This window comes from Lolium rigidum, chromosome 6 (assembly GCF_022539505.1).
Source record: "Lolium rigidum isolate FL_2022 chromosome 6, APGP_CSIRO_Lrig_0.1, whole genome shotgun sequence".
Lineage (NCBI taxonomy): Eukaryota > Viridiplantae > Streptophyta > Magnoliopsida > Poales > Poaceae > Lolium > Lolium rigidum.
In genome coordinates, this window is record NC_061513.1 from 93575194 (window position 1) to 93640775 (window position 65582).

Here is a 65582-nt window from a genome sequence, read left to right on the forward strand (position 1 = left end):
ACAAAAGAAAGTATAGACTAACTAAGTGAAACATCATATGCCGTTCCAATGATCAAGGGGGTCTTGGAGTTGAGGTTTTAGATATAAAAAACAAGTGTTTACTTAGTAAGTGGCTATTTAAACTCTTGAACGAGAAGGGGGTGTGGAAAGAACTTATCTTCAATAAGTATTTACATTCTAACACCCTCTCTCAAGTCCAAGCTAAACCTTGTGATTCGCCATTTTGGAAAGGATTGATGAAAGTGAAGGAGGATTTTTTCTAGGGGTTCTTTCAAGATTGGAAATGGTCTGGATACGAGGTTTTGGGAAGATTCTTGGTTGAGAGATAAACCTCTAGCTCAACAATACCCCGCTCTTCACAATATTGTTCAGCACAAAAATGTGTTGGTAGCAGATGTGCTAAACGAATTTCCACTAAATATAACTTTTAGACGAAATTTTAATGAATACAGGTGGTTACATTTATTTGGTAGACTAGTTCATGTCAACCTTTCTAATGATGATGATTCTTTTGTTTGGAACTTGACCACCTCTGGAGGATTCACGGTCAAGTCTATGTATCTCGATCTTCTTAATGGGCATACTGTGATTCTTCGTAAGTATATTTGGAAAATTAAAGTACCACTAAAAGTTAGAGTGTTACGTGGTTCTTACACAGAAAGGTGATTTTAACAAAGGACAATTTAATTAAGTAAAATTGGTAAGGTAATTCGACATGCTATTTTTGTGACAAAGAGTAGACAATTCAACATTTATTCTTTCAATGTCCTATGACTAAAGTCATCTGGCGGATTATTCACATGTCCTTTGGAAATTCACCTCCCAAAAATATTGCAAATCTCTTCGGAAATTAGCTTAATGGCCTTCAAAATAGTATCAAACACCAAACTAGAGTTGGTATTTGTGCTCTCTTATGGGTAATATGGCATGTCCGCAATGATTTTATTTTTAACAAATCAAAACACGCTTCTTTTTTGCAGGTTATTCCTCTTGCTATTCATTGGACCCGTTCGGGGCTATGTCTCCAGCCGGAGGAGCACCGCTAGGCCATGGATTTTGGGTGCACCCGTTTTGAGACGGTCGCTTAGGACTTATTCAGCCGGTGCGGCTGGTAGCTTGATCGAAGGATAACATGTTGATCCATTGGCGTTTTTTTTGTCGATCCTTCTTTAAGTGGTTGATTCATGTTGCGACTCTTAGTGATCCGTGATTTTCAATAAGTTTTTAATAAGGCGACTGGATTGATGCTTCAATAAATTTAAATAAAGGTTGTATGCATCTCTTCGATGCAGAGGCCGGGGTATTTTCCCTATTTCAAAAAAAAGAGATTGTATTCACAAATGTGGACCATGCATGATATATACCATATGTAAGCTAGTACCCTTTTGTGTAGTCATGGGCGTTGACTGTAAAGTTGCACTCTTGTGTCTAACCTTCAACAAACCTAGAGAAAATTAGAGAGCGTTGCAGCACTTTGATATCATTGTGAGAACCAGCCATACCGAAAAAGAGTGCCAGATACGAAAATCTTAAGATGCCACTTCTTAAAAAATGATTGTGCAACCGTCAACATGCACTTTGTACTTCTCTACCAAGCAAACAAATAATTCTTATATTTCTAGTGCATGCAATTGATGCTTCCAAGCATCCCAGTAAAGCCCCTTCAAGAGCTAGTAGGCATAAGACGAGTTGTGTCCTCAACATTTGACCCTCTCAAGTAGTGCTCGTACACTTCCACCACTGCTTTGCAGAACCTGCACATTGCTTCAAGACAGGTAGATTCACCCATGTATCAACATGATCATCAACAACTCCATATGCCAAAACCCGAACTAGGGAAAAGCATTTCTGAATGGAACAAAACCCAAGCCTAATGGTGGCATATCTCTTTGCATTATCATAAGCTTTCACACCCTACAATATACGGTTGAACACAACCCTTCGCAGGCAGAAGCATCGATGAAATTAATCTGGGGTATAGAGAGTGCATGCCGGATTGCACGGCATTTCTATCGCGGTTCAAGGTTTGATGGCCTTGGACAGATCCTCTGAGTATGGCACACTGCTGGTTTCCGTATAGAACGAGAGAAACCGCGAGCAAGATGTATTCATCATCGATCAACCGACGAGTCATTTGAAGAAGTGTCAAATCACATTGAAAGTACAATCCGTTATTATCTATAACAAAACATTGAAAGTACAATCACCAACTATGCGCAAAGAAAGATATCGTAGAAGTTTGAGATTTTTTTACATATAATAATGGTTCAAGCAAATGATCGAATACCTTGTGGGCGGAGAGAAGAGCTGCGGAGCTTTAGGCGTCATAGGAATTCGAGGCTCTGGGCGGCGAGGTAGAGCTCTAGGTGGCAGCGCTCACGACGGTTGGAGGAAGGGTGCAATAACGGTTCTTGGGAGTAGGGTAGGCGAGATCGAAGGTGCAGTGGCTAGGGCGGAAACAGATAGGTCGCGACCGAGGGGAACCACCGACAGGATCGGAAAAGCTAGCATCAGCGGTGAGTTGCAGTATCTTTTTTCGGCAGTGGCGCGATGCAGAGACGGGGAGGGAGCATGGTGACAGCCGGTCGTGAGTGTGCTCATCGGGGTGGTTGATGGAGAGGGGGGGCTGAGCGCGGGAGGTTAACGAGCAGGGCATCCATGGACCAAGCTAGAGAGCGTGCACCGCTCTGGGGTCAAAATGGGGCCTCTAGGCAGATAACGGACCACGGACACATGATAGGGCCGACAATGGGCGCAATTCTAACACAGGCGGATGCATGGACGCTTTCAAAAAGATGGTGCATGTTGGGTTGGGGGGCGTATTGGGTTGGGGAACGTATCAGGTGAAAACGACACAATTCCTGGAAATCTGAAAATATCTATAAAAAGCGTTGGATTTTGTACCAGCAATCCGATCGCCAAGCTCATTCCCACCTCCCCCATTTTGTAAAACAATCCTTGCAGTCAGAAGAAAAACCAACCCCGTCCTCAATCTCTCTCTCTCTCTCTCTAGCCTCCACTGTCAATCTTCGATTCTCCATTTCCATCCGCACATGGAGGTGTTTCCCGGCGTGCACTGCCTATTGCAGCAAACCCCTGATTTCTACAGGATTAGTGGAGCAAATCAGTCCGCAATGTTTTGTTTCTTGAGTTGGAGTGGGAGCAAAGATTCATCTGTTCGGGCTGCCTTCATGAGGACAAGTTTTTTCTTTTTTGAAGTTTCGCTCTCAGGCTTTTATTCAAAGGACGACAAAATGTCTGATTGAACAGGCTCAATCAGAAAATCAGGGATAAGTTCATAAGTAATATCTAACGGAACAATTGAGAGAGCCTCATGAGCACAAGCATGTGCCGCTTTATTAGCCTCCCTCCTAGCAAAACAGAACTTAAAACCCTGAAAATCGAAGACAGTAGCTTTCATCTCCCGAAGAATCTGCCCCGAAGCAGATCGATGCAGCTTTCCTTCGTTCCATGTTTTCACCATCAGTTGGCAATCAGTCTCCACATGTTAATTTCTTGACCCGTTCTCAATTTGCTAAAGATCTCCTAATTTTCATTCTTCATGACCATGTGCTCCTGAATGATGGGATTTCTTTCCCTATATAAATGGTGGTATGTTTAATTTTTTTTTGTATTGTTTAGATCTCATTCTGTGGGTGCTCGTGTTCCTTGAATTGTGCTGGCATACTGACCATGGAATTGATTGCTGAATATGCATGTTTTTTCTCTTTCCTCATGGCCTAGCCTGAATCAAAACCGCATGATCCATGTTTGTGCTGGTTCATAAAATCGGACACCCCGTTAGGCCGCGTCGGATTGAAATAGCTTTGGGATGCGCGCTGGGTGCGGTTTGTAGGGATTCGTAGCATAGAAAACAAAAAAAAATCCTACCGCAAGAACGAATAACAAGCCAAGATCTAATCTAGTAGATGGCAGCAACGAGATGAGATCATCATACCTTCGAAGATCGCTAGGCGTTAACATGATAAATCTCATGGAGTCGATCACTTGCCGGTTTCAAAAATGCGTAGAATATCTTGACGGTGCCACAATCGGGAAGCACCTCCGCACTCGGTCACACGTACGGTGTCGATGAAGACGTCCTTCTCCCCGTTCCAGCGGGCAACAGAAGTAGTAGATCCTCCTCGGAATCCCGGCAGCACGACGGCGTGGTGATAGTGGTGGTGAAGAACTCCGGCAAGGCTTCGCCGTAAGCCGTGCGGGAGATAAGTGAAGGAGGGAGTCGCTAGGGTTTAGAGAGAGGGGGCTAGAGCGCCGGCTCTTGGTTCCCTTGGTGGTGCGGCCAAGTAGTCGCCAGCCCCTCCCCTCCTCTCCCCTTTAAATAGCTAGGGTTCACCCAAAAACCACATTGAAGTCCAACTAAAAAAACTTACCAAATTGGGAAACCTAGATCAAGAGGGGTTCCTCCCTTTCCTTCTCATGTGGCCGGCCATGATGGTGGAGTCCACCATGGACTCCACCTTCTCACTTGGTGGGTCGGCTAGGGCTGGAGGGACTCCACCTGCCGTAGTGATTTATTCCGGATGATTCTAGAACTTTCTAGAACCTTCCATAAATTCACCGGACCACTCCCAAACTTGGAATGTGACTTCCCATATATGAATCTTATTCTCCGGACCATTCCGGAACTCCTCGTGATGTCCTGGATCCCATCCAAGACTCCGAACAATATTTAAACTCCATTATATATTCTATATCTACTTAAAACGACATCGAACCTTAAGTGTGTCACCCTACGGTTCGTGAACTATGCAGACATGATCGAGACACTTCTTCGATAAATAACCAATAGCGGGACCTGGAGATACATAATGGCTTCCACATATTCAACGATGACTTTGTGATCGAAAGAACCATTAACATACGATACTGATTTCCTTTGCCACGCGATATTTTACTTATCCGAAGTTTGATCGTCGGTATCTCTATACCTAGTTCAACCTCGTTACCGACAAGTACTCTTTACTCGTACCGTGATATGATATCCCTTGTGAGCCATTCACATGCTTGCAAGCTAATTGGATGCCATTCCACCGAGAGGGCCCAGAGTATATCTATCCGTCATTTGGATGGACAAATTCTACTATTGATCCATGTGCTTCAACCTATATTTTCCAAACACTTAATGCCACCTTTATAAGTACCCATTTACGAAGTAGTGTTTGATGTCATCAAAGCATCCATCCGGTGTAGGTGATTAACATGGTCTCATAGTTGAAGGATTAGGTTACTATGTATCTTAAAGCTTGAAGCAAAACGAACTTAATGATTTGATAATATGCTACACTTACTATGGGTGTATGTCCATCACATCATTCACCTAATGATATGATGTTGTTATTAATAACATCGAATGTTCATGATCATGAAACTATGATCATTATTAATCAACAAACTAGTTTAACAAGAGGCTTAAGACTCTTTTATGTTTACAAAACACAAGTATTAATGTTTCCGGTTAATACAATTATAGCATGGGTTTATCATAAACACAAAGATATAATCATAACCATTTTATTGTTGCCTCTTGGGCATATCTCCAACACAGTTATATGTCCGGCGCGCCCCAAATAGCTCTGGGGAACTCTTTGGGGCCTCCGACTAGAGATGCTCTTATAACAACTCGAAGGGAACCCTCCAAATAGTGTTAGGAAACCAGGGCGGACCAAGAGAAGGCCGTGGCATACTCAAGGGACCAACCGTGCATATGACTTGCCTTAGTGCCTCCCGTCGGCGTAAATTCTCGGCAGTGATCGTGATGTCGAACTAAAGACGAGGAAAACTTGCGCTGAAATCATAACCTCATATCTATTTTTTTCGTGAAAACGTAAAAAACTTTGAGTTTTGATGCACTGATACGAAAATAGTTCATATATGTACATGCCCAAAGAAGAACAGACACCACACCATACAACTCAACCCAAAGAAACTATCCTAGGGGAACAACCCAGGCCCCCGTGATCTTGCCTCGAGTTTGATTGTGTGAAGCAGGGTTGCCACAAAGGGTTGCGTTGTCGAAGAAGACCATGTCGCGATGCTTCCAGATCCACCACGTTGGGAGCTTGACGAAGTTCCCTTGTGCATCGCGGGTGTGGATCAAAGCGTCCTTGCCCACCATCCCGTGAAGTCATTCTCGGCACCAGGTGGAGTGGCAGTGGATCGGATCCAGCACATCACCTCGTACCATATTTTCCTAGCAAAGGGACAAGACATGAGGATGTGTCCCATCATCTCCATCGACTGATCACACATTGGGCAGCTCGTAGGGTGGGGTAGCCCGTGGCTTGCAAGCTGCTCCGCCGTCCAACACATGTACTAACACGCTAGCTAGATGAAGAATTTCACCCCGGGAGCCTACGACTTCCTTCAAGATTTTGACACAAGCGATTCTTTAAAGAGGATGTTGTAGCAAGATTTAGAATAGTATTGGGCATAAGTCCCCAACCTCCAAACCAACAAATCCACTTCCGCAAAGCTGAATCTTACGCAGCTGGATCCACACCCTAAACTCGGGTATGGATCCGGCTGCGTGAGGCTTAGCTTGCCCTCTGGCTGTTAAGGTCTAGATCCGGCACTGCTGGATACATAAACAATCTGTCCATTGGAGGGTGACCGGACACAGCTTGTCTGGTGCAACTAATGTAATTTCTCAAACAGATACGGGCATGTATATATTGTTCTCTTTTTATTTTCAAATGGACACGGAAAAGTTATAGGAGCAAGTCGATGTCTAGAAACCTATTTGCGGTGTATGTCTTTCGCTCAACCAAAAAAAAATGAAATTCCTAGTTAGCCCTAGCTGAGTAGAGTGGTGGTACAAAACGAGCTCTCACACATCATAAAAGTTGTTGAGATGCTCTTGGTGGAGTGGAGGACCCTGTCACAGATGCTGCCACAATGTTTCAAAGAAGACAAGAAGCAAACTTGGTCGTTATCTCCATGAGTTAAATCTGAATTGTACTCTCATTGAGAATAGTAAAGGAAATAAACCTCTTATTAGCCAAGGCGTTAACAGTAAGAATCAAGTGACCAAGTGGAAGGAAAAAGGTAAAGCAATTTGGTCCGCTCTACGGGAAGGATGGCTTAAAATCAATACTGACGCCGCAGTTGATGTGATGCAAGGTACTTGCTCGATTGCCTGCATTTGCAAAGATAGTTCTGGTCGTGTGTTATGGGCTCGCAGTGAATCTATGCTTAAGTGCATGGTCGTGTCTGAGGCGGAAGCAAAGCAGGCCTTCAGAGAATAGACGATGTGAGTTTGGCTTCCACTATCTTAGAGTCGGACTGTGCTGTTGCAGTGGAAGGAATCAATAGAAAAAACCAGGGGCAGTCTCACGCCTGGAATTTTTTTGAAGACATTAAGAAGATCCAAGATAGGTGCTTCAGGTTTGAGGCGCGGAGAATAGGAAGAGAGGGTAATGAAATGGCCCATAGGCTAGCTTCTTTAGCTAGGTTAGCTGGTTATGGCCAATCCTGGATGGGGCATGTCCCTCTAGGGATGGCAATGGGTACCCATCACCCGCGTACCCGCCGGGTAAAAACCCAATAGGAGTACGGGTTTGGGACAAAATATTACCCATGGGTTTGTAAATGGAAAAATATCATACCCATCGGGTAGAGTGGGTATGGGTATGGGATCATAGAACCCATACCCGTGTACCCATGTACCCATCTAAAATTAACAAGTAGGCCACTGAAATATTCTAAACTACTTAATTTTCCCTAAGCATGCCTTCATGTTGCTAGGCTGAACCTCACGCTTTCCGGTCTCACAACCGTTGGTATGTTAGTGAGGATTAGACCCCTATTTAGGATCACTTCACCTCTTGTGATATATTTTTAATCAATTTGATGTGTTGTAAGCGCGGGTATTTTTACCCGTGGGTACCCATTTACCCTGTCGGGTGACGGGTATGGGAAAAACTTGTACCCGTTGACGGGTATGGGTACGGGTGATGGGTAAGAATAAAGGTGACGGGTACGGGTATGGGATGGCTCTACCCGTACCCATACCCTGCGGGTGCCATCCCTATGTCCCTCTGGAGTTGGTCCAGTTGGTTGAGTCAGAGTATGTAAAACTGTTATTTCTGATCAATGAAACCCGCTTTCCCCGTAAAAAAAAAAAGTAGCAAACTTGGTTATTAAGAAAACCCTACGACACGCTCAAAAATGAGTGACTCGTTTTTACAACAGAAACACGAATGAGAGGGAGCTCTAACTCGGAGACATGGTAGATGGTACCTTAAGGTACACCACTACAGGCATGCTTCTCTTAGCATTCACAGATGCTTCAGAATTCACTCTTTTAAGCTTCAAGAAAAGAATTCACTTATAAGTACTATGGCCCATTTCAAGTGCATGAGAAAGTTGGTCAAACAACATACAAACTGCTCCTATCTGATGGATACAATCTGGACCCCACGCTTCATGTGAGCAAATTCAGAGAACATGTTGGACCTGTGGCAGCACCAGCGGTCCAGCACCTCCATTCCTTTGATATTATGATTTTTTTTTTTCGCGAGTACGCCAAAGACGTACCATATCTTTATAGAAGGTAGAAGTTTGAGTACAAGAACGGCACCACTCGCTACAAGCAACGAGCGTAACCCCACACAACACCGGCTACAGACCAAACAACCACAACACAAAGAACCTGCCCTAAGCAACAAACCAAGCCGCGTCTCGACCGACGCCAAGCACCTCCTAAAAGGAACGGCTCCCAGAGAAACGTCCTTGTCAACGCACCATCCGAAGGAGATCAATGGCGGGACTTGGACGGATCCCAGAAGCTGTCCTCCAGAACATGCCAGCAGCGACGAGCATAGCGCCTAGGAGAACTGCCAAGAACCGCTGCGTCGCCGGATTAAAGCCGCCAAGGACCTCTGCGCCTTGTCTTCCTACCCGATGCTCCCAACAGAGTTACGACGACAAAGACGCCGCCATCGAGCCGATCCACAAATCGAGGCTTTCGCCCGAAGACAACATCCAGCTCCAAGCAGGTTAGGGAGATTCCGACACTCCTGGGCGGCGCCTCCAAGGAGGGGAACGACACCCGCGGGCGCCGTCGCCGCCGGCCCGACTGAGCCAAGCTAGACTTTCGTCCGAAGCGTCGCAAGCCTCCCCCACCTCCGGAACTGGGGCCATACCGTCCGTGAGGTCTCGCACCGCCGCCGTCGCAGCCCCTCGTCGATGAAGTCGCAAAAACCGCAGAAACTCCGAAACACCCACCGCATGGCTCAAGGCAAGGCGAAGACTCCAACTCCAACTCCATCCCGACGAGGCACCGCAGCCTTCACACCCGCCGGCATGAAGCACTGCGGCCATCACTCCCGCTCCTCCGGCTTGAGCTGGGGTGGCCCTCCACGGACGCTGCCCGCTCCAGGCAAGACGTCCCTCCCGGCCTTCCCGCCCCCGGACCCAGATCGGGCCCGCAAGCCCAGATCGGGCCCGGGCCGCCAGCTCCTGCCTGCCTGCGACGCCGGCGAGGAGCACCGCAGTAGCGCCGGCCATGGTGGCAGCGGTCCTCTGCTCGCCAGGGCGCTCCCTGGACGAGGCCTCCGCGCCGCCGCCACCCCGCCTGCCGCTCCCGGACGCCACTCACGAAGCCGCCGCACCTCCACGACCTCCCTCCGCCCGCCTCGCCGGGATCTCCTCTCCTCTCCTCTTCACCCGACCCCTCCGCCACGCGCCGCCGGGAACCACTCTGTAGAAGCCGACAGACGCAGTCGTCGCCCGCGAGGAGGCGACCACGCCGCCGAGCTCCGCCGCCGAGCTCTCGAGGAAACGCCTCGCCGCGGCGCGCCGGCCCGCCGCGCAAGGTGCCGTCGCATCCTCGTAGAGGATCTCCAACGCCCGAGGGAGAGGCCCCGCGCCACCTCCGCACGGACAAGATCCAAGAGCCCCCGCCGCCGGCACCGCCAGGGCTTTGCCCGGCGGCGGCGGCGGGGGGAGCAGGGGGAAGGGGCTGGGGCTAGGGTTTGGTGGAATCGCCCGCCCGTCGCCCGCGGGGAGCGACAGGACGGGCCCCTATATTATGATATATATGATCATGGCAAACATAGAAATTGACCCTGAAACTGTTTTGAACAGAAAACTGATACCGAGGAAACAAGGAGATGTCGGTGTGCCTACTGTCCGGTGGCTAATCAACTTACTAAATGACTCAACTACTTGGGTCTTGGGAGGACTACAGCTTCATCCAAAAAGTATCCTCAGACTTCCAGCCTTGAGGAAAAGCATATTGTTGACGGCGGGGAATTGTAAGGAACTGTCTACCCGATGAACTGTCTTATGAAGATTCGATTAAGTAACTTACTGCTTTGCTTGTCATGTCCATCCGTAGCTGTTCATTTGTGATCGAACGCATCACAAAAAAACTTAACGCTTCTAACCACCTCACTTTATCTTCAGTTTACTTTTTCTTCGTCTGCTCACTTGCTTGTCATCACTCGCCATGGATATCTAGCTTGTAGCCGAGCATGTAATCTAGCCACCGTTGTTCTGGCTATTGACAAACTCGTCTTTGTAAACCTTGAAACGCCAGCTAATCTATCATCTGAAAGTAGCTAAATTTCTTGTTTACTCTGAATATTTCTGAATCTGTTCCATTTCCTTATGAATCTGTGTTCGGGCTTACCAAAAGCAGAGAATAATCGATGGAGTTTTCTAGCCAATCTGCCCAGAAAGATTTAGTTAGCGTTCATCAAATTGCACTCGTCAGCAGTGTCTAACTGTCTATCAATACTGCATTCCATCCTAATGTAGTACTTCACACCCTGATCTTCAAACAAAACAACACCCATTCCATGTACAGAATTGCTGACATGCCTACCATCTACGCCCATTTACAACACACAAAAAAACACTAGCCAGTGATGCTAACGAGGAGCCACTGTCCCGGAAGGGATGCCGCTGTTGGCGTGGCCGCTGTTGGAGGCATGGGATGAGTCAAATATCTCCCCTGTCAGGGACATGGATCCAGAATCTGTCAGTGCGGCCGAAGAGCCTGCCACCATGGAGGTTGAGGAGAAGAGATCCTCCCCTTCAGGCAACACGCTCCGGATGCCATCCAGCTCCCTGACGATCTCGGCCATGTAAGGCCTCGCATCAGTCTCGTCCCGGCAGCATTTCAAGGCCAGTGAGAGGAACCTTGTGGCGCATTCCGGAGGGCATGAGGACATCCGGCTGTCGATGACTCCAGAAATGTCTCCAGATCGGTAAGCCGAGTTTACCTACAGTAAGAAACACATTATATATTAGTAGTTCGGTCATAAAATTCTACTGATTCTTACAGAAGGTAAAAATAAATCAATATCTCAAGCAGTACATTAGGTACGGATCAGGGTGGGAACCTCTGTACCTCTCTGACGATGTTTTTGCCAAACTGGATTGGCTTCATCCCGGTCAATAGTTCAAGAAGCACAACACCGAGGCTATAAACGTCACTTTTTTCTGTCAATTTATGAGTCAGGAAGTATTCTGGATCAAGATAGCCCTGCCAAAAATGAAGAGGACAGATATGATCAACCGAGCTTTCATACTACAAATTACATATAAGTAGGCTCAGCTGTTTCCTGCTGTCTAGTATGGAACATCAGTAATTAGATCATAGTGAGTACAGCTCTTCCTACATTACTAGGTGTACTAAGACTTACTGGAGTGCCCTTGACAACAGTGGAGATATGAGCTGGCAATGTTCCTGAAATATCCGGGACCGGAGCAAGTCTTGAAAGACCAAAGTCAGCCACCTTCGCTACAAACTTAGAGTCCAATAGAATATTGGTGGCCTTAACATCGCGGTGGAATATAGGAGGATCTGCCTCGGTGTGTAGATAGAGGATTCCCTTTGCAGCGCCCATTGCAATATGCAACCTCTGACTGAAGTTCAGAGGTCTTTTAGAAGTTACTGCACAAAGTGTCAAATTAGATTAGGTGCTTGACACCCAATTTGTTTTCGGTTATAAAAAAAAAGCATATACTACCCTGTGTTCTGGGTTTGGTCAAAGTCAAACTTTGTCATGTTTGATCAAATATGTAGAGAAAAGTATCAACATCTAAAATACAATATTAGTATTACTAGAACCACCACAAAATGTATTTTCATATTATATAAACTTGGTATTATGAATGTTGCTACTTTTTACTACTTGTTTGGTCACATTTTGTTAAGTTTGACTTTGACTATATCCAAAACACAGGGTAAATAAAAGCAAAGGGAGTAATATAATAGCATGCATCACTGATGAACACACTAAATAGTTTGAGGATAAAAAAGTACTAATGTAAAAAGACATGGTTATATCAGGTGAGATGAAACTAGAAAATCATAAACGCGTGAATACATGCCGCTTACGCACCAGAAAGATGATCACGTAGGGTGCCATTTGGCATGAATTCATACACCAACATCTGCAAAACACAATTCTCTATCAGCAGCAGATCCCGTGGTCTGCAGATACTTTACAATATAAGACTAACTAAGCAGATCTGAGGTCACTGGAGAACCCTAAGCATAAGCATGCTTAGCACGACATTACCAATATACGAATTTCAATAATATATGTGTATTTGATTTGAAAACTGAGACACACACCTGTTCCTCTTCTTCATCACAATAGCCAATCAGGGATACCAAATTACGATGATGCAATCTTGACAGCAGCTCTATTTCTGTGCAAAATTCCTTTGAACCTTGCAGAGAATCTTCATGTGCTCGTTTGATTGCAACGGCTGTTCCATCATCTAGATTTCCTCTATAGACTTTTCCATAACCTCCTTGACCAACTTCAGCTGAATCATCGAAATCATTGGTTGCTTTAGCCATTTCTTCAAATGTGAAGCATCTCACACCATCGACCTTGACAGAGAACCTCGACAGTACTGCAAAATAATCTGCTTCTTCAGATGTTGTGGACTGAATATAATGGCTACTGCGATACTATAAATTTACTTGCTATATATAGTTGAAACATGCTAGACGTTGACATGTCGTAGCTCCTTATCCTACTAAAAGAAAGATGCTCCTATATAACATTAGTTGCCAGGTGAAGCAGCAAGGCGTTTCTAATTCGTCAGACAACAAGGTTTTTATATGTAGCACATGGAAAGATATGTTCATTAAACAAATGTGATGACTTACATGACCGCCTCGAAACTGTTCGACGTTTTGACCGTTTTCTCATTACAAAAATTGTAAAAACCACAGATACTGCAATAGCAGCAGTAATCGTTCCTACCAAAATCCCTGCTAGTACACCCTTGTTTAAACCTGATGACATCACGGCTGGAAATTCTGCAAAGCAAAAAGAGGCAAACCAATAAACTAGTGAATCATAAAATTATATGGAGTATTTTGTACAGCAGAATCAGTATGGACCATGAAGTGGTAAATTTTAAAACAAGATTTTTTCTTCTAAATTCCTCGTTAAACTGGCGCGCCTTTTGAAAAGATCTCGGTGTTTTCATTCTGTGGAGAGGTCCTCCCATCTCTTAGGAGAGTTTCATTCGCATGAACCCTAAGAATTGGATAATCTCCCTACTTACTTTTCTGCACCCATCATGAGCGAGCCTTCTTTGAGGTATTATTGGGCTTGAATAAGGGATGACAATTATCTCATAAAAATAACCACAAAAAAATCATGGGACATACGCTGGAAGAACGCAAAAAATAACAAAGTTTATCATGTAACGTGCAATTATTTTAAAAAATTGAACTCTATAGTGTATACTATCTCGTATGGTAGGAAAATCAAATTTAAAAATTCATGGATTTCGATTCCATTAGCATAAGAAACAGTTGTAAAAACTCTGTTAATATCACATTGCCTGTTTGCCAAAGTAATTGTTTAATTGGTAGAATTGTGAGTGGCATCTTTTGGTGCAAAGTAAATTCAACATACCGTCTGCATAGGAACCAAGCGTGAAATTGAGAAGCTCGTACGGACCAAAAGTATCTGATAGAGTAATCTCCCATCCAGCAAGTAATTCCCTGAGCCGCATAACCTCCGACATAGTGAATAAACTTGTATTATTTGGGAATAACTTCAGATGCATATTCAGCCTTGGACCAGCCTCCCATATGTACTGCTCAATGTATAGCTGGTAAATACTCAGGCTCAATAAAGACGTTGAGTCGATCTCAAAGGCTTCTTTGTATGAGCGAAAGTCTGAGATCCCTGGACTCTTCAGCCGAAATCCAACTCCGAGAGGCACAGCACAGAAGCAAGGTATAGGGGAAGATGGATTGTATTCATAAGTTTTATCTTTCGGACAAGGAAAACAGTCTATACTAACTTGTGGTCCAGATGGTGCTTCGTTTACAGATGTGGGTTGACAAAGTCCGGCTGCCCGAGCTGCATTAGAAGCGTCACAAACAGGGTTTCCAGAAAGCCTGTAGAATAACGATGGTAATGATTATTGTCACACCAGAAAGAGAAATGATTTGGTTTACAAATTCTTGTGATCAGTATTATATTTGTCTGTATTATTGGATCTGCATTAAACTTATCAATGAAATTTCCATACTCCAAGCAAACCATACAGCTGAAACTGGGATATCTATATATGTATGCAGGAAGTATGAACTGATAAGGAAGTACATACAGAAGAATGACAGCTTTTGGAGGCTCAAATGCAGCCGGAATAGTGTCAAGGGAGTTGTTTTGAAAGTCCCTGCAGTGTCACAAAAATACATTACACATTCATATCTCAAATAGATTAGCAGAAAGTACATTTGCGAAGAGTATCATACAGAACAAGGCTTCTGTTTCCCGTAAAAGTGATGTTACTCCAGATTGCCGATGGAACAGCGCCATCGAGATTGTTCGCTTCAACTGACCTGTAAAACGACATCTTCATATACAACAACAGAAACAGCAAAGCCTTTTGTCCCAAGCAATTCGGGGTAGGCTAGAGATGAAACCCAACAAAAACCTATGGCAACCAAAGAGTGAAAAGAGGAAAAAAAAAGTACAAAGTGCAAGAAATGTAAATTAAGGTTCCGGCACATGAATTGTGATTTTCATGCAGTTCTATCAAGTGCAAAATCTATACTGTAAAGTGACACCTTCATATGTAGTTCTATCAATTACTGCTGGCCGACATACTTGTTCTTGTAAAGTAGGTTCAGTTTTTGTAGAGAACGCTCAAAACCTTTGCTCATCTTTTCAGTTTTCATTAAATGGGACAGCAAGTTAATTTGCAAGAAAATCACAAACGGTTTTGTCACAAGAAAAAAAAAACACAAACCTAGGCAACAAGCACACGCTAGGATCAGTTTTGACAACTTTTCTTTTCAATCACTAGTTGTTATGCAAAAGAAACGTATTAAGTTGTAGTTCAACAGGGAACACATCCATCTTGAATGGCATGATAGGTTAGCTAGCACTCGAGAAAAGCACAGGTGGTTGGATAAGTGTCTTGTAAGTTAAACATTACTTACAAGAACTGAAGATTAGGCAGCCCAGAGAAGTTTGCCGGAATAGTTCCATTAAGAAAGTTATGCGATAAATCTCTGCAAGAAACTAGAAGTTAGTTTTCTTATTTAAAGAAGCACATAATAAGGTTACCAAGAGCAACATACATTGTAGTGATATTTGAAGCGAGCCTATTAGTTGGTATAGATCCTGTCAGTTGGTTCCAGCTAAGATCCCTGAAATTGCATGCCAGAATTAGCAAAGAGATGCAGAATAATCTCCTGCATGTCGTAAACTGAATGGGCAATTTTATCGAGAGAAAATATTCAGAAAACATACTGTGGACAAAAAAATTGTTCCAAAAGTGCTAGTACGAACTAACAAAAAAGATACTACCTGATAGTAGGATATCAAAAATAGCAAAGAATGAAATGAAATTGCAGCATTTATTTTTATTTGGACTTACAGATAGCCAAATTCAGGTACGCCACTTAGATCAGGAATAACTCCTTGCAAACTGCAATTCCTTAGACTCCTGGTAACATGAAAATGATTATGAACTTGAACACATATCTTGATTTGAGTTTGTGTATGATATAGAATGGACGTTACAAATGAATTGTCTACATAGACTGAGGGCCTGATTAATTGGACAAGGGGACATTTTCCCAAATACGTAAGATTTACTCTATGTCTGAACCAAATATCAACGAACCCAAAAGAAATACCCATCTAACCCTATGGTTCATGTCGCATGAGAGAAATTGGAGGATCTTCTAGGGGAGAACTACGATATGCAGGCAATGGCTTCACATCATGGCGGAGTGCATTCCACCACCTGTTGCACTAACCACTGTCAGAGTACGCTTTACTGTTTTTGTCGCATGTGTTGTATTCCCTTATATCAGGCCTTGGCATATGTTCGCCAAAGCCTTGCACAACTCTTGTAACTAAAACAGCTTCTCTTTTAAATCAAATGACGTGGAAATAAATTAGAATCTCTAAATGTCAGGATAAATATGAAAAAAATCGACATCATTGACACAGAAGAAATCTGCATGCATCAAGTTTTCAAATCTTAATTCTGTCCAACTACAAATCCTTCTGCAAATACTTAGACACTTTGAAGAACTCTTAGTTTGGTATTATCCACAACATGATTTGGGTTTTTCCTTGTCCATGTGTAGATGGGATTTGGAGTTGAAGTTTTGTGAGATGGTAGCTGCAAGTTGTGTCAATGTTTCTGGTTTTTCTTTTGGGAGTTCTTTTCAAGACTTCCAGAAGTGCTAATTCGGAATGAAGTACACTAGTATACCTAAAGTGTCTACTGCACACAATTCTTCTGGGGTTTACTCATATTTCATGTCTCTACACACACATTTCAAACAAATTTTGTCTACTGAACACCGATTTTATCCACTCAAACATCTTATGTTAACTATCTAAGTCTGTCTTTCTTAGTAATATGATTGCAGTTGAAATCAAACTAAATTGAAGGAAATGACAGTATGGAGGAAAGGGGCTGTACTCACAGCTTTAAAAGTGTCTGTATGTTGTTGTATGCAGCAGGGACGGAACTTCCACTGAAGTTATTATTATCAGCCTGACTAGAAGTAAAAAAAAAAAACATACAGATATAAGAAATGAAAGTTGTTAGCTAAGTGAGTATCAAATTTATCTAAAAGAAGAGAGAACCATTCTGAGAGAAAAATATTTGTATTGTTCAGTAACACAAGCAGGGTAAAACCTATTACATGTCAGCAACGTTTAATACAGCAGTAAAGTTATATCATAGAGTATAGTCCTGAAATATGCAGGCTGCAGCATTACTTAATCTTCTTAGATTAGAAAAACTAAAGTAATCATCATGATACCAGCATCAGATATACATATACTCTCTGAAAAATCCACAACGCATTCTGATATAAATTTAACTTTTCTATGTCAAAGAAGTCTCATATATTTACACAAAATGTACTTACAATATTTTCAAACTAGGCGTCTTCGCTAAGTCCGGAGGAAGAGGTCCAGATAAATTATTGGTATCCACAAGACTGCAAGTTTACAGTAGTATATGAGTGTAAATACAACCCATGCAGCAGAATAAATAATAGGGAGAAAAAAGAAAAGCTCAGAACTCAGAATAAATGAACAAAAGCAGTGGTCCACTTACAGATGAAGGAGCACAGGCATTCTGGATAACTCTGATGGGATTTGCCCACTTAATGAATTGTTGTTCATGTGACTATAGATAAACGGAGAGTCAAGATTATGAGGAAGCTTAAATAAGAAGCAACATAGGAATGAAAGCGAGAAGATTATGATCTTGAAACTTACAGATGCCTCATGCTTGTTAAATTGGCAAACGATTTAGGTATGGGCCCAGATATTTGGTTTTGGTCAATCTGTAATCTGTTTAACTTCTGGAGATAGCCAATCTCATCTGGTATGGAACCAGATAGTTGATTACCATTCAAAGTTCTGGAAAATATGAGGAACAGTGAAGATTATTCTGAATGTTTAATTGCATTTAGAAAAATTGTACTCATCTGCCATGCAGAACTGAAAAGAAAACTAGACAGTAACATCTATTACTGTTTCGACAATGGTGAGTGTAGAAGGGTAAGAAAAGTGATCCGCCCAACAAATGTTGACATAAGAGCAGGAAAACTTCAGATATGTGATACGCTAATTGAGATGAAGTAAAAAATCAGATATATACAAAACTGCCTAGTAATCTAGGTGCCTTATGACTTATGTACATATATTCCCTCCGTTCCAAAATAAGTGTCAGAGATTTGTCTAGATTCGCATGTATCTACACACTAAAACGTGTCTAGATACAGGCATATCTAAACAAATCTGCGACACTTATTTTTGGAATGAAGGGAGTATATTTGAAAGAAAATAGGCATTTGGAAAGTTTTTTTGTAGGTCCAAAGCCACACCGTTTAGCCCATTTAATGCATCTTTAGAAAACAATAGAAGATTGGAACATTGTGTGTCTAACTATCTAAAATCCAAAAGATGGGACCAAAACACAAAGGCTAAGTGCAAACGTTAAACCAAATATATTTGCCGATATAAATGTTGTGCCATTTTAGGCACACAGGGTAGGTGCTTAAAGTTCTGCTTAGCAAGATAAACAGTACAGTGAGTTCAGGTCCACATTGAAAATGTAAGTATACAAGTAAGTTCAGATATGAGGAACTTACAAAAGTCTGAGCGTTGTGATATTGCCTATCTCTTTCGGGATGTTACCAGTCAAATTGTTCCACATAAAATCTCTTCCAAAACAATAAAAAATAGAAGTTAGTTCACATATGTAATATGTTGGGTACTTAATGGTACAACCTGAAAAGCATACATGCAGAATAAAGAACTAGCCATGAAAGAAACAGTTCAAATGGGACAGATCAGGTATCATTTTTCCGTCTGGTTATTTGAGGTAATAGTGAAGAAACATTTTAATTGCTAAATTCAGCTAGCAACTTTAACTGTTCAGCAAATCATACTTACAATTTTGTCAGCTGAGACAGAAGACCAACCTCTGGTGCCAAAGTTCCAGAAAGATTCATCTTAAACAATTCTCTACGTGGGCAAAAAAAACATGATTAAACAAAACTGGACATGATATGCCATCAGTATAACATGCATTATACAAAAATTATAAATAATAAATAACAAGCAGATTCTAAGACACAACATAGAGTAAAGTAACAAATGCATCAGCAAATGACCCTTATTTTGACCAGGAATTGCAAACTTAGCCTGAAACAAAGAAGAGGATCTACATGGGGGAGATTTAGTGACATTTTAAGGTTTCGCTGTAAGGTTTGACTGCCATGGTCTTTGGTCTAAAAAAAATATGGGAGAAACTTACTAAAGCTGTGGATATATGCTTCAAAGAAAAAATGGAGATGTGGAAGATCTCTAGCTAATAAAGCAAGTTGTTCTTTCAGTTCTATTTAGTTTGGAAGCTCCTTTTTATTGTTGTTGCTATTATCTGTGAACAGTAGTTTGTTGCAACTTGCAAGTTTAATTGCTTCAGTAGAGGGATCGATGTACAAGTACACGGAAAGACCATATTAAAGCTAACCTTAACATGTCGGAAAAAGTAAAGTGCGATATAAATAAGGATGGCGTGTTAACCATACAAATGGGTTACATGAAGATATGTGTCACTTGATATCTTGTTGCAGATGACTCCTGTCCAGTTTGATTTGCATGGATCTCCTCTATTCCAATTCTTGAGGTTATTCATAGGATCAATTAAACTTCCTTTGATAGCATTGAGAGCGTTTGCTGCATGTAAGACAGGGAAATTTTAATGTACAGCAGGATAATATTGATATATTATGTCAATGAAAACCATCATCTAGTTATATCCACTAGGCTACTACTAATAGAATAGTATGTGTAGTACTGAGATATTATATGTATGATTAGGTGCAGTTTGTGAACTTCTTGGACTAGTTCATGGGTCTAACTGATTAGTACTGAAACATAAGTGGACACTTGACAAGATGAGAAAACTGAGCTCTTGAAGATACTTTCAAGACTTCCAAACATGCAACAAATAAATCTGATTAAATCTGCACAAACAAGGGCGTGCACACAAGGGAATGGCATCCAGTGCTTCGATAGGCTAATATTCAGGAGCCAAAGGGGTAGCTAGTTGGCAAACCACCTTCAGTTATTTTCTGCAAAAAGTGACTAAGAACTAGAGGTTACCTTCAGTAGGGTGAATGCTCTGTCCCCTTACGACACCCACATGAAAGATGCACAAAAGAAGCAGGGTTGCTGCCCCTGCATAGAGGAACCCTCCAAAGCTGGCCATGTCTGTACAAGAGAATCTGCAGCAACTTGGCGTCCCTTCGTATCCCTAAAAGTCTGATCATAAACAAGGAAAGAAACATGTGCTTAGGACCATTCCAACGATTGATGCCTCCAGGATGAAGGTGCTTATTCCTGGCATCTAAGGTGTGAAAGCATTTTCATTGACTCTGATCCTTAATTAAGAAATAACAACGTGTATGGCCTAACTCTGCATTTCGGGAGAAGACATGGCCTAGAGCTAGCAAAATGAACTCGCTTTCATTGACTAGAGAAAAATAAGCCAGCTCGCACAGTACTTACACTCCATAGTTGATTATAGTAAATCCATTAACAGTGACAGCAAGACCATACTAATCAGCAATTGGGACTTCTTTTTTGTTGTTGAGATGAGAGCAATTGGGATTTGAGCAGACGTGCTAAGGCTAACGGGTATGTGCACAAGGTTAAAGGAGTAAAAGGGTTGATTTTGCACGGCAACCGCATGCACGTTTCCGCAAAGTATTGGCTAGTTGCTAGCGCGAGCATCTCATTCGGTTACTTTTTCAGTTATCAGTTTTCAGACAGATAAAGCTTGGAAACTGGAAAGCTACTAGAATCCAAAAGGAACTAAGAGACCAAGAAAGCTACTCCCTCCGTTCCATAATTATTGTTGTGGAGTATATGATGAACAGCAGAAGGGGAAACCGAAACGTGCAGTGAAATTTTGATCTACCAGAGAATAGCCGCGAAGAGAGGATTTTTTTAAACATTAGGCTGTAGCCCTGCCTTAAATTAATAAGACCGGCAAGATGATACAAGATGCTGAAGAGAGGATCGAAAACTAATTACTGGAAAACCCGACATAAATCCTGCTGCTCCCAGCGGACCTCAATCGAACAGCAGCGACAAAACAAAAGAAATGTTTTGGATAATGAGAAGCGGGCAGAGGAGGAGATGAATCAAGCACCTGGGTGGCCGGAGACGAGCGAGGAGCCCCGGCGGGGCGGGCGGCGAGCAAATGCGGAAGCGGACGCCGATGCTCTCTTCCCGACGGCGACTAGTACCGGCAAGGAAGGAACGGGAGGCCTCCGCCTTTTGTAGCTGTTACTGTTCCAGGTGGCTTTCCACCCGCCCCCACCTCCTCCTTTGGGGTTGCGGCGCGGCCAGCGGCGAGCGAGCGAGTGGGTTGTTGGTCGGAAGAGGAAGGAGAGGAGTAGTAGCAGAGACGCAGAGTAGAAGTAGCACTAGTTTATTGGCGCGGCTGGCTTATTCTATTGTTGCGTCGGGGAGTGGCGAGGCTGGGTCAGGGAGGACGACGGCTCGGCACCCGCGTCCGCCGCGGTTCAACGGCTCGGCGACCGCCGCGCCACCGCCGTGGAACGGAGCGAGCGAAAGAAAGGCCTCGTGCCGACTCTGACGCCTCCTCCTGGATTGCAGGGGCCAACAACAAGCGAATCCGTCGTCTTTAGACGCGGAGAAAAAAGTGGAGGAGTGACATCTTGCTGCTGTCGTTTCTTGTTTTCTCGTCGCCTGTTCATACAGGAGTGACACGACGAGTCGAGAGATGGGTTTTGTTTGGTTGGTGGCTCCAGCACGCGCGCATTGGATTTGTTCTTGTGGGTTTTGTGGCTGTGAATTGCGATGTTGGCCTCGCTCTGCCATTCGATTGTTTGTTCCTACGAAGTACGATATGGACCGTTTGATTGCGGGATGGCAGCTGCTGAAGTCGATGGTGCAACAAAAGTTGCACTGCAAATTTCTGTGGAAGCGCCCATCGTAGAAAAGTAAAATTAAAGTGGTCTATGTCGATCCATGGCTTTTATTTGTCAAAATGTTGCGTGGTAAAGCGATGCTTTACCCCTAACAAAGATGTTGCTCCTTATTGTGGAGAGGTTAAAGGGATGTGCGGAAAAATTGTTTCATTGGTTATTATTATTCTTTAGATCCGAAGCTAGAATTTGGATGTAAAATCAGTGCATAAACTAAACCCTAGCTCCTGCCACTTTGGTTTTCACTCCGAGGTGAAAGCCTCTTTCGAGGACCGCTCTTGTTCGCTACCTCCCATATCAACGGTGCTTGCAGTCCTACTTTTGATGGAACTGATAACTTCCCGCGGCTGGGCATTTCTCACCACGATCTGCTTTTTTTTCGAAATGGGGATTTAGACCCCGGCTTCTGCATCATGATGATACAAACGGCCTTTTATTAAAAAGTTACGATCTGCTATGTGGTGAGACTAGTTAGTTCTAAGGTTGAGCTAGAATTTATAAACCCTTGCACGCTAAATCTAGCACTTCAGGTCCGATCTTTCTTCAAGGCGTCATCCTTGAAGCAGTGATATTTATACTCAGATATGAGAATCCTCAATCAAGCATGTCCTTGCGTCAACTACGTGGTCGTGAATTTCACCACCAATGTTGGGTACAGTGCGACCATTTTTTCATGGTCTAAACTGTTTTCACCATTAATTGCATAACATGACGATTAAAGAGATAATAATTTCGTTGTCCAAATTTAGAAGTAGAGTAAATGAAACTTAGTAGGACAGTGTGTTGTTTTATTGCTGGATGCATATTTTTCCGAAATGGGGCATGGCCCTGCATCAAAGTGATGCATATCACTTATTTATTACTTTATTCAGAGCAATGACACACTTATTACACTTCAAGATCAACTAGCGAAAGAAATAAATAAAAAGTAAATGCAATGATACATCAAAAATCTATCATGTGATCATGTTGTTTGCAGCGCGGGTTGTAGAAATCTCGTGCTACCATCTCCAGTCGGTTGCACCTAGACTCGATGGCATCCTGTTGCTCTCCTAATTGGAGATAGGACCACTATGGTTCCACTGAATAGCCAAAGGGATAACCTACAAGAAGGTTTGAGATTGCGGCTTGTTAAAATAACATCATTTCACGCATGCCAAATAGCCCAAATGATGTCACATGCTCCCACTCTAATCTGAGTTTGAGTCCTATTTGGAAATACCATTTAACAAATTTTCCAAATAGATTCATAACATTAGCAGGAGAAGACAATGTAAAAAAAATTATATGAATTAATCAACATACAATTTTTGCTAGTGGGCATCCGAAGAACAAGTGGTGTATGGATTCATTTTTATCACAAAAAAACACATTTCTTACATCCTTGACAATTCCTTTTAACAAGGTTATCTTTTGCTAAAATTACTATCTGATGAAGAAACCACATGGAGAACTTAATCTTTAAAGGAACTTTTATTTTCCATCTATATATTCAAAGGTATTTAGTTTGATCATCTAGAAGATCAGAATACACTGATTGACAGTAAAACTACCCAAACAGAAAGTTGAACATGCATCAGGCGTTTAACTATTTCTAACCATTGCGTCCACTTGTTGGGTGTCAATGTTCTTCGAAAAGTTAAGTTCAACGACCTAATTAATCAGCCACACAAAAATATTTTTTGTTGACTATATTATATAGAAAAGGGTGATGTTGCGATAAAGGAGCGTCTCCTAACCATCAATCTTCCCAAAATCTGGTATTGGCACCATTCTCAATCTTAAAAGAACCCCTCCTGAAAAACAAATTTTTTAAATTTCACTAAGCCATTCAAAAACGCCAAATGAAGCGGGATTTTTTTTTACAGAAAACAGTGATTTATTGATTAAATCGATGAAAATCCTCGCTAGAGGAAACACTAAAGCAGAATTTAGCTAAAATATGTGCTGCTTCATTAAGATTGCGCTTCACATGGATAAAAGAGATCGACGTAAAGGAGCTGGTCATGGCCTGATCCCATGAACAAGTATTCCAGCAGATGATATGTCCATTTTCGATGAATTGAGGCGCTGAACGAGGGACAAGAAGTCCGAAGCAAAGATAACTTTATCACAGCCCTCTTATTTTTAGGTGGACGAGTTGAGGTGTTGAACGAGTGATAAGTTGAGGCGCTGAACGAGGGACCAGTATTCCAGTAAAACCGCACGTTGAAGAGCCAAAGCTTCGGCTTCCACATGTATGATCCCTGGCCACAATACCTGCACCCATCCTGTCTGCAGAATCAAAAATTGTTGCATCCGAATTAATTATCAAAACACCCGGCGGTGGTGGACTCCATTTGGGAATTGGTTTAGGATCGTTTAAGAGTGAAAATATTTGTTACGAATTAATTCTTTTCAAATCTCTTCCTCGTCCAAAAGCTTAAACATCCATTTACTAAACAAACGTTTGTATTTTAACTCTAACACTTCAATGCCTAACCGGCCTTGATCTTTTGCTTGACAAATAATGTTTCACTTAGTGAGTCCATATTTTCTTTTTTGACCATCTCTTCACCAAAAGAAACAAGATCTATAATACTCTAATCTCTTTCTCCCCCCTATAGGTATCTCGAGAAAACAGAGCATGAACATTCTTCAATCTAACGGCACCACTTCGGGTTTTTCATGCGCAAAGATTGTTTCAAGAAAGTCCAATTCATTTTATCGTATACTTTGTCCAAATCAACTTTTAGAAGAATCCATTCATTTTATTCCTATGAAGTTCGTGAATGGTTTCATGGATAACTGCAAACACCCTCTAAAATATCTCTCTGGCATAAAAGCCATTTACACCAGTCTAACCACCTTGTGTGCGACTTCATAACACGATTAGTACCAACCTTAGTAAAAAATCTTAAAACTTAGATGAAGTAAACAAATAAATTGGTACTGCTAGATTTGAATCGCATTCTATTTTTAGGCAACAAAATAATGGTTCCAAAATTTAGGATGAAACAAAGGTAACCCCCTCGCAGAAATGCCGCAAACATAGCCATCGAGGCATTCTTAATCACATCCTAAAAAGATTTGTATAATTCAGCGGAAAATCCATCCAGTCCAGATTTTTCTTCATTTGCATAATAGCAGCATGCACCTCTTGTTCGGTGAAGTCAGCAAGGTGTGTTTGTATTTCCACGCATTCCTCCTTTTTATACAGGAGTTGCTATTTTGTATCATGAATAATTTCTCCAGCTTGAGATTCAAACATAATGATTATGCAAGTTCAATTAGGACATGTTCGGATCCTCTCCACTCCTCGACGGCGCTGCCGGAGCGGAAGGAGTTATAGTTCATTTGTAAGGAGCAGCTGAAACCGAGCTCTGTGTGCTCCGCGAATTCGAGAGAGTGGAGGGCTTCCAAACAATCTCTTTAGTCTCTTCATTTATGCCCTCGAGGACACCTTTTGAACTGAAGATTTACGATGTGTACAATGCAGTACAAAACACAAAAATTTAGCTTATACTTGCATGATGATTGTGAAAGTTCAATTAGGACCTGTTCGGATCCTCTCCACTCCTCGACGGCATTCCCTCACATAAATTGCATTCTTTAAATGAAGTATACTCCAATAGCAAGAGGCAAGGTTCATTCGGATGCACGTACATTAATATATCTATTTAAGCATCTTACTTTGTCTACTGGTAGAGCGTCTCGGTTTTATTCTTGAACTAAAACCGTTCTAGAAATCAAGATTTCATTTTGTCCCCAGCCATAGTTCACATTTCCTAAACCAGTTGTTCATAGCCAAAAAAATGGTTGGCTGATCTGAAGGGTTAGGTAGTACGGGATAATTGCCTAACATAGTCAGCGCGACAAAGCTGTTGTTGTCAACATAAGTTAAGTAGTGTGAGTGTGTGACCAGAGAACAGAAAAACTATTGGCAACACTGCGGCGTACGACTTCATATTGGCATGAGTTCAGTTATGATGAGATTGCCGATAGAGAAGACCATCCTCACTATTAACTTATTTAAGCTCCACATATATATGATCTTATGCTAGAGTGTCGATGTTAAATTCTTGAATTCAAACCCTTCCAGAATTCAAGACTTTACATTTTGACCTGAGCCGCATATTATTTGACCTTTCCTGAACACGCTAAACCTAGCAAAGAAATAGCTAGTTGAATAATCTGAAGGGTTTGGCGTTGGCAGTACGGACCCCCTAAATAACCAGCTGCTAACAAAGTCAGCGAGACACGCTGTAGTTTTCACAATAACTTCCAAGTATGACCAGAGAACTGTTTGCCAAAATGTGTCATCCGATTGGCTGATTTCTCTAGGAGAGGGTCGAGACGTGCGACCTGCATAATTAGTACGGCGCCGTTGATTAGACCAAGATAGTGACACTTGGATTGTGCGAGCCATGCACTCACTATTCCGTTCCTTAATTGTGAACTCGGTGATTCAGTGACCTTGACGCTAACACTATTTTTGAGGACCAGAGAAAGCGGAAGACATTTCCGTCCGTGTGGAACCGATCGAGAACGGGGGTGGCCGTACTGTGACGTATCGGTGAGGCGGCGATAGTCTCATCCTGTTCTCCAAAAGAACCGAGTTAGTATGCTATTGCGTAGGAGTCACAGCACGATGCTTCTATTGTGAGACTAACCGCAGGATAACGTAGGTGTTACATTCACGGTAACTTGGCAAGTACTCCGATTAGTGCAGCCGTTCAGGAAGATTCATGTGATATGAATACGATGCGTCCTCTTCTTCAGCTTCTGGATGGTCCAGGTTTGGTTAGCTAGCTTGTCTCTCCTGCTAATTCATATATAGCTTCGAAATAATATCCTGATCTCTTGCAAGAAGCTGGGGATTCCATTTTCAATTGCAAAGGTTATCTGTACGCACGTGGCACGGCTTGCTTAGCTGATTAGTATACCTGGTAAGTACAACCAACACGTCCCTGACAGTCTTATCAGTAAGATAAACAGCAAAGGATAGATTAATCTGGATCATAGCTTTTAGATACGTCAAAGCGAGCACGCGCGTTGACAGCAGATGGCAAGCACACCTTCACACTGACGACAAGAAAGCACTGATTTGTACTGTCCAAGCAGTAGATCGATTGATGAACCCTAGAGGAAACAGCGCCTCACGGTATAAGAGACACGATGGATCAGTGACATCAGAAAAGAGATTCAGCGTAGAAATTGACGGCAGGGAACATAGGAAGATTGTTGCCTCACCCCACTCCTCGCTTTCAAGCTACCACCGCATCCTGGTGGATATCGACGTTGATGTTCTCTGCTCCATCACCATGCGTTATCTGGTAGTAAATCAAATGGGATCATGAGAACCGGACACCGGTTCACACACATTTGTTTGTTTAGAGGGGAGTCACTGCCTCTGGGGGTCACCATCGCCAAGTTGCCATTTGTGAATTGCAGGTCAGAAACTGTAGCTTTCAGCGAAGAAGAACATACAGGGCTTTTTGGTTACTAAAGTAAACGGCAAACCACATGTTAGTTTACAACAAGTACATGATTCGTACATCTGACCGATTGGTCGATTGTAAATACGCCTGCTAATCAACGAAATCTCCCTATTTCCCGTAGAAAAGAAGATCCGAATGTGACACTTGAGATATTCGGAAGTCCACCGAATACCCTTTTTTTAGCGGATCCACCGAATACCTTGGAAGGAGCCACGGAGAATATTAATGATTCATTTAGATTTCAGGCGAGCAGACTTTGGCGTCCCACTGAGCATGCAAACCGCCCAATTCAGGGGGTTGGAAAAAAAGGGAAGATTGTATAACATGCAAGAGGCCCAGATCACGTCAGGGCTTGGTCGGTTTGGCTGGCATCCCAGCCCAATCCACGGGGGTCTTTCCGGCCCGGGAACCAAAAAAAAAAAGAACAAGAATGAAGCTGGCAAATCCATGAGTCAGATCTTGGTTCCCTAATAAAGAAAAGGAAACTGCTGGGCGTCCTCCGGGATCTGATTTTTCAGCCCCCGGATCTTCAGCCGTCGGATCGGCCATCTTGGACGGTCAGATCTGCTTTTACTGAATGTAGCAAAAAAACACATCCCGGCAGCAAAAAATAACCCGCTTTAAAGGCTAATCTCACCGGAGATCTCGCCGGAAACATCGCCGGAGAGCTCGTAGAAAAAAAATGCTATTGTAGCGGAAAAATGCTGATGTAGCAAAATCAAATATCATCGAAAATATTGATGAAGGTCCTCGCCGGAGACCTCATAGCAAAATTTTTATACTAAAGTAGCAAAAACAACAAAACAATTATAGCAAAAAAAAACATCACATCATATTTTACAAGTCAACCTAAGTGGAGACATTGATAGATAACTTGCAGGTGACCTCACGAGAGACATCACTGGAGATAACATAGCAAAAATAATTTACTATTAAAGCAAAATCACACAATATTTGTAGCACAAATTATATGATATTATAGCAAAAATGATCTCATCAGAGACATCGCCGAGAACTCACTGCAGACATCATAGAAATTTTTCAGTACCAAATTAGCAAAACAGCAGAACAATTGTAGCCGAAAAATTGTATAATTAGCATGTGTTTTTTTTATACAACAACCCCCTAACAGAGACGGTAACGCCATCACCGTAGCACCTCGCCCCACCGCTGGTAGTACCTCGCCCATCGACGGGATCTCCTCTAAGCTCCGCTCCGTTGCGGTTTGCTCCTCCCCCGTCCCCCGTGCTGCTCCACCGCCGGCGGGAGGTAGCAAAAGCGCCCACCACATCTCCGCCCACTGCAAGCAGCAGTGGCGCCCGCTGGTGGTAGCACCTCCGCTCACCGCAAAAAAGCAGCTTCTGGAGGCTCCTCCTGGACGAGCGCGGAGCCGAACCGCACCGGCTAGGGGCGTTCCAGCCATACCGGTGTAGGAGGGAGGTCTGGGAGAGGGAGAGGCGCTCGAGGCCACGCTGGTTCGTCGTCGACGGCGGCCGGCAAGCAGGTAGTGTTTCCGCATGCGGTGGCTCGATTGGAGGCGTTTGACGGCGAGATCGGTGAGGGAGAAGGCCCGGATGGGGGTAGGCGGCGGGGATGCTGTTTGACGGGGCGGGCTGCGGGGTTGGGTGGCCGGAGTCGCTGCACGCTGCTGGCTGCGGGGATGGAAGGCCGTATTCACGGGATGGGGAGGAAGAAAGAAAAACGATGGGAGGGAGAGGAGATAAGGTGGGCCCTCAAGGCCACGCGGCGCACGATGGAGCCGGGGGACGCGAGCGTGCGATCCCCCGGGGGAACAGGATCATTTTCCTAAAGAAAAAGAGTTCGATTTTGGTCTACCCTTTTTTTCTGCAAGGGTATGTTTGCTTTTTGTCATACTATGTCCTTCTAGTTGAATGCACATACGCTGCTATGGTCTCTTGAGTGTTATTATCACTAGATGACCTGTTGCGCTATCGCGCAAATGGCAGAATTTGTACATGAGTTACTAATTATGTGCTTCCAAAGCAAGAAACGGCTAAATCAGTATGCCAATGGATGCTAACATATAGGATGGTAATTTAACAATTAATTTATTTCCGTGCTTAAATCTATATTTTTGGTCATTCTTCATGTCTTTGCCCGCTATACACATATCAAATATGACGCTGCCTCTATGTACAAATATTCACAAACTTTGACATGTTCGGAAAAGGCCAGACATAGGCCAGAAGTGAAGCCATGTGCTACAAATGAACAAAACCAAAGTTCATCATGACATCCAAAGCAATAAAATATTCACATATGATGAGCTCCTAGAAAAACTTGGTAATAATCAGTAAGTGAATACATGGTGATAATCAGAAAAAATAAAACGCAAAGACACTTATAGAAAAATAGCTCATATAGCAGAGGATACTCAATAAGTGAAATAGGTGACCCATTGCGCCCCGGGCCCCGGCGCAAAGGCAAAAGCGAGACAACATTATAACCATAAGTTTTATTGGTGTTATATATGTTTGAGATTTACTGGCTTTAAACCATGAGGCTTGTGATAGGTTCCCGTTAGATACCTATAGCATAGATTCCAACATAAATAGATAGAAATATGTACTGCTTCATCTAATATTAATTTGTCATAAGTATATTACAGAATATATGCGCTGGAATTTCAATATATATTCAACCGAAATTTAGTCAAGATCCAGTGACACTGTCCTGAAGTCAACAACACTGCATAAAACAGTCAGATGAACGGATGAGGTTAAAGCTCCTATGAAACAGTTGAAGCTAAGGTTCAACAATACGATCATGCAGCCAACAACGTTGCATAGAACAATCGCATGATCGGATTGGGTTTAGCATGGATAGACAAACACGTGTGCACCATATGTGGCAAGCATTATGAAGCTTCAAAAGTAGATCGATCTTGGCCATCAGGGTAGAAGGTCTGATGGATTATATTCACATGTTGAGCAAAGGAAGCCTGCAAGGTCATGCATCCAGCCTGCAAAATAGATTTCATCTCAACAAAGAGTAGTTCTTCTGGCCTCTGAGTGCTTGAACCAGATAATACCAAACTGAAAGCATCAACAGTACTATTGGAAAACTGAAACGGGAAGCTCACATAATAAATACAAATGACCCACATCTTCAAAGGGTAGTATATTTTACATATAAACTAATTGTGAAAAGCGTAACTTATTTCATTTTTATCTATGGTTTGTTAATAAAGATGCAAAGGCAAAAGTGAAATGGTATTGCAACCGTCAATTGTAACCATCATTGTATATTACAGAATCGAAGTGGTGGACTTGTTGCGGTCAGAAACCCACCGGCGAGCAGCGACGGGCAACACAGTAGAGCCGGGAGGCTTCCAAGACTGCGGCTGGCCCTGGTCCCTCGAGCGACGGCCCGCAAAGACTCGGCACGCACGTCCGATGCTGTTGCAAGGGCGTGCCACCTGACCTATACCTGGTCAGGAAGGTGATGGATTTGCCTCGCTTAGTTTCCTGCATGGCATACACGTAAACATTAAATACGAGCCCCGATCGGCTCTCAGGTTATCCTGTGAATCGGTTCAAGGAGCCGATTCACCCATTATCCATATGAGGTATACGGTCACATGGTGGTCCTGCTTGATCAAAATAAAGCTAAAACGACCTACTACGATTTGGGGTTTTCACCACATAATCGGAACATCCTACGCGTGATTGAGCCTGGCGGCCACGCACGGTGATCATAAACCGACCCTAGACAAGGCCTAAAAACCAACACGAGGTTGATCCCCGGAACATCCTGTCTAGGGCTAGCAAACTACACCCTACGCGCCCTTTGGATCCTTCAACCCGTTTGTAAGGCCTAACTATGCAGATATTAAACTAATCCTTGAAGAACAAGGAGCAATCATAACGGATCGGATCTACTAAATAACGATCAAGCGGGGTGCCGCCCTTACACCTAAGATAGGCGTAAGGGCGGCTAGACGTCTAAGGGTTGCATGGACGAAAGCATATGATACGATGAAACAATGCTAACCCTAACACATCTATGATAACTACGTTGCTCGCCATCAACAAGGCTTCAGCACGAGCAACGCATGAACAACGAATAAACGTTACTGCCTAGATCGCAAGATGCGATCTAGGCAGCATGATGCTTACCCGGAAGAAACCCTCGAAACAAGGGAGGTGGTGATGCGCCTAGATTGGTTTGTGGTGAACGTGATTGTTGTTTATTTCAGAAACCCTAGATACATATTTATAGTCCGTAGACTTTCTAACGTGGGAATAATCCCAACCGTGAACGAGCCAAATTCTATCTATCCGACACGTATCTTACTATAATTACAGATACACGGGCAACACTAGCCCAAACTTCGTATACAAGGCCGATTCATGTATTCCTTCCAGGTATATTCTTCAAGCCCATCTTAATCGCGGCCCACCTCTGATCCGGTCAAATTCTGGTGATAACACATGCCCCCCTGGTTTTGGAAATGACAATTCCAAAATCATCCTGCTTTTTCTTCGTCGGGTCATGTCGTGGCAGAGCAGAACTGTCGTAGTATCCTTTATCATGACGTCTTGCCTTATCAACTTCTCTGCAAGATTTGATAGCTACGATGCCGACGAAGAGGCCAGCGAAGGTTAGTAGCGCAGGGTTAATAGTTCCCGAGCAATCGGCTCTTCTTTTGTTCTTCCTCCCTTGAGCAATCGGCTCTTCAGTGTAAAGAACCTTCTGATTAATAAAGAAGTATTTCCAGTTACTTTTGCCGATAGTCAAAGTCACACAATCCCCAAAAGAGCCGATGGCATCACATCGGCCTCTACCATAAAACACGAGTAAGGCCAACCTAATTGCCCCTCCAAACGGTAACCTGCGACCTCCGCCTGAGGAAGCAACTCAGATCCCCAAATCGCCGCTTGAACAGATCCAACCCACGGCCATATGAACCTCAGATATCAATCGCGCAGGTTCGCAACTGCAACGGACTCAAGGGAAACATCATCCAATGCCCACGCTATGGTCTCCGGCCTGAAGGTGATCCTTGACCGCTCCTTGCTGTCCGAACATAGCGCCTTGCTCTATCTTTTTGCAGCACAGAAACGGCCCTGACCCGCTTTTGAAGAAGGTTATGATGCAGGGCCAGCCGATGACACTTCAATCGGCTTCCAAAAACAGAGTGTCTACCAGATCAGCTGCCCCCCGGGTCTCAGTTAAGGCGAGAACAGCGGCAAGGACACACAGTTCAATCGAAGGGCCTCGAACTCAGGCAATTCTGAGACAGCCACCATGCAGAGCCAGCCAAACTTGCCACCGTCGGCTTCCAAGAAAAGGTCAGCCCCTGAACCTGCCATTTCCCAAACTCCCACCAAAAGAGGGCAGGGCAGCTCCATCCTCTCCTCAGCTCACGTTGCATGCTGACCCCTGGTCGTTCTTATCGGCTAACTTCTTCCTCTGCAAACTGATGACACCTCCAGTGGGGATGTCGAGGAGGTACCCATGCCATCTGCCACTCTGGCCTTAGCAACTTCTACGAGTGCAGTTGAGAAGGTGGCCAATTTGGCCAAACCGACAGCAGAAACACCAGAGCCGATCACCTCTTCTTCCGTTGAAAGCCGATACTGCAGACAAAATGCCCACGGCTTGATGCGCAAAAGGCTGCCTTGTACGCCAAACTGACACCTCTGACAGCACTGCTGAACAGGCGACTTTGTGCAAAGGGTCGGAGGTCCTCGGAGAGAAGGTTCGGGCAACAAAACAGCTCATTGAAGCTGAGGAAGCTCTCATTGTTTACTCCCTCGAGGAAGTGGAAGGCCTCGAAGCTGAGCTGAAGACCGACTTGGTCGAAATCCGCGTCTTGAACACGCAGCTGGTAGATCCTGTGTAATTTTTTTTTACTGGCCGATTTTTCTATCGGCCCCCAATATTTTACTGCACATGTATCGCACATGTTCATCGATTAGGTGCCCCCCGAGCCGAATCTGTCAGGTAACTGTAGATATCGGCTCCGTAGTTAGCCAAGGCACTGTATTTGAATGTCGGCTCCGTTAGGACCAACGTTGACTTCTTCCAGCTCATCAGCCGACGTAAACCCGTTGCTCGTTAGATCGACGTTGAACACCGGCAGAACGTATAGTGAGGATAATTTTGGCCGATTGCTGGAATCGGCCTCCATGTTGGTCGAATTGCTCCATGAAGGTTTACATCTTGGTCTTGCTTCAGTGTAACTACGTGACATGCTCGAGATGAGATTCGGGCTTTTATTTTTGGGGCCGATCACAAGGATCGGCCTTGCCATGTTCGCTCACAGATTTTGCTCTTGTTACACGGACAGGCCGGTGGATAAGACAAGCCTCACCCCGTTTCTCGTCACATCGATGCGCTCGCAGTCGTCCAAAGTGATGCCTGAGAGTGGCTCTTGGCCTGCCGTCTCCCAAACGTTCATGCCAGCCGTTGAAATCTCGGCTGAGTCATCTGCATGGACGACCTCTACTTCATCTCCATCCCACTGTATTAAACATTGGTGCATCGTGGATGGAATGCAACAATTGGCGTGGATCCAATCTCTCCCTAGCGGGACGAGCATAGGTGCTCTTGCTGTCGACAATGAAGAACGTCGTAGGGATGGTTTTTCTCCCTATGGTCAGATCCACGTTCAGAACACCTTGCGCTTCAGATGCTTGGCCGTTGAAATCGCTCAGTGTAACGTTGGTCTTGATCAAGTCCGAGCTAGAGCGTCCCAACCGACGTAGCATGGAGTATGGCATAATGTTGACTGCCGCTCCGGTGTCCACCAGCATCTTGTTGACAGGCTGCCCATTGATATAACCTCGTAGGTACAGGGCCTTCAGGTGTCTGTAGCTTCTTTCTCGTGGCTTCTCAAAGATAACTGGCCGTGGACCGCAGTCAAGTTGTGCCATAGGCGCTTCGTCCAATCCTAGAGCACAAAACTCCGCTGGAAGGATGAACACCATGTTTGTGCCAGCCGATGTCTCATCATCGGCTTTCCTTTGTTTGGGACGCCACTCTTTCTTTTGTGGTCGACCTTCTTCGTCCAGAGTTCGCTGAATTTTCGCGGCCAGATCAGGCCGCGCCTTCCTTAACGTGTGCAGGTACAACCTTTCAGCTTCCTCCAAACCACGTAGCCGCTGAACCCTACACTTTTGGGAACGGCTGAGTCCATCAGGGCACCACCTTGGCCGGTGGTACTTATCTTCTTCTTCTTCACCGTCGTCTTCTAATTCCTCGAGATCTTCCACCCGAGAGGACTCAGCGTACTTGTTCCGAGATGGGAGCGGCCCTAGACGTTTGAATACTGACACGTCTCCTGCACCCTTCTTCTTCTCTTTACATTCTGGGCAGTTACCGATTGTAGGCAATCGGCTCATTCCTGAATCCCAGCGAGTGTACCGAAGAAAGGACAGTCCCGAGTGCCTATCCATGTCGTCTTGTTCCCTTGACTTCTCCTTGGCATGGCGCTCATATCTCTCCTCGTCGCGATCATGCCGGCGGTCTCTCCCGGCGTCTCGCTAGCCGGACGATCTCTTTCGTCGTCGTCATCATATCGCCGGCGTTGGTCGTATTGACTCACGTATTTGTTGAGGAGGTGATCGAGAGAGAGGTCGCCGATATCGCACATTCTTCACTTCTCCCTCTGTGACGTAGCGCTTGCCATCGTGCCGGAGCCGATCGCGTGGAGCGGCTTCCTCTTTGTCCTTGTTATGAGAGCAGCTGCCCTCGTCTCTGTCCTTACCAGAGTGGTGCCCCGGTCCTACCATGTTGATGTCGAACGAGAAACCTGGCTGGCACCTCCCAGGGTAAGTGCACTCCACCATGTTAACGGCGGGGAAGGGGTGCGTGTCGACTTTCATGGCGTACTGGCTAAAAATTAACCGCCCTTGCTCTATCGCCATTTGGATCTGCTGACGCCACACCCTGCAATCGTTGGTGGTATGGGTGAACGTGTTATGCCACTTGCAGTATGGCTTTCCGTTCAGCTCTTGTGCCGTGGGGATTTTGTGGCCTTCGGGTAACTTTAGCTGCTTCTCCTTAAGTAAGAGGTCGAAAATTTGCTCAGCTTTGGTCACGTCGAATTCAAACCCTCTTGGAGGACCTTGTGGCTTAACCCACTTGCAGGACACGGGGCTTTCCCCCCCGAGTCCATTCAGCCACTGCTACCTCTTGATCTCCCGCAGAGCCTTCATCTTCATCTGCCTCAACCAGGACCACCGCACGCTTGAATTTATCCTGGTACACCTCTGGGTGGCGCTGTTCATATAATGACAGCTTCTGCACCATATGCGCCAGTGAAGGGTACTCTGCTTGGGAGGCCACATCCTTGATCGGTGATGCAAGACCCACCACCGCCAATTCGACTGCTTCTTTTTCAGTCATACGAGCCGAATAGCATCGGTTCCTAACGATCTGAAGCGCCTGGATGTATTCTGATACCGTTTCTCCGCGCTTCTGTCGCACTTGTGCTAGATCGCCAATGCCAGGCTCGGAAGACTCTGAGTGATACTGTAGGTGGAACTGTTCTTTCAACTGCTTCCAAGTCCGGATTGAGTCTGGTGGCAGCGATGTGTACCACCCAAAAGCCGATCCTGTGAGGGATAGTGCGAAGAACCTCACACGTAGTTCATCTGATGTTGAGATCGTGCCCAGCTGCGCCAAATATCGGCTCACATGCTCGATTGAGCCGGAGCCATCCGACCCACTAAACTTGGAGAATTCGGGGAGCCGATATTTGGGTGGTAGTGGGATCAAATCGTACTCGTTGGGGTACGGCTTGGAATAGCCGATTGCCCTCCTTTTCGGCACCATGCCGAACTGGTCTCTCAAGATTGTACTGATCTGATCCGCGGTGATGGCTGCAGGAGTCGAACTCTGAATATTCGTTGGAGTGGCATACTTAGCCAGCCACGCTTGCTTTTCAAGCTCTGAGCCAACTGCAGGAGTTGGGCTCTGGAGGTTCGTCGGAGCGGCATACTTAGCTAGCCACGTCTGCTTCTCAAGATCTGTTCCAGAAGTTCCTCCTGCTGTTCTAGAAGTCCCCTCTTGTTGCAGTCTGGTTTGAGAGTACCCAGCTGCTGCAGTCTGGCACGTATGTGCACGTGTATCCGTGAGGGATCTCCTTAGGCGCCTCATACAAGAACTGGTAATCACTAGGGTCACCACCGATCTTGTAGATGACGTATGCCGATGAACTCGTCACCTCTGGTGCTGCCAACGCGAACGGCAGCGGTGGTCGGGACTGGAGGGGTATCTCTCCTTGGTGAGTCCCCAGAGCTGGTCCTGACGGAGAATACTGATGGCTCATGATTTCCTGGATCACCCGAAGGGCGACACGCTCCAAAGTGTTCACCGAGGCTCTCAGAATGGCGGTGCAGCGAATGAGCTACCATGAAATTAATCTCCTGACGCAGAGACCTGGTGCGTTCTTCTGAAGGGGTAGAGAGGTCCACTCCATCGAGCGCGCCTTCAGGCGAGAACCCCTTCCACCTGATGCCGTGTGAGCGGGTTCTCTGGAAAGAGCCGATGAGGTCGGCTTCGAGGATAGCTTTGACCTCGTCATACTTCTTCTTGAGCTCCTCGACCGGATCCTCGTACGCGACCGGAGTACCTTCCGCCATCTCAGATGTAGATGGCGATGCAGTTGATGTCGAAGATTGTCCCACCGGGCGTGCCGAAATGTGTTGCGGTCGAAACCCACCGGCGAGCAGCAACGGGCAACACGAGTAGAGCCGGGAGGCTTCCAAGACTGCGGCTGGCCCCGGTCCCTCGAGCGACGGCCCGCAAAGACTCGGCACGCACGTCCGATGCTGTTGCAAGGGCGTGCCACCTGACCTATACCTGGTCAGGAAGGTGATGGATTTGCCTCGCTTAGTTTCCTGCATGGCATACACGTAAACATTAAATACGAGCCTCGATCGGCTCTCAGGTTATCCTGTGAATCGGCTCAAGGAGCCGATTCACCCATTATCCGTATGAGGTATACGGTCACATGGTGGTCCTGCTTGATCAAAATAAAGCTAAAACGACCTACTACGATTTGGGGTTTTCACCACATAATCGGAACATCCTACGCGTGATTGAGCCTGGCGGCCACGCACGGTGATCATAAACCGACCCTAGACAAGGCCTAAAAACCAACACGAGGTTGATCCCCGGAACATCCTGTCTAGGGCTAGCAAACTACACCCTACGCGCCACTGGATCCTTCAACCCGTTTGTAAGGCCTAACTATGCAGATATTAAACTAATCCTTGAAGAACAAGGAGCAATCATAACGGATCGGATCTACTAAATAACGATCAAGCGGGGTGCCGCCCTTACACCTAAGATAGGCATAAGGGCGGCTAAACGTCTAAGGGTTGCATGGACGAAAGCATATGATACGATGGAACAATGCTAACCCTAACACATCTATGATAACTACGTTGCTCGCCATCAACAAGGCTTCAGCACGAGCAACGCATGAACAACGAATAAACTTTACTGCCTAGATCGCAAGATGCGATCTAGGCAGCATGATGCTTACCCGGAAGAAACCCTCGAAACAAGGGAGGTGGCGATGCGCCTAGATTGGTTTGTGGTGAACGTGATTGTTGTTTATTTCAGAAACCCTAGATACATATTTATAGTCCGTAGACTTTCTAACGTTGGGAATAATCCCAACCGTGAACGAGCCAAATTCTATCTATCCGACACGTATCCTACTATAATTACAGATACACGGGCAACACTAGCCCAAACTTCGTATACAAGGCCGATTCATGTATTCCTTCCAGGTATATTCTTCAAGCCCATCTTAATCGCGGCCCACCTCTGATCCGGTCAAATTCTGGTGATAACAGGACTTCACAGGTACATTCTATGGAAATTTTGCGAACATTGCCCTGCGGGCGACAACATTGCATAATCAGGTCGAAGCTCTTACGAAATGGCTGAATCTCTCGGCCCACTGCTCCACTCACGCAAGTATCTGATTCAAACTTAAATTTATTGCATGACAAACTCATATTTATGGCATACATTACAACCAGACCGTCTCATCATGTACAAATTCACGAGGCGGTAGCCAACCTGACAAATCACACCGGAGAAACCTCACTTCAACTCTAACTCTATCTTTGAGCTTGGTCTTCCGGTGAACATCACGTTGGACACCGGTGGTGGAAGACGTAAGGAAGCAAGGGGCGGTGGCAATGAAGCTTAGCTTCCTCCGGACATTGAGATTCCTATGTTTTTTCTATGTTAACAGTAACATGCGATCGAGTTCTGTCAGAAGCTCCCGGTCGTGCACTGGCATCAGCTCTGCATGCCGCTGCCCATCGTTCCCCAAGCCCCTCCCATGGTCTTCACTGTCCCCTGCTAAAGTTGTTGTACCGCATCGTTTAATTCCTGCAGATGAAAATAGAAGAACATGACCAAGTTCAGGAGGAGAAACAAAAAAAACTGCACAACAAATCACGTATTGTGGCCTGAAACCTTCATGGCGACCCATGTCCTACAATCGAGGTCTGGACGTTGTGTACAAGATTCATGGCGGCTCCCAGGAGACAGTGCTCACGGCGGCTCCCAGGCGAGCTCTCGGTGACCGCGACAAGCTTTTCTGAGAGAGATATATTATTTTAGTACAAACAAATAATTAAACAGAAGCAAGCGAAAGTAAGGAAACGGCATAGAAATACCAATGCTTGAGCAGAACACATTTCTTTCATGGCCACACAATCGGATACCAACTCACCAAACATAAGAGAAGTACCGACAATTTTTTATCTACTCGAAACTAAGAAGTAAATAAATAAGAACAAACAGAAGAAGAAAACTCCATAAAAACAAACAGTGGGTGTCCAACAAACCTTTTTCCATGAGCGCAAACTTATCCAAGATAAATAATCATCTTTCACCAATTTACATCTTTTCAATAGCAAGAAGAAATACAACAGAAGCAAGGAAAAGCAAGAAAACTGCGTAGAAATAATGCTTGGCCCGCAAACCTTTACTCCACCAAAATCGGACACCAAAGAAAAACAAAGTAGAGGAAGAAACGAACATCAAGAATGTAACGGTAGGCCACATATGGAGAGCGTAGGCGAAAACAAGGAACAAATTGTTAATTAAAACTGTATCCATGGGTACGAACTTGCTAAAGCTGAAACAAGATTTTTGTAAGAACCATGTATTATTCCAAAAGCAAGAACCAACCAGCTAAACAGAAGTAAGTGCAAGGAACCAAACAACAGAGGAGTAACAACGATTGGCCATTAAACTCATTAAAGAGAAACAAGGGTTCCAGAGAGATCTACCTTTTTTTTCAAAACCAAGCAACGAAAGCAAGTGCAAGGAAGAAAACATCATAGAAGTAACAATCCAAGTGCTTGATAAATAAACTCCAAACCTCTAAATGAGCATTTTTTGGGGATATCAAAGGGGCAACTAATAATTTAACTGGGTCAACTTGCACCAAATGGGCATTTTTTTAGTTATATCAAGTCTGAAAATATATTGGTTAGATCAAACTGGCAACGTGGAGCTTCCAGATTCTGGCCTATTAAACCTCTAGATAGTAGCAGCTATCCAAATATCTCTGAACCCCAGAAAAAAAACATTAATCTATGAGCAGGCATCGATAAGCAATTAAGAATCTGCTTTCACCGTCTAACAAAACAGGAAAAACTATTAGCCCCTTGCTTCATATATGAAACAATTGTTGGATTGCATATTAGCAAGGGAGTAGATGCACCGGTACAAATTTTAACCTTTTGGGGTTCAAAAGCAAGAGATGATTTTCGAGTAGGGTGTACAGTAAGATTCTAAAACATATCAACATACAGGAATTCAGGTCGTAACACAAGGCATTTTTAATCAGATTTTACTCTGAAACAGATAGCCGGCCGGCTCATGGATTTGCAAAAGCAATCATCCCCACTCTTAGACCCATAGCAACCTTATAACATATACACATATGAGAAAGAAGCACAAACAAACGGACCATAGTGTCATGCATTCACAAGATAGAGAGAAAAAGTCCATATATCATGTGAGGCTTAGCACCTACTCCACAGATCATTCAGCGCATATACACAAGAAAGCGCAAGGGACGCACCTATCCTAGGAGGGCCAGAGAGGCAGTAAGGAACCTTCCAAAGAAGCTGCAATGCACATACACATAGAACTGCAAAACGATCAATATTCGAAGCGAAACAAACATAACACCAAAGTAGAATTAGTAGGCAGCCATTCGAAGCACAAAGAAAGAAAGCATGAATAACGCATGTGAAATAAGACCAACCAGATCGTACAAGCATAAATGAACGTGGAAGAAGTGTAGGAGCAACGTAGACTCGCAGTAAGGAAAATAGAAGATTCTACAAAAATAATTAAGAGTAAGAAGGAAACGAAGCACGAGATAATGCTGCGAGAGAAGCAAGGCGAACTCCACCTCAGCCAAGTGCCGGCAGCAGCAGCAAGAAACAACCCAAGAGACATTGAGAAGAAAGGCATAGCGGTAGCAGCAGCTCTATGCACGGCAGGTGAGGCGAAGACGCCGAACCTCCACCGCTCCAGCCCGCACCATCCTGGACATGGACTGTAGTATATATGTATATGTCAGATGCAAAAAAGTTGAGAAGAACATAATTGAACTCAAAAATTAATTATTTCCTTTAGTTGAGACTCTCTAGTTCCCATTCATCAGTTGCCATTTTCACAATTGAACTCAGTCAACTATTAGATACTAAAGGGATATATTGAAAGCATAGGTAAAATATCCCAGTCAGGGATACTGTCTACTGGCTACAACATCTAATGTGGAGACGTTCAAAATAAGACATCCGTATGGTGACAGTCATTGCAGAGATAAGTACAAAATTAACCAGTACTATATAGAAAGAGTAAACCTGACAGACCATGATATTAAGGATTGCCTATCTTGTACATTTCTACTCACCTTAATTTTCCATCTCACTCTATGGCTAGAGTACCGCCGTATGTCTGCTCACTTTCAGAACAATCACACATTATTGTCATAACTCGCTTTGCCTGCTAAACCAAAGCAGAGCAGGAGCTTAGATTTTTTAAGGAGATAAGTGAAAGCGCCAATCTGAACACAATAGAGATCACTGGATCATTCGTTACCTTTCACTTTTTCCCCACGACTTGATTCATTGACAATTTTTCAGCAAGCAGTACACTGCAAGGCTGTCACAACATGGCAACAATATTAATTCTTGAAGGAATAAGAGAATTAAACCGTGGAACAGAACTATCAACCAAACTGAGAATATCAAATAGATAAGAAGATGCATATACCTGCGGAGCTGCTGTAGATGGTGATCGTTGACAAGGAAGCCCAGGTCTGGCAGAGGACACCCATCCCCATGCTTTGCTGGGATCTGGAGGAGAGAATGCGGCGGATTGGGGAGGACAGGAGGAAGCGGAGCCAATCGTGGTGTCTAGGTTTTCACCTTAGCCAAGAGAAATGACAGACTCACAGCACAAGCCCTCTTGCCTCAGCCACGCGACCCCACTCAAAGGAGACCCCAAATGTCATAGACTTCTCAGCACAGCGCTAACGTGAACGAGGAAAATGTAAAATGGACGGTGATCAATCGCTGCGGGAGGCAAAATTTACTGTCCAGCACCGATCGGACGACCAACGAAGGTTTGCCCCTTTAGGTGCTCTGGTTGGCCGAGTAGGCTAGCGCCTTTTAGAGATAGAACAAGCCCAAGTAAGAAGGTCAACTTTTAAGCAAATAGAATACTCCCTACATTCCATTGTATGAATCCAGTGGTACAATATAGGAGCAGCTGCAACCATTATGTGGTAAAACCTGATGCTAGGCAAATATTTCCATATCAAAGTATTATGTGGTAATACAGAGGCATTATATCTTAATAATGGAAGCTTCAGTTATACATAGGTGTTCCAATAAATCTCAAACAAGGAAACAAAACGCATAGTCTGTGGGGTCCTAGAATTGGATCACGAGGTCCTGATAAAACTAATGATGAAAGAGATGATTTGTTAGCTAAACAATTGCAGAATAAATGATCAATCACTAACCTAGCAAGCAGAAAAGCAAAGAAGGAAACAAACTTGATGGTACTGGCCTCATGCCGTCAAGGCCAGTGTGCTCGACTTGACACAATGATATAATGGATAAATGTTTCCACCATTACCTATGATCTGAAGTACTGTTCTCAATGGCGCCTGCTTCTCTCAAAGATGTGCTGGCCCTCTTCTATCCACAGAAAAAACAGAGCAACCAACAAGCATTAATAGATGTGCGATCAATTAAACAAACTAAAAAGTTAGACTTCCCAAATGAATTGGAAAATGCGGCTATTTCAGAACAGTTGCCCCTGTTTGCACCTTCTTCTATCCATACAACGTACTATAGTCATGAAAAGAGAATCCAATGGCTACGAAGACTGAGGTTTAAAGGGGGCAAACCTGTTGTCGCCAGCGCCGTGCGGTCCAAAGCTACAGCAGCCGCTCCTTGCTGTTCTTCGACTCGCCGTTGGTGCCTAGTGCAGCAATCCAGGGCATTCTGATGCCATATTCCCCTCTTGCTGGCTAGCACATGGCGGTGCCGGGCGCTGCCCATGGCAAGATGACACCTGGAGGAGATGCAATCAGTGTGTATTCAGGGCGCTCACGGTAAAAGACTGTTTTCGCAGTATAGTCTATTGACCATGTGTAGTAGCACAAAAAATCAATTAAAAGTTGCTAGTGCTTGTAATTTCCTGTACTCCCATTTGAACTATAAAATCTTCAGCTGGAAAATCACACATCCTTGACCTCGCTTAATGCAAGCAATTCATCAATTACCACAAGCATTAGAAATGGAAGACATAGCTTAAAACATACTGAGTTTAAAACAAGAAACCAATTATCAAAGTGCAGAATCAAAGAAACCAAGTATTAAAGTGCAGAATCAAAGAAAGGATGAGCTGAGTTTCATAGTCATGAAAATTGAACACACACATAGCTTAAGCGGCAAAATGGCTTAGTGGAGATGTGCAATGGAGAATTGTTAATGAAGATGTGCTATTCTTAGACCAGAATATAAAACAATAATATATGCAACAGTGCTTAGAGGAACTGATGATGGCTTAAACCTACTAATTGTAGCTCCAGTGTTCAAGCTCTAGGACACAAATTTTATTTTAGTTTTTTCCCATAGTTTCTATGTTTTAGCCAGCAACACTGAAGCTTTACAAAGATATGGTTTCATATCTCAACTTGTCTTAGGTCGTCATAATATTACTTGCACTTCAAAAAAAGCTCAAACATTTATTTCATCAATTTGGAGTATTACACTACAGCTGCTATACACAACATGAAAACTAATCACACATGAGTTTTACTATTAGCATATGTTCCATTAGAAAATACAGCTCATGTAAATGAAAAAAACTCTAAAAGGAAAGCATAGTCATTTGTTTGACATCATAATCATGGTCATGCGGATATAAACATGTTCTTTCTCTCTTATCAAGCTAGACCTAAGGCATGAAGCATGTACATGAATGATCATTCATTTGATTTACCGGTTGTCTAGTTATAATCTAAAACTGTATTAGCGGGAAGCCGGGAAGAAACACCATACTATTTATTATCTAAGTACTATTTATTCCTTTCCTAACCAGCTAGCCACAATGAAGAAGTCAGTACCACAACACCCTCTCATGATTCCGGCAGTCAGCTTGTTCTACATTCATTTCAGACAATGTGTGTCCTGTTTGCGAGAAAACATGGTAAGTACTAAGAATTAGTTGCAAGTCAAAACTCTGTTTATTGCCCACATCTTCTGAAGAATCAAGTTTACCTAAATTATTAGCCTCTGTCTCTCTCAGTAAAAAGAATTGAAATATCCCGTTTATCCAAGTCGTCACTCATCTTGGAAATCTCACAACTTCTCAACAGATCTGATACATGGAAGCAATTTCATAATAGTTAGACCAAACACATCTAATCATTTTTAGAGGAAAATATAACAATATATGTGAAGAACTGAAGATAAATTTAAACAAGAACTGAAGACATTTAGGGGTAGAAAGTGCAGTATGCATGGAAATAATTAGGTATGCGAATTGATAGTACTCTTACATCAGATTTTCCATCCAGCTCATAGATCATACTGCCTAAGAAGTACTTGTGGGTCATTATATAAGAAAATTCCTGCAGGTGGTGCTCTGTATTGTTCAAAAACAACGGATATTAATCAAAACATACACCAAAACAACAAATCTAGATACAATTTGAGGAAGAACGGAGGGAAGCAAAGAAGGGAAAAAGGAGCTCTACCTGGATGGATCAATTTTGGTAGTAACATCCAACAATTGAGGGCTCACCAACCAACTAACGAGAACTACAAGAATTGTTTGATTCCCATCATTGTCACATAAATGCATCTTTATCCCATTTCTACTCTTTGCACTGATTTTTATATCTAGTAGAGTTCCACCTTTGACCATGTCACAAAAATATAATCCGGCCAAGAGCTTGTACAGGTTGTGCGCCGGTGCACAAATATACACCCCACCCAGACAATATTGAGCAATCAATATGGAGAATAAAATAACAAACATAACCACAAACAAATTATAATTGCTGGAGACGGAAATCCAACAAAGAATTAAATAGTAGTGGTTGAGAGAGTTTCTAAACATGAGCTAACACCAGATGAGAAGATAGTAATAGAGGGGTACCTAATTAAGGAAAATCTACAGTTGATTCACAGCTGCCAGAACACCTCCAAGTACTGCCTGCACCATAGTAATATTATCATCAGCCAAAAGCAATAGTGATGCAAAATTACACATCAGCGATGTGTCAACCAACTGCAACCATTGAATCCATTTGATTTTTGAAAGATATAAATAAAGGGAACATATTAAAATAATATCACATTAATTCATCCATGTAGTCAAGTTTTACACAACACGTATATAAATAACTCACAAACAGGCTTAATTTTTGTTACATAAATCAGCTTACTGAATAGTAGCTTCAGTTGTTGTTCTAGTTCTGGGTCAATCCGAGAAAATCAACTATATGCATAATTGGTGCTCAACTCCATTCTTGGCTATATTCCAATGGAAGCGTGTTCTAGGATGTAGACATTTGAGGATAAACCAAACTGTAAGAAACTCCCTCGTTGTATGCAATTCAATGGATTCACACTCAAAGGGGCAAATTGAAATTTCTAAGAGAAACCTACCTTAATCCATGTCGAACAAACTCCTCGGTGGATCCTTTCTGTTGGTGTAGGCCCATAAACTAATGCACATGTCACATGAGTTCTGGAGGGAGCCATCCTGTAGATGGACATTTAAGCTGTTAGATGTCCCAACCTCAATAGCACACATAAACTGAGATAAGTCACATAGGCCAATATAACCACAAACGACATGACATGAAGTATATGTTTTAGCTTAAGATAATGCCCCCACTCCAAAGTGGATTCATAATGTGAGAATGCAACGAAGTTGTACTTGAAGAATTTAAGCATCGTGTAGACATCCATTTACCTCACAAAATGAAGAGCTTTACAACCTTAGTGCTGAATCATCTATAATGGGCAATAAATGGAAGACTAATTAAGTACACATACATACTTTGGAGATGATGATATGGAGTAGAATCGTGGCTGTAGACGAGGAGCAACCGCTGCAAAGAATACTCCCAATTCCCAAAGGAGTCTTAGCTGAAGGAAATGCGGCCATAACTTCAATAAGGCTCCGCTGGCTAGCTACAATCCATTGAGCATACTCATCCTGAACACAGAAGTGTAACCTTCAGTGAATAATATCTACCAGGTAAAAACACTACAACATAGGTTTTCAAATAGAAGTAACCTTTCCAGCAGGAGAATCCAAAAACATGAGAAGCTAAAGCATTCAAAGCAGCCTGGAGATGAATGTACCATTCAAGGATTCAGAAAATGATCGCGAGCACCTCCAAGTTTTATATTACTACATTATTATCAATGGTGTTTTCAGCCTTTTTTACTATTCTCCACTCTACCAGACTTGCAGTAGTCATCATGACCAGCTTCCAACAACACACCTAGAGTAAAAGGTAGATAGGTTCATCCATTAAATCACACAATTTAATTTCCAAAGAGTGCTAGCCTACACAACTTAATATTCCGTTGTTCCACCGAACCATCTACTCAAAACCTGAACTTTTTCCACGAAGTCAGATCTGCTAGACAGCATTGCTGTGGTAATCAAGCAGAACAACAACGATCAGAGCCCCCAAAAGAATCACCTTTTCGCTCCCTTCCTGTTCCACCAAAGAGAGAGATGCATTATTAGATCGTTCCAAGACTGAAAGGCATTCATCCACCCGCTGCCACCCACAGGCCGTTGCATCACGTTTGATTTCAGAAAATACCATACATGGACTAATGGATGGACACAGTACAATAAAAATCAGCAGTAGTTGCAGATCTAGAGAGAATAGATAGACTCAAACAAGTCCTCACCACGTACATGAGCACCGTGCGTCAGCACCTCCACCAGACCTTGTGTGAGTGCCTCTTCCTCCCTTTCACCACCGGCGCGTCGCCGTCTCCTCGCTCGGGCGCACTCCCTGGTGCTGCAGCGTCCAGCCGCCCCAGTCGTTGCCGGCCATCACCGATGCCGCGTCCAGCCGCCCTCGCTCGGGCGCGCGGTCCCTGCCATCGCTGCGGCTGCGTCCAGGCATCCCCGTCGCTGCTTGCCGCCGCCGCTTTCCAACCGTAGCCGTCGCTCGGCGCATGTTCCCTGCCGCCGGGGACTTTCGCGTCCAGTCGATCCCGGAGAGAGGCAGTGCGGGAAGAGGAGAAGAGGCGGCGCAGCGCCGCCATTCGGGAGGAGGAAGGAGACGGGATTGGAGGAGGAAATGAGAGCCGGGGGTTGGGTAGCGAGGAGGGGCCGATCTAGGGTTTCACCGTGGAGAGGAGAATGAAGGCGACCGAGCGAGTGGGCGTGCCTCCCTCTCATCGTCGGGCCCCGCACGTAGCCGGTCCTACATGTCATTGACTCTTTCATAAGCTGGACGAGTCAGAAAAATTTCACTGAATCGAACGGCTGAGGTAGAAAGTGGGATCCAAAATTTACTGTACAGGTAAAACGGACGCACCAGATTCATTTGCCCCTCTCAGACCCCCTGGATGGCTGGGTAGTCTTGGAACTTTTATAGGAGGAATACATCTAATACAAATCACATGGAAATTCATGTGCACAAAAAGACATAGCCTCGTGGTATTTCAATTATGTAAGATGATACTTTTCTTAAATTATATTTCAATAGGAATTGATCAACTAATTATAACTTTTATAACTTATAGTTAGTTGTTAATGTATTTAAAAAAAGTTGTATACCATTCAGTGCTAGATCTATGTGCAGTTGTGCACCCATTCTATGTTGCATCTCAAGCTATAGAACAAATTACGAAATCCTTTTTTACAGACTTGAGTTCTATCTAAAAATGATTGACTCATAATTCTCATGTGTAAAATGCACAAATGTTAACATAAGATCTAGCTGTGTGTGGTTTTTTCTTCTGACTTCCCCATATCAATGGCTTCTTTATATTTCTTTCGGTTCATTCAGCAAGATTATTCTAACCTTCGCTGGCCACACCACCGAATTTCCCAAAGCTTCTTGACTCCAGATTCACGACGGTCCTCATCCAGCAAGTGAAATCATAGATCAAGTCTTTCCATTATGTTTTGATATGCTTCCACTGGCAACTGAGATGCTTATTGTGGCCAAGAGTTGGTGTTCAGGACAAAATCCTAAGCCTGATGATTATTATTTGATCACAAAACGTGCATACAAATATCATGGCAATTTTGATCATGTCAAGAACCAAGAGGAGAACATCAAAATAGCATGCCAGTTCCAAGGGCCGAGCACATCTTTAACAAATAGCAATGAGTGCAATAAAATAGACACTCCAACTAATGTATTTATCTTTCAATAATGCATTGCAAATAGTTGACGAACAAACAATAACCAAAGAGTATCCTACAATCTAAATCTGATAATTGTATTTGTTACAAATCGTTTGGTCATCACCACCAAATCACGGTGTATCTCCCGAGGAAAACTTTTCGTCCTATCAAAGTTTATTTCGGAGAATCCATAAATAACACATTACATGCAACAAAAATACAGAGCCATATCCCTAGCACTTCCGTATCACAATCATTTTGGCGCTCATTTGCGCATCTAAATACCCATTGCCACGTTGCATTGAAATGCCGGTTATCTTACTATGCAATGAAAGTAATTTAAGTAGTGCGAATTTGGTATCATTTAACTATTCTTTTCATCTTAGAAGTGTTACATATGATATTTTCTCAAATTTGACTGAAATTTTCGGAAGAAATTATGCTTTCACGCCCCTCACCGAGATTCGAAAATTTCACAAGATTGGTCCAAAATTTCGACGAAATATTTTTTCCACAGCAATACACAAACCAAGTTGTCACGGGCATAATATAAAAGATGTGCTAACATAGATTATTTAAAATATTGACATAATTATATATAGATCAAACTAGCTAGCACATGAAGGTGGTGCACAGATCCGGCAAGCCAATGATGATCAACAACCAGCGGCCGCGGAGGTGCGTGGCGTCCGAGCGTCCGAGCGGACCTTCTCCGCCTTGGTCTTCTCGTAGTTGCGACAGTTCAATCTCCTGTCGCGGCCAATCTGGCCGCCCCCATGTTCGCGCGAGGAGCTACAGGAAACCATCTGGGTGCGGGGAGCTCAGATCTGGTGATGACACGGTGTATTCAGGTTGCCCGCGGCACATCGAGCGCGGCGGATTCAACAGACGCAAAGACGAAGAAGCGCGGTGGAGTGAGGGTTTTCGTCCTCATTGGCCCCTCCGGACAAAATAAACACCAAACGAAGCGAGCAATAAACGGGGCATAGTAAAATATTTACGGGCCACTCCGTGTATATGGGATTTGTTCTGTTCTAAAGAAAACGTCAAAATCTTTAAACTGGAGTGCAAACGCGATCTAGGTTATGGTTTGAGGTTCTGCTAAAGTTGCTCTAACACATAGGTCCTTCAAGATTTTGCTCAAATAGGTCCTTCAAGATTTATCTAAATCACCCGGATTAACAATAAGGTCCTCTTCCCCGCAAAAAAAAAAAAAAAAAGAGCCAATAAGGTCCTCGCCTGCCTCGCTAAACAATCCTGCTACCGCGGTCCGTCTCGGCTTTCTACCGTTCGCTCCCCTCCGCTCGCCGCGCCGCCGCATCCCAGCTATCCGGCCCTGTGCGGAGGTTCCACGGAGAGGCATGCCGCGCGTGGTGTCTCGTTCGCCGCCACCCCGCCGGCGGCGGCGCTCCCCGTCGCCGCTGTACGGCAACCGGCGGATCCGACGAGATCGCAGCCGCTCCCCTGGCCCCTCCCGGTACGCGCGCCCCAAACCCCTCTCTCTCTCCGCCCCCCTCCTACCGCAGAGTTGGTTTGGTTTCTTGTAGATTATCAGCATAGCTCAAGGTTGTCCGGCTTAGTGCTTCCATATCTTAGCCTGTCTGTGTTGCTACCAAACTTCTATTTTCGAAAAGGGGAAACGAAGCCTCGTCATCTGCATCGATTTGATGCATAAGACGTTTATTACTATGTTGCAACCAAATTAGTTGCGTTGGTTTGGAGGCGTGCTTGTCTAAGTGACAGTTATTAGCACCAGAGTTATAGAGCTTCAAGATTTTGAAATCATGTATCGGTGACTATCCTTACTGATGCTGTCTTCGGTCCGACATCAGCTACTGGCTGCATTCATTTATCTCTGGTTACAGATTTGCTGGGATTGGAATGGATCGATGTGCTGCCTACAAGATTGATGAGACACGGGGATTGTTTGTGTTTTGGTGGATGTTGTGGATGGGGTAAATTAATTAATTAATCAAAGAATGGACATCGGATGTGATTATAAGTCACCTGAAATATAAGATGCATTTCATGAGAATACGAGACCTGATTATAATGTCATATCATCTCAGACATTAATGTGCGTATGTTGCTCACACGTAAGATTAAATAAATGTGATGAATCTATTGTACACTGTCGTGAGTTGCTCGTGAGTTGCATATACAACTTTTGCTGTCACCCCTGTTTTAGAATGGAATTATGATGGGGTGTTTTGCACAAGTATGTCTCATGTCCAATGATTTTCTTAAGTGAACTCCATACAAGAAACCTTAGCTCCATTTTCTAGGACTTCTGTCAATCGTGGGTAAGTCAGCCAAAAAAAAAACCTGATAATGTTGAATTGGTGTATTTGAATGTGCTTGTATTTTTCTGGTATGAATATTGACATTTCTTCCCCGTTCATGGTTAGTATGCTGATGGGCTGACCTACAGCTATCAATATTAGAACATCTATCTTGTTGTATTTTGCTATTAATATTCTTAAGCTTGGTATCCTCCTGCTAGATTGGACAGGAGCCAGTCCCCAATTCCTAGGAGGCGTAGGACCTCTCCATCACCAAGGAGACATAGACGACGCAGAAGTCGGAGCAACTCAAGTTCCCTTGTAAATAACTCCTGCAGCCCAAGTCGCGGATCAGAACAGAACAGTTTAATTGAAAAACAAAAGAAGGAAGAAGAAGAGAAGAAAAGGTAAAATTCTTTTCTTTCTTTCTAAGTGAACATGTTGCCATTTTTGCATTGCTACGGGTCCCTCTTATTTTTTTATCATATAATTTTAAACTAATATTGACATTCTTGTGGAACTGTAGCCTTCTTCCAATCTTCTCTATGTTGTTTGCACTGCATAAAGTCCACTCTGTCTAGTCACATATTGGAGCTCTACATCACCAACAAAATGCATCATGTTGAGAAGTGTTCAATTGTCCATATGATAATCCAAACCATCAACTAAGCAAAAATGCCAAATTCTTATGCTGTTCCTTCTATTTTAAGCTGTCATCTCAACTCTGAATGGTAAGTTTCTTGTTCTTGTAAATACTAACTATACCATCTCCAAAAAAGCACAACTGTTATCCAAATCCCATACTTCTATGTATTCGATTATGCCACGTTCTTCCACTATATTACTGTATATTGCTACAGCAGGTTTTTTTTGGAACAACAAAATGGTTGAATACCATTGCATAACAATATTTGCTTCTGTTTTCTTGATGGATCATGCTGGTGTTTGTTCTTTACTCCATCCCATTTAGTTCTGAAATTGATGTCCTGCAAACTGACTTATCTCACTGATCATGACACTTTTGCAAGTTGCCCTTTGGCTTGTATGGACAAAGTTACCTCATTTTGAACTTATTAATTTGTAGATTTATTTTGAACTTTCAAACGCACACTTATTTCGATCAGGAATATTGCCGCTCATTTGTATTAAACCAACTCATTCACTTGTTCAACACAGACGCCAAAAGGAAGCTGAACTTAAGTTGTTGGAAGAGGAGCTTGCTAGGAGAGTTGAAGAAGCCGTTAGGAAAAATGTTCAGGAGCGTCTGAACTCTGAGGAGGTAAAAGATGAAATAAAACGCCGAGTTGAGGAAGGTATCAAAAAGTTATTTGATGAGGTTGATGCTCAGCTACAAAAAGAAAAGGAAGCAGCTCTGCGTGAAGCCAGGCAGAAAATAGTAAGTATTATGCATGTCATGTGATCCTTATCAGTACATTTTGCTTGAAGCAACATGGCGCTTTTATACTTTGATTTTGAACGATTCAGCTTCCTCATGAGTTCTGATGGTATTGGTGCTAATATATCTATATTTTTTCATCTATGCATGGCAAACAAAATTCCAAACATGTGTGTAAATATATATGCAATCATATCACCAGAACTGGAAACGAGGAAATATTTTCTTAACTTGTTTTCACAATCAGCGAAACCAAACAGATACACATGATTTCTGATTTGTTTGTCTTTGATGAACCTTTTCCATGTTTACTCGCTCAGTTCTAATTTGACATCGACAAAACTTTGCAGGAACAAGAAAGAAGAGAGAGGGAGGAGCTGGATAAGATGATCGAGGAGAACCGAAGGAAAGTAGAAGAATCTCAAAGAAAAGAAGCTATGGAGCAGCATCAAAAAGAGATGGAGCGATATTTGGAGCTGGAAAGGATCCAAAAGCAAAGAGAAGAAGCTTTACGCAGAAAGAAGATGGAAGAGGAGGAAGAGCGAGCTAAGCAGATGAAATTACCAGGGAAGAACAGCCATAGGCATTGATTTTGTGTGTGGTGTACTGTGTATTGCTATCTTGCAAGAGCGTGCATATAACTTTTACCGACGCCTGTAATGACTGTCATATCTTATATAGGCGTCGGTAATTCTCCGTAGAGCTGAGCTACTTGTGTGCCTCCTGCCTGGTTGTAGTGCTAACTTATTTCTGAAGTTGGCACAATTAATTGTCGTGCTGATAATACCAAGCGCTAGACGCAATTCCAAGGATGAAGTTGGCATGATTGACTGTCGTGCTGATAATACCAAGCGTTCAGCGCAAATCTTTTTTTCTGAAGTTGGCACAAATTGTTACCATCTCTTTATTTATCCGAGAAATATTTTACTATTGTTATTTTGAGAAAACCAATATACAGAACATGCTCGAAAATACAAAGAAAATAGCACATTTAAAATTCTGTGACATAGCAGCAGCGGTCCAGGGAGGACAGTCCCAAAGATTACTTACGGTCTACTTGGTTCGTAGGATTCCAAATCGCAAGAATGGGACAATGTAGGAATGTAATGTTAGGGACATTGCAATCCTACAGTATTTTATCTGTATGATTTTACCGGTAGAGAAAAAGTATTACCATGAGGTTGGAGTTGTTATTAGATTTCTCATTCAGTGTAGTGAAAATGATTTCTTAGTAATACAATCCCATGAAATTCAATCCTACAAACCAATCAACATAGGTAAACTTGAAAAGAAATTATATCCTTCAGAATTTGTAGTACATAATTTCTTCGGGTCAAAGAGTCTCTTATGTGCTTTTGATGCAAGGTGAACTGGTATAAAAACGGCACTTCATACTGAGGGTGATTTTTGGCTCTCTGTTCCGCCAGAGCCGAGAAGCCGTTATTTCAAACCAATGATCTGTGCAAGGAGATAGTGCCCGGTAGTTGCGGAAAAGTAGTTTTTGTACCTATCTATTTATAGTCCTCAACAGAAGTACCGAAGAAAATCTTTTGAGCATCTCCACCGGCGCTCCCAATAGAGTTTCCAGTAGCTCTATTGAGATTCTAGTGAGAGAAAGCGTCCGCACCGGCGTTCCCCAAATAGCACCGGCATGTTTTGGAGCCCAATAAAAGCGCTAGCACTCCCGAAAGGATCCCTATGTTAAGTGCTTCGATTGGGAGCGCCGGCACCAAATTTCTGTTCAAAACATGCTAACCGGCCACCGTATGGAGGGTGCCGCTGTGGGAACAGCATCCCCAAATAGAGGATGTAGTGCCGGCGTCCCTGTCGGCGACTATTTGGGGCCGTCGGTGGAAATGCTCTTAAAATGGCACATAAAAATACAAACAAGTTTTTGGACCATCATAATTATGCAAATAAATCGCTCCCGGAAAAGATAATGTACGGATGAACCTAGGATGTTACTTTGATACTTTCACGAGAGGCCGCTGATGGAATAAATGAAAGCTTGCATTCAGTGACAAATTACTTCAGTCGACACGTCCAATAGCGGACTGAATCAATGTACACGAGTCATTCATGAAGTGACGTAAGTACGATCATGAGTAGGAGTGGTGTTTAACACCTACTCCTAGAGCTGATAAATGTACTGGTGAGTGGTCAAATCTTGTACTATCACGACGATCGTCAAGCACAAGCTAGCAGCGAGCAAGCTACAGACAGAGGCGGCTGAGTTTCCTGGGGGGAGACTTGTATAGGATCTTCTGAGATTGTAAAATCAGATCATAAAAACCATATTTACTAAATGCGAAAAAATCAAATAAAATTATACAACATACTTATGGACTATATCTACAACTCCAAAAAAAATCAGCTCAAAACTCGATCTACTTTTAGAGAAACATAAAAGATAAATTCTATTATGAATAGTGTCAGTTTTGGGTGAATAGTATTTCACACTATTCATTCTCAGATTTATCCTTTTTGCTCTCTAAATGTATGTTGAATTTGAAGCAGCGATTTTTTGTGTTGCATATATAACATAGGTGTATGTTGTCAATTTTTTTGAGAAATTTTAAACATATTTTTTGTCTTCAAAAAATTAATCTCATAGATCCTATCTAAAGCAAGATCCCCCACCCAAGTTGTCCCCGAGTTTCCTGTGCTCTTAGCATGTCGTGCTAACTCATCTGCTATGCTTCCCTTTCCTGCATTGACCCCCATCGCTCAAATTTGGGTAGTTGTTAATTTGACGATTTATCAATCCTTTCAACTAAACTACTTCCTAGGAGATGATTCTCGTGTGCATCATGTTCAGATACCTCTGTGTCAACATCTTCGTGATACGAATCAGCATCATCATCGCTTGATTCTCCGTCGCTACATTGTGTCAATCCTTGAACAAGGCTGCTCAACAGACCATTTAGACTTGATGCAAAGTTCTGCATTAAACTGAATGCTTTCACCCGTTGCTGTACAAAAAGAAACAAAAGCTAAAATATGTGAATACAGAATTGAACATGAAAAAAAAATGAAGGCACACACACAACCAAAAACACAGACTAGCCAGCAGCGCCTTTAGCAAAAAACACAAAAAAGCGTGTTCAAAGTTAGCTACCTTTTGTGTACAACTGGGATGTGTATTAAGCTTCATCCAGGAATCAAATCCATCTGGACCACCAAAAAGACCCATTTCAAGGGCGCCAACATCTTTATACTCATCCTTCAACTGAAAAAGTGAATGAAAAATACAGTGAGCAACAAAAATACAGAGAATTACATGCATTTGAGTACAAAACTGCATGGAGAAAGTTGTACATATACAAAAATGCTAACCTCCAATACACCAAAAGTGGTTGTATCATACTCCTGAACATCCAATGCTCCCACTACATCAATAGCTAACTTTGACCAAGCATTTATAGCAAAATTAGCATTGCCAAGCTCTAGCTCAAAGTGATCAGTTTTAAGAGCATCGAAATATCTCAACTTGTATATCCACAGAAATGAAGACACATGAAAAAAAGATAAGCAGAAAACAGAAATTAGGATTGTTACATGAAAACAATGTGTAGAAAGAAAAAAGAAAAGAGCAATAATAAACAACCATTTGTTTCAGTTTAAAATACAGAGGAACTACAAGAAACTCACCATACAGTACAATAAGCAACCCTTTGTGTATTTCTGATTTGATAGGTGATCATGAAGTTGATTGGCAACAAATTTGCAGAGGTTAAATTCATTTGCTCGAGCAATGTCGACCTGGGTAGAAAATGCAACCAACCAGAATCATGAGATAACACACACACAACACAAAAACGAGATAACCACCACTTAAAAAAACACTAATAAAAAAGGAAAATGTTATTACCAGACATAGGATAACATTTGTTACTCATCTTGTTATCAGTTGTAGGGGCTACTACTGTTGACATGATGAACAACATCCACAGCTCCTTGAAAGAGTCATCAGCCCCCACATACTGCTCAACCATCTTTGCGAGATCGGAAACCTTTGGTCTAATAGTTCCACCAGGAAAAAGCCTTGTAGCAATGACAGCTTCCAACTCATAATCAGCATAATACTTAACCTCTAACTGCCCCCGTGGAAGACCAGTCATGATATAAACTGACTCTTCTGTCAAAGGTATTACGCCACGACAAGGGACTACAAACGCTCTCCTAGCTGGTTCGTAACATTGCACAAACCAACTAATAAGTGGATTGTGCAGATGTTCACACTTGATATCCAGTAAAGCTTCCCGGTCCCATTGATACTATTGCATCACGCTTATCTTGAGTCAAACTGCTATATAGCTTAATTATAGGAGCTGGAGAAGCCCTATTTCGGTCTCCACTAAAACCCCGTCGAAAAGCAATAAAGAAACTAAAATGAATATGATACCCAGGTTTCTTGCGAAAACTAACATGGTTTTCATACAGCTACCATATTTTCAAAAAGTACCCACCAGCTTAGTACAACATGGCTACCAGGGAAAAAATGAAATTGCGTATAAAAAACGAACCATCATCATACAGCTACCATATTTAAAAAAAAACCTACCAGCTTAGTATAACATGGCTACCAGGAGAATGAATTGCGTATAAAAAACAAACCATCATCATACAGCCAACATGTTTTAAAAAAATACCTACCAGCTTAGTACAGCATGGCTACCAGGGGAAAAATGAATTGCAGATAAAACAAACCATCATAATACAGCTACCTTATTTTTAAAACACACCTACCAACTTAGTATAACATGGCTCCTGCCACAGACCATAATCATGTACCATACCATAGTTTACAAAAAAAAACCTACCAGCTTAGTATAATATGGCTACCGGGTTCATCAGATGCATCTACATGTTATTCACATGCTACTACCACAGTTGTTGAATTACATATCAGGGAAACACATACATGGTGACGCTTACGAACTGCTTTCCCTTTATGACCAGCATTGTTCCGCGCTGCCTTCCTCCTAGCCATGGTTGTAACACCTATGATTAAACAAAAACAAAAAAGTCCACTCTATTAAAAACATGAATGAGAGTAACATAATTACAAAAAGCTTATCAAAAAACAGAGACTCCACATCATATCCAGTTCTCATTTTGCTTCTACTCCACATAAATATCCCCCCTGGATCTTAAAAAAATTAATCTCATTTTCCTTATCCACTGAGTCAACTCATATCCCTCAGTCTAAGACAATACAACAAAAAACAGAGGCCATGGCTGGACAAAATGGAGCTAGGAATCATGCAAAACCAAAGAAGCTTGTAGGAGCTTCTAAAAAAAATGCTCCATCGGTAGAAAAATTGTAGCCCGGGGTTCGCATCCTCGCAAAAATCCTACCTCAAAACCCGGCAACCCAAAAGAAGCACGTCACCACCATCCCCCCACCCCGCCATCAAACTCACCATCGACGCCATGCCCAACGAGAAGCTACAAAACGAGCTTGTCGCGCAGCCTAGATTAGTACGAACACTCCGGACCGCCACCATCGTCATAGAGATGTAGTGGGAAGGGAAGAGGAACCTTAGGCAACCAACAAGCATAGCCGTGCCCTCCTCATCGCATTCATGCAATTCGTGCCCAACCGTAACTTCCCTCGACGACTTCACAACGACACAAACTTCAGCCGTCTCGTACACAAAACGACGAGGTATCCTCGACGACGGCCTCCCCGGCCGGCGGAGACCTCACCAAGGAGCGTGACCCACAAAAACGACAGGGTATCCTCGGTAGCGACCTACCCAGCGCTTCCTCGCCGTAGCTAACCTCCCTCAACGGACAGCTCGACGGCGGCGCCGGTGTTCATCGACGAATCTACTCGACCCGAGCCATCACGGGGCGAGCCTTACAAGTGCGCAATCACGGAAGCCCCCCGCCCTCCGCCGCGAAGCACCACACGAGCACCGCAACGCCGCCCACCCGGACAAAAACCCCAAACCCATACCCACCGACGACCGGCCGATTCCGACCGCCGGGGACGACGAACTACCGACGATAAAAGACACGCGGATGCGGCGACGAGAACGGCTAAAAACACCACCAACGGATGCGGGGAGACTCACCGAGTAAGCGCGTGCGGCGGATCTAGTCGCCGCTCGGCGAGGAACGGGAGAAACAGCGGCGGCGAGCGAGCTCCGCCGCCGAAATTGCCACCGAGACTGACGTGAAAAGGATAGGACAACCGACGCGGAAAATGGGCGGTGGGAGAAAAAAACTGAAAATAATGGGATGTAGCCCGGATCCCGAAATTCAAAACGTTGAGACGCTGACATGTGGGGCTTCAGAGCGCTGTCCACCCAAGCGACGTGGTCGTGAACTCGCGCCCTTAGATGGCGACGCACGTATCGCGACGCACCGTCGCACAGAGAGCCCTTCCGTGCGGCGCTTTCGTTTAGAATCTTTAAACTGGCCTGCAAACTCGATCCAGGTTATGGTTTCAGGTTCTGCTAAAGTTACTCTAACACATAGGTCCTACCCAAGATTTTGCTCAAATAGGTCCTTCAAGATTTATCTAAATCACCCGGGTTAACAATATGGTCCTCGCCTGCCTCGCTAACCAATCCTGCTACCGCGGTCCGTCTCGGCTTTCTGCCGTTCGCTCCCCTCCGCTCGCCGCGCCGCCGCATCCCAGCTATCCGGCCCTGTGCGGAGGCCCCAGGGAGAGGCATGCCGCGCGTGGTGTCTCGTTCGCCGCCACCCCGCCGGCGGCGGCGCTCCCCGTCGCCGCTGTACGGCAACCGGCGGATCCGACGAGATCGCAGCCGCTCCCCTGGGCCCTCCCGGTACGCGCGCCACGAACCCCTCTCTCTCTCCGCCCCCCTCCTACCGCAAAGTTGGTTTGGTTTCTTGTAGATTATAAGCATAGCTCAAGGTTGTCCGGTTTAGTGCTTCCATATCTTAGCCTGTCCGTGTTGATACCAAACTTCTTTTTTCCAAAAGGGGGAACGAAGCCCCGTCCTCTGCATCGATTTGATGCATATGGCCTTTGTTACTATGCTGCTACCAAACTAGTTGCATTGTTTTGGAGGCGTGCTTGTCGAAGTGACAGTTAGCACCAGAGTTATAGAGCTTCAAGATTTTGAAATCATGTATCTGTGACTATCCTTACCGTGTTTCATGCTGTCTTCGGTCCGCCATCAGCTACTGTCTGCATTCATTTATCCCGGGTTACATATTGGCTGGGATTGGAATGGATCAAGACTGATGAGATACGGAGATTGTTTGTTTTGGGGGATGTTGTTGATGGGGATAATTAATTAATTAAGAAAATAATGGACATCAAGTGTGATTGTAAGTAAGTCAGCTGAAATAAAAGATTCATTTCAAGAGAATACGATACCTGATTATAATGTCATATCATCTCATATATTCACGGACGTATGTTGCTCTTTTATACACGTAAGATTGAATAAATGTGATGAATCTATTATACACTGCCGTGAGTTGCAGATATTGTTTCATGTACAAGTTTTGCTGTCGCCCCTGTTTTAGAATGGAATTATGATGGGGTGTTTTGCACAAGTATGTCTCATGTGCAATGATTTTCTTAAGTGAACTCCATACAAGAAACCTGAACTCCATTTTCTAGGACTTCTGTCACTCGTGAGTAAGTCAGCCAAAAAAAATCTGATAAAGTTAAATTGATGTATTTGAATGTGCTTGTATTTTTTTCGTACACATTTTGACATGATGGCATGTCATCTGTCTTTCTTCCCCGTTCATGATTAGCATGCTGATGGGCTGACCTACAGCTATCAATTAGAACATCTTTCTTCATGTATTTTGCTATTCCTATTCTTAAGCTCGGTATACTCCTGCTAGATTGGACAGGAGCCAGTCCCCGATTCCTAGGAGGCGTAGGACCTCTCCATCACCGAGGAGACATAGACGACGGAGAAGTCGGAGCAACTCAAGTTCCCTTGTAAATAACTCCTGCAGCCCAAGTCGTGGATCAGAACAGAACAGTTTAATTGAAAAACAAAAGAAGGAAGAAGAAGAGAAGAAAAGGTAAAATTCTTTTCATTCTTGCTAAGTGAACACGTTGCCATTTTTGCATTGCTACGGGTCCCTCTTATTTTTTTGTCATAGAATTTTAAACTAATATAGACATTCTTGTGAAACTGTAGCATTCTTCCAATCTTCTCCATGTTGTTTACACTGCATTAACTCCACTCTGTCTAGTCACATATTGGAGCTCTCCATCATCAACAAAATGCATCATGTTGAGAAGTGTCCAATTGTCTATATGTTAATCCAAACCATCAACTAAGCAAAAATGGCAAATTCTTATGCTGTTCCTTCTATTTTAAGCTGGCATCTCAACTCTGAATGGTAAGTTTCCTGTTCTTGTAAACACTAATTATACCATCTCCAAAAAAGCACAACTATTATCCAAGTCCCGTAGGTCTATATATTCGATTATGCCACGTTCTTCCACTATATTACTGTATATTGCTACAGCAGGTGTTTTTTTAAAACAACAAAATGGTTGCATACCAATGCGTAAGAATATTTGCTTCTGTTTTCTTGATGGATCATGCTGGTGTTTGTTCTTTACTCCATCCCATTTTGTTCTGAAATTGACGTCCTACAAACTGGCTTATCTCACACTGATCATGACACTTTTGCAATTTCCCGTTTGCTTGTATGGACAAAGTTACCTCATTTTGAACTTATTAATTTGTAGATTTATTTTAAACTTTCAAACGCACACTTATTTCGATGAGGAATCCTGCCGTTCATGTGTATTAATCCAACTCCTTCACTTGTTCAACACAGACGCCAAAAGGAAGCTGAACTTAAGTTGTTGGAAGAGGAGCTTGCTAGGAGAGTTGAAGAAGCCGTTAGGAAAAATGTTGAGGAGCGTCTGAACTCTGAGGAGGTAAAAGATGAAATAAAACGCCGAGTTGAGGAAGGTATCAAAAAGTTATTTGATGAGGTTGATGCTCAGCTACAAAAAGAAAAGGAAGCAGCTCTGCGTGAAGCCAGGCAGAAAATAGTAAGTATTATGCATGTCATGTGATCCTTATCTGTACATTTTGCTTGAAGCAACTTGGCGCTTTTATACTTTGATTTTGAACGATTCAGCTTCCTCCTGAGTTCTGATGGTATTGGTGCTAATATATCTATATTTTTTCATCTATGCATGACAAACAAAATTCCAAACATGTGTGTAAATACATATGCAATCATATCACCAGAACTGGAAACGAGCAAATATTTTCTTAACTTGTTTTCACAATCAGCGAAACCAAACAGATACACATGATTTCTGATTTGTTTGTCTTTTATGAACCTTTTCCATGTTTACTCGCTCAGTTCTAATTCAACATCGACAAAACTTTGCAGGAACAAGAAAGAAGAGAGAGGGAGGAGCTGGATAAGATGATCGAGGAGAACCGAAGGAAAGTAGAAGAATCTCAAAGAAAAGAAGCTATGGAGCAGCATCAGAAAGAGATGGAGCGATATTTGGAGCTGGAAAGGATCCAAAAGCAAAGAGAAGAAGCTTTACGCAGAAAGAAGATGGAAGAGGAGGAAGAACGAGCTAAGCAGATGAAATTACTTGGGAAGAACAGCCATAGGCATTGATTTTGTGTGTCATACTGTGTATTGCTATCTTGCAAGAGCGCGCATATAACTTTTACCGACGCCTGTAATGACTGTCTTATGTTATACAGGTGTCGGTAATACTCCGTAGAGCTTAGCTACTTGTATGCCTCCTGCCTGGTTGTAGTGCTAACTTTTTTCTGAAGTTGGCACACTTAATTGTCGTGCAAGTGCTAGACGCAATTCCAAGGATGAAGTTGGCATGATTGACTGTCGTGCTGATAATACCAAGCGTTCAGCGCAAATCTTTTTTTCTGAAGTTGGCACAAATTGTTACCATCTCTTTATTTATCTGAGAAATATTTACAGTTCTATTGTAATTTTCAGAAAACCAATATACAGAACATGCTCGAAAATACAAAGAAAATAGCACAACGGCATCTTGCAGTCCTTTATAATTAGGTATTCCCTGCGACTCCATATTCAAAACATTTAAAATTCTGTGACATAGCAGCAGCGGTCTGAGAGAGGACAGTCCCAAAGATTACTTACGGTCTACTTGGTTCGTAGGATTCCAAATCGCAAGAATGGGACAATGTAGGAATGTAATGTTAGGGACATTTCAATCCTACAGTATTTTATCTGTATAATTTTACCGTAAGAGAAAAAGTCTTACCATGAGGTTGGATTTGTTATTAGATTTCTCATTCAGTGTAGTGAAAATGATTTCTTAGTAATAAAATCCCATGAATTTCAATCCTACAAACCAATCAACATTGGTAAACTTGAAAAGAAATTATATCCTTCAGAATTTGTAGTACATAATTTCTTCGAGTCAAAGAGTCTCTTATGTGCTTTTGATGCAAGGTGAACTGGTATAAAAACGGCACTTCATGCATCTCCAGCGGCGCGACGCATTTTGGCGTCCGCACGCGTCCGTTTGCGTCGGTCCTTTTGGTCGAAATCGACCGCGCGTCTGTTTGCGTCGGGGTGGCTCCAGCGGCACGACGCATTTTTTTAGGACGAATCATTTTTTTTAAACATGAAACATAATTTACATACTTAAAACATAAAAAAACTAAACGCCTACTGCTGCTCATCGTCGCTGTGCTGCTCCTCGTCGCTGTCGAGCACGATGAGCTCCGGTATGACCCAAGGCCAGTAGCCATCCGGGGAAGCGTACGCCGCGCGCGCCGCCGATGCTTGAGGTTGAGGAGGCTGCGGCTGTGGCGGCGCCCAGTGCTGCGGCTGTGGCGGCGGTGGAGGCGCCCAGGCCAGCGGCTGTGGCGGCGGTTGAGGCGCCCAGGCCTGCGGCTGTGGCGGCGGTTGAGGCGCGCAGACATAAGGCTGTGGCGGCGGTGGCGGCGGTGGAGGAGGCGCCGCCGACTCCAGGAGCGCCTGTCGAAGTGCTTCATCCGCAGACAGGCCCGGCGGCATGGCGGCGGTGGCGTAGCGGGGCAGCGGCGGCTGCACAGGTGCGTCGTACTCGGAGACGAGGACGGCGATCTTTGCCATCTCGTCGTCCGTCATGTTCTCCGGGAAGTCGAAGTTCCGGCCCTCCGCCATGGCCTGCTGCCATTCGTGGAAGACGACAGCGACGTAGTCGTCGCTGTCGTCCTTCACCTCCTCGCTATGGTACGCGAGCGCCTCGACGTAGTCGTCGTCGTCGTACGCGGCGTAGGCTTCGTCGTCGTCGTCGTCCTCGCGGTCGTGGGCGTCGTTGTGCTGCGTCTCGCCGACGTCGCGTCGGCGCCTGCTGACGACGAGCCGGCGGTGCAGGGCCGAAGGGATAATCCCTGTCGCCCATGAAGCCTGCCCTTCGTCTCCTGTTCGTCTCCGTGGAAAGGTACGTACGCCAAAGCTCCGACTCGATGGCGTACGCCGGATCGACGCGAAGGTCCGCCGGCAGATACCGCCTCCTGCGCCGGATCTCCGCGGTCCGATCAGGCTCAGGCGCATGTACTGGAGGGATGGGCACCCGGCGGCAGCTGAGCCGCCAGGCGGCAGCACGCCGGACCAGGCGTCCTCGCACGGCATCCATTTGCCGTGCATGAGCCTCCCCACCGTGACAGGGAGCGGGATCTTCTTGGTGCCGCTGTCGGAGGCCTCGAAGTCATTTTTCTTCCCCATGGCGCTGCGGCGGTGGTGGTGCGAGTGGAGGTGTGGTGTGGGCGAAGGAGCGACGCGACCGGTGGACTTTTAAGGGCGGCCGCGCGCGGGATACGATGCCATTGAAGGCGGCGCAGAAGCCCAGCCGCCGCCCGCCAGTGCGCGCGCAGAACAGGCAGCCGTGCCATTGATGGCGAAGGCTGCGGCGCAGACGCGGAAGCGCTGACCGCCGAAACGGTGCCCTCGGTGCAGACTCGCTGCCAGGCGGGCCCGGTGGAGACGCGAGCGGACACTTTGCGCGTCCGCCGAGCGTCCGCGGAGACGCAAACCTGGCGCATATTTGGGCCAGGTTTGCGTCTCCACGGACGGTCCGGTCACTTTCCGTCGCGCCGCTGAAGAGGGTGCCAGACGCATTTTCGGTCAAAGCGGACGCAAACGGTCGCTCAGCGTCCGTTTGCGTCACGCCACTGGAGATGCCCTGAGGGTGATTTTTGGCTCTCTGTTCCGCCAGAGCCGAGAAGCCGTTATTTCAAACCAATGATCTGTGCAAGGAGATAGTGCCCGGTAGTTGCGGAAAAGTAGTTTTTGTACCTATCTATTTATAGTCCTCAACAGAAGTACTGGAAAAAATCTTTTGAGCATCTCGACCGGCGCTTCCAATAGAGTTCCCAATAGCTCTATTGAGATTCTAGTGAGAGAAAGCGTTCGCAGCGGCGCTCTTTGGAGAGCACCGGCATGTTTTTGAGCCCAATAAAAGCGCTAGCACTCTCGAAAGGATCCCTATGTTAAGAGTTTCGATTGGGAACGCCGACACCAAATTTCTGCTCAAAACATGCTAACCGGCACCCTCCATATGGTGGCCGGTGTGGGAACAACATCCCCAAATAGAGGATGTAGTGCCGGCGTCCCTGCCGGTGACTATTTGGGGACCGCCGGTGGAAATGCTCTTAAAATGGCACATAAAAATACAAACAAGTTTTTGGACCACCATAATTATGTAAATAAAATGCTCCCGGAAAAGATAATGTACGGATGAACCTAGGATGTTACTTTGATACTGTACGGAAAAGATAATGTGTGCCTCCTGCCTGGTTGTAGTACTTTCACGAGAGGCCGCTGATGGAATAAATGAAAGCTTGCATTCAGTGACAAATTACTTCAGTCGACACGTCGAATAGCGGATTGAATCAATGTACACGAGTCATTCATGAAGTGACGTAAGTACGATCATGAGTAGGAGTGGTGTTTAACACCTACTCCTAGAGCTGATAAATGTACTGGTGAGTGGTCAAATCTTGTACTATCACGACGATCGTCAAGCACAAGCTAGCAGCGAGCAAGCTACAGACAGAGGCGGCTGAGTTTCCGGGGGGAGACTTGTATAGGATCTTCTGAGATTGTAAAATCAAATCATAAAAACCATATGTTGTGGGTATACTTTATGGGTATATCAACGGCATGGCCTAGATCCGGCAAGCCCGGGTGGCCCATAGATGGTGGTGAGGCATGTGGCCCATCGGGCGGCCCAGTTGCTGTAGATCCTGAAGGATGAAGTCCAGCCCAGGAACAGGGAGCCGGATCTCAACCGACCTACGAAGGAGGCCGGATCCGTGACAGCCCATGAAGTATCCGGATCCAAAGACGTACCTGGAGGAAGGCGGATCCTTAACGTACACGGCAAGACATTATACCGTAGTTAGGCAACTTGTATTCCGGCTAGACTCTCCATGTAAACCCTAGATCCGTGCGCCTTTATAAGCCGGATCCCGGGAGCCCTAGAGGCACAA

The 65582-nt window shown here is 44.1% G+C and overlaps 3 protein-coding genes and 3 long non-coding RNA genes across 9 annotated transcripts; 2 read left to right on the plus strand and 4 right to left on the minus strand.

Moving 5' to 3' along the window:
* Positions 1 to 10670: 10670 nt before the first annotated feature.
* On the minus strand, positions 10671 to 21586 carry LOC124661128 (probable LRR receptor-like serine/threonine-protein kinase At1g06840). Of its 2 annotated transcripts, XM_047198984.1 has the most exons (21): positions 21220 to 21586; positions 20169 to 20327; positions 19592 to 19739; positions 18954 to 19025; positions 18650 to 18721; positions 17772 to 17915; positions 17608 to 17679; positions 17417 to 17488; positions 16967 to 17041; positions 15901 to 15969; positions 15602 to 15670; positions 15461 to 15532; positions 14771 to 14857; positions 14623 to 14691; positions 13920 to 14410; positions 13160 to 13312; positions 12614 to 12900; positions 12378 to 12429; positions 11676 to 11926; positions 11381 to 11515; positions 10671 to 11252 (listed from the first exon to the last, which is right to left on the minus strand). In XM_047198984.1, the coding sequence occupies exons 2-21, from the start codon at positions 20272 to 20274 to the stop codon at positions 10899 to 10901; spliced, it is 2850 nt and encodes a 949-aa protein (XP_047054940.1). In that variant the 5' UTR covers positions 20275 to 20327; positions 21220 to 21586; the 3' UTR covers positions 10671 to 10898. The 2 variants fall into 2 exon arrangements, with proteins under 2 accessions (XP_047054940.1, XP_047054941.1); XM_047198985.1 differs by lacking the exons at positions 20169 to 20327; positions 21220 to 21586 and having other exon boundaries at positions 18983 to 19025; positions 19592 to 19646.
* Positions 21587 to 38981: 17395 nt separating this feature from the next.
* On the minus strand, positions 38982 to 40984 carry LOC124668617. The gene is made up of 4 exons (XR_006991764.1): positions 40931 to 40984; positions 40781 to 40856; positions 40595 to 40663; positions 38982 to 39097 (listed from the first exon to the last, which is right to left on the minus strand). It is a non-coding gene; the product is annotated as an uncharacterized LOC124668617 (long non-coding RNA).
* A 37-nt stretch (positions 40985 to 41021) lies between these two features.
* LOC124660004 lies at positions 41022 to 41823 on the minus strand. The gene is made up of 4 exons (XR_006989778.1): positions 41800 to 41823; positions 41626 to 41688; positions 41438 to 41529; positions 41022 to 41077 (listed from the first exon to the last, which is right to left on the minus strand). It is a non-coding gene; the product is annotated as an uncharacterized LOC124660004 (long non-coding RNA).
* Positions 41824 to 44336: 2513 nt separating this feature from the next.
* On the minus strand, positions 44337 to 46466 carry LOC124658834. 2 transcript variants are annotated; one of them, XR_006989360.1, is made up of 5 exons: positions 46114 to 46342; positions 45717 to 45813; positions 44801 to 44864; positions 44603 to 44688; positions 44337 to 44421 (listed from the first exon to the last, which is right to left on the minus strand). It is a non-coding gene; the product is annotated as an uncharacterized LOC124658834 (long non-coding RNA). The 2 variants fall into 2 exon arrangements; XR_006989359.1 differs by lacking the exon at positions 44337 to 44421 and adding an exon at positions 46354 to 46466 and having other exon boundaries at positions 44540 to 44688; positions 46114 to 46272.
* Positions 46467 to 49802: 3336 nt separating this feature from the next.
* LOC124662967 (uncharacterized protein At1g10890-like) lies at positions 49803 to 52994 on the plus strand. The gene is made up of 4 exons (XM_047200737.1): positions 49803 to 49918; positions 50945 to 51130; positions 51900 to 52119; positions 52470 to 52994. The coding sequence occupies exons 1-4, from the start codon at positions 49803 to 49805 to the stop codon at positions 52707 to 52709; spliced, it is 762 nt and encodes a 253-aa protein (XP_047056693.1). The 3' UTR covers positions 52710 to 52994.
* Positions 52995 to 58773: 5779 nt separating this feature from the next.
* Positions 58774 to 62005, plus strand: LOC124665084 (uncharacterized protein At1g10890-like). 2 transcript variants are annotated; one of them, XM_047202485.1, is made up of 4 exons: positions 58774 to 58922; positions 59962 to 60147; positions 60919 to 61138; positions 61489 to 62005. In XM_047202485.1, the coding sequence occupies exons 1-4, from the start codon at positions 58807 to 58809 to the stop codon at positions 61726 to 61728; spliced, it is 762 nt and encodes a 253-aa protein (XP_047058441.1). In that variant the 5' UTR covers positions 58774 to 58806; the 3' UTR covers positions 61729 to 62005. The 2 variants fall into 2 exon arrangements, with proteins under 2 accessions (XP_047058441.1, XP_047058442.1); XM_047202486.1 differs by having other exon boundaries at positions 59971 to 60147.
* Positions 62006 to 65582: the final 3577 nt, after the last annotated feature.

Coding starts and splice junctions, on each gene's coding strand:
- LOC124661128 (XM_047198984.1), bottom strand. CDS start 20,274: ATGGCCAGCTTTGGAGGGTTCCTCTATGCAGGGGCAGCAACCCTGCTT. Junction 19,740..20,168: donor GAGCATTCACCCTACTGAAG/GTAACCTCTAGT, acceptor TCTTACATGCAG/CAAACGCTCTCAATGCTATC. Junction 14,692..14,770: donor GGAAACAGAAGCCTTGTTCT/GTATGATACTCT, acceptor GTGACACTGCAG/GGACTTTCAAAACAACTCCC.
- LOC124662967 (XM_047200737.1), top strand. CDS start 49,803: ATGCCGCGCGTGGTGTCTCGTTCGCCGCCACCCCGCCGGCGGCGGCGC. Junction 51,131..51,899: donor GAAGAAGAAGAGAAGAAAAG/GTAAAATTCTTT, acceptor TGTTCAACACAG/ACGCCAAAAGGAAGCTGAAC. Junction 52,120..52,469: donor GTGAAGCCAGGCAGAAAATA/GTAAGTATTATG, acceptor AAAACTTTGCAG/GAACAAGAAAGAAGAGAGAG.
- LOC124665084 (XM_047202485.1), top strand. CDS start 58,807: ATGCCGCGCGTGGTGTCTCGTTCGCCGCCACCCCGCCGGCGGCGGCGC. Junction 60,148..60,918: donor GAAGAAGAAGAGAAGAAAAG/GTAAAATTCTTT, acceptor TGTTCAACACAG/ACGCCAAAAGGAAGCTGAAC. Junction 61,139..61,488: donor GTGAAGCCAGGCAGAAAATA/GTAAGTATTATG, acceptor AAAACTTTGCAG/GAACAAGAAAGAAGAGAGAG.